Below are 72,089 nucleotides of genomic sequence, written 5' to 3'. Positions count from 1 at the left end.
CTCCTTCCTTGATCCGGCCACTAACAAAAGCTCCACCAAGAGATAAGTTTCGGCCAACAAGAGGAGAGGAGAGAAATAGGGTCGGCCACACCACCAAGGAAAAGAGGGAGAAAAATAGAATAGAGTCCCTAGCCTTGAAGCCTCCTCTACCCCCTCTTTTATAATCCTTGGTCTTGGCAAATAAGGAAAATTTAATAAAAACTTCCTTAATTCTTTTGCCATTGAAAAGGAAAATTTATTTAATTAAAAACAATTTTTCTTTTCAATTTTGCAATGGCCGACCACACCAAGAAATCTCCAAGCAAATAAAATTTTAAACACCAATTAAAACTTTCTTATTTGCTTCCAGAAATTTATAAAAATTTCTCAATAATTTTTATCCCTTCATGATTGGTTTATAAAAAGGAAATTTAATAAATTAAATTCTTTCTTTTAAACATGTGGATAAAAAGAAAGTTATCTCTATAAATTAAAATCTCTTTTAATCTACAAATAAGGAAAGATATCAAATCTTTTCTTAATCTTTTGTAGAAACTTATAAAAGAGAATATTTAATTTTAAACTCTCTTTTAAATCATGAACATGATTAAAAGGAAAGTTTTCTTAAAATTTAAAATCCTCCTTTAATCAACAAATAAGGAAAGATTTCAAATTTTAAACTCTCTTTTAAACATGTAGATGATTTACAAATAAGGAAAGTTTTTACCAAAAATTAAAACCATCCTTTTAAACTACAAATAAGGAAAGAGATTAATCTCTTCTCTTAATCTTTTGTAGAAAGCTATAAAAGGAAATTTTTTAATTTTTAAACTCTCTTTTAAAATCATGATATCCACATAAGAAATAATTTTAATAAAAATCTTTTTTAATATTCTAGTGGCCGACCACCTAAGCTTGGGACCCAAGCTTTGGCCGGCCACCTACATGGCTCATCCACTTGGTCTTGGCCGACCCTAGCTTAGGTTCCAAGCTAGCTTGGCCGGCCCCATTGGATGGGTAAGAAGGTGGGTATGCGGTGGGTATAAATCTCTATATACTAGAGGATACGATAGGGACCGAGAGGAGGAATTAGTTTTGGTCTCCCGATGAAATTAAGCATCCCGTGTTCGCCCTGAACACACAACTTAATTTCATCAATAATAATTCATTCCACTAAAGAACTATTATTGAACTACCGCACCAATCTCAAATTACATTTTGGGCTCCTTCTTATTATGAGTATGTTAGTCTCCCTGTGTTTAAGATAACAAATTTCCACTAATTAAGTAAGTTACTGACAACTTGCTTAATTAATATCTAGCTCCAAGAGTAGTACCACTCAACTTCATCGTCATGTCGGACTAAGTTCACCTGCAGGGTTTAACATGACAATCCTTATGAGCTCCTCTTGGGGATATTCTCAACCTAGATCACTAGGACACAGTTTCCTTCTATAATCAACAACACACACTATAAGTGATATCATTTCCCAACTTATCGGGCTTATTGATTTATCGAACTAAATCTCACCCATTGATAAATTAAAGAAATAAATATCAAATATATGTGCTTGTTATTATATTAGGATTAAGAGCACACACTTCCATAATAACTGAGGTCTTTGTTCCTTTATAAAGTCAATATAAAAGGAACGACCTCAAATGGTCCTACTCAATACACTCTAAGTGTACTAGTGTAATTATATAGTTAAGATAAACTAATACCTAATTACACTACAACCTTCCAATGGTTTGTTCCTTTCCATCTTGGTCGTGAGCTACTGTTTATAATTTATAAGGAACCGATAACATGATCTTCTGTATGTGACACCACACACCATGTTATCTACAATATAAATTAATTGAGCAACTACATTTATCATAAATGTAGACATTTGACCAATGTGATTCTTATTTCTAGATAAATGTTTATACCAAAAGCTAGGCTTTTAGTATACACTCTAACAATCTCCCACTTATACTAAAAGACTAAGGTGCCATATCTGCTGTCATACATCTGATTCCCAACCCTTCAACATGCTCATCAAAAGCTCTTGCCTTAAGGACCTTAGTGAAAGGATCTATAGGTCATCACCTGATGCAATCTAGGCAGCAACAACTTCTCCTCGTTTATACGATTTCTCGTATTGGGTGGTACTTGCGCTCTATTGTGTTTACTTGCCTTATAGACTTATGGTTTCTTCGAGTTTGCTACTGCACCAACATTATTACAATAAATTGTAACAATCTTTGGACAAACCAGAAATCATATCTAAGTTTATCTTGAGGTTATTGAGTCATTCAGCTTTTATGGCTACCTCAGAGGCTTGCCATATACTAAGCTTCTATGGTGGAGTCCAGAAAAACACCTATGCTTATCACTCTTCCATAGTTATGACTTTACCTCCTAAAGTAAACACAAAACCCCGAGGTTGACTTATTATTATCCCTATCTGATTGGAAGCCAAAATCCATGCAACCCACTAGGACCAAATTAACTACCTTGTAAGCTAGCATATAATCTCTAGTGCCTCTAAGGTACTTCAATATATGCTTTACTGCAATCCACTGTCCTTGTCCAGGGTTACTTTGATATATGCTAACTATGCCCTTGGTAAAACAGATTTCTGATCTCGTGCATAGCATATATTAGGCTTCCGATAGCCGAAGCATAAAGAACTGCCTTTATTTCCTTTATCTCCTTTGATGTCTACAGAGACATATCTTTAGATAAAGTTACTCCATCCTAAAAAAGTAAGAAACCTTTCTTGGAGTTTTGCATGCTTAAAACGAGCAAGGATTTTTCCGATGTATGAAGCTTGGAATAAGTAAAATATTCTTTTCTTGCGATCCCTTATTACTTTGATCTCAAGAATATATACATTCTCCCAAGTCCTTTATATCGAATTGTTTGGACAACCATACCCTTACTTCTGACAACATTTTGATATTGTTTCCAACTACCAAAAATGTTATCTACGTATAGTACAAGAAATACCACCACGCTTCCATCACACCTTTTGTATACACAAGACTTATCCAGTTACTAAATGAATCCAAAGGTCTGGATTACTTTGATAAACTGGATGTTCCAAGACCTTGAAGCTTTGTATCGGTCCATAGACTGATTGAGCTTGCACACAAGATGCTCTTAGCCCTTTGCAATGAACCCTTCTGGTTGCTTTATATGGATGCTTTCTTCAAGACTTCCATTAAGGAATGCTGTCTTGACATCCACTTACCAAATAGATAAAAGAATCCGGATAGACTTAAGCATGGCTACCAGTGAAAAAGTTTCCTTTTTCATCTAGCCTTGCTTTGAAAGTTTCTACCTTCCTGTCTATCCCTCTTTTCCTATTATAGACCTTTTTATACCCAAAGGCTTTTACACCATTTGGTGGTTCTACAAGCTTCCAGATTTTATTAGAATACATATATTCTAATTCTGTTATTCATTACTCTTTGCCAAGATATTGCATCTTTATCTTGGAGTGCTTCGTCATATGTCCGGAGATCAGGTTCATGTCCTCCAGGGATCGAGTCCAAAAACTCTCCCAAAACAATGAATCTTTTTAGGTTGCCTAACAACCCTCCCACTACGACAAGGCACTTTCTGCAATTGTGTATCATTTGTGATACGTGTTGCAGTTTCCTTGTGGTATCTCATCTTGTACAATTGGTACTAGATTAAACATGTCTTTTATTATTTCCTTAAGAACAAGTTTTCTTATGGGCACATGGTTTATTACATAGTCCTTTTTCTAAAATTGGTCATTGATGCTAACAATGACCTTCTGATTTTTAAGATTATAAACCTACTTTCATTTCTCTAGGATAACCCATAAATAAGTGAATTCCTGTCCAACTTATCATTGTCTCTCTTCAGCATATGTGCTGGACTACCCGAATCCAAATATGCTTCAAAATAAGCTTACGCCTATTCAGCAATTCTATATGAGTAGAGAGTTCTGACTTTGGAAGGTACTATGTTCACTTCGTTTCGAGTATATCCTTAAAATGAATTTGGTAAAATAACTCATCATCAATCTACTTATTTCCATAAGAGTCCTATACCTTCTTTCTACTACACCATTCTGTAGAGGTGTACCAGGTGCAGTTAGTTTGGATTGAATCCCTACTTCTGATAAGTGACTCCTAAATTCTCCCAAGAGGTACTTGCCACTATGATTTCACCATAGTGTCTTTTTACTTTGTCGTTTCTCCACATCAGCCTAGTAATCTTTGAACTAATCAAAGTACTTAGTCTTGTGGTACATTAAGTAAATTTATTTGTATCTTGAATAGTTGTCTATAAAATAGACGAAATATTCAATACTACCTCTTGTCTGGATAGTCATAGGATCACACAAATCAGAAAGAACCAATTTCAACATATCTTTGACTCCATACCCCTTAGACTTGAAAGCTTCTTGGTTATTTTTCCTTCCAAGTAAGACTCACAGGTTGGAAAGATTTCCACTACTAATGAACCCAAAAGTTCATCAGCTACCAATGAATCATACTCAAGTTAATATAACCTAGCCTTAGATGCCAAAGATATAATTGGTTTATTTCCGAAGGTTACTTTCTCTTAAAGTTAGAAGATGTGTTACTAATTTCCATTTGTTGCATCGTGAGAATTATTGGATTGCCAACCAACGTACCAGAACAGATAACTTCCCTCTTTTTCTTAATAACAACTTTGTTATTAAAAGAGGCAGAATATCAAGTTCTTTGAATAGTTTAGAAACTGAAAACTAGTTCTTTCTAAACTTGGTGCGTAAAGACAATTACTCAAAAATCCATGTTTTATTCTTATCAAAAGATAAACATCTCCCACTGCAACAGCTACCATTTTTACAGTAGTGCCCATGTGGACGGTGTTTTAATTTTCATTTAGTTGTCGGGTTTCCTGGAACCCTGCAATGAATTACGGACATGATTAATGGCATCTGTATCTACACTCCAGGTTCTGGTAGATAACACCACTAAACATGTTTCAACTAATGAATTAAATACACCTATGTTGTTCTTAGTTTTAAGAAGACAGTCTACCTTAATGTCCAAGTCCTATTTCCAATCATTACAATTGGGACTACTAAGCCTTTTCTATAGTATGACTACTAGGGATTGACAAATATTTAAATCCTAAGAATCACAAAAATATTTGGTCAAGATCAACTCCTTAAAAATCCCTATGAATTTTGTATGCCACGATAGTGTGGACGTATACAAAATCGAAGAGGAGATTTTATTCATTAATTTTATTATCTCATCAACTTTACGAATAAAATTAATAGTTGATCTGTCTTTGATCAAATATTTGGTCAAAACTCTTTGAATTTAAAACAATATTGATTCCTTAAACAATATTATTTAAAATCACCAACACCTCAAACCCCGTGAATTTTGCATCCCACGTTAGTGTGGACGTATACAAATTCAACATTTGTAAAAGGAGGTTTTAACCCATTAATTTTATTATCTTGTCAACCTAACTTTTGACAAATAAAATTAATAGTTGGTATCCTTTGGTCACACAAATAATAGCGTGACTCCGATGGGAGGATACTATTAGATGTGTCTAAGTGTATACCATTACTTGACACTAAGTCCATTAATAAGATTATGCCCTTCCGTTGGGGAAGATCACACGCTCTTAATTAACTTCCTATAGTCATCCAAAAATGGAAGTCTGTTATAGTGATCCACAAACAAGCTCATCCGTTATGGAGGAAGGCACTCAGAGCCAACGCAAAAGCTTGTTTGCATCACTTACAAACCAGTAATGGAGACCATGGGATTTACTTAAAAATCCCTCTCCCACTTAGTTATTTATAAATGAGGAATTTTAACTATGCTAGCCTACTAAATATGTAAACTAACATGCACACACAATATAAAAGCAATAAATAGAAAATCTAATTTTCAACTATTATGGCTTTTATCTCTAGTTGTCCTCCGTGTGTTGTCATCCCAAGCTGCTGCCACTGCCACCGGGTCTAGCTGTCGCATCCATCTTGCTCCTAGTTCCACTGCGCCTCTGGTCCTTAGAAGGTTCCACGCTTTGCAAGATTCGATCCGCGACATAAATAGAATTTTACATTTTGATCCTATATTCCTCGAAGGAATGTACATGTAAACTAGATCGAACATAAAATAAAATTTACATCCATCGATCCTATATTCCATAAAAGGAATGTACATGTAACTAGATCAAAAATAAAATCCTAATCACACTAAATACAGCTCCTGCTGTATTTTATAATACAATCATGCACACACAATAAAATGCCCTTGACATGTCCAAGGGTCCAATCACACACATAATAACTATAAGCCATAATAGTTGGATCCTGCATCCACAAAGTTAGCACATCCTACTATTATCCTGCCTAAATTATGTAAGACATGTGCATAATTAAACTAATACCAAATACACAGAGGCAAAACCTAGCTCTGATACCAATTGTTGGTTGCTACTCGGAAAACCTAGAGGTTCCACTGTACAAAAATTTTGTACAAAGGTCTGAACCTTTTCCTAGCTACCATGTGTTCTTTTAAATTAAATTTTGGATCGCCTGCAGAACTTAACACGTTTGATCCAAAACTTAATCTATTTGTTCTTTTAGGTTTTGACTTGGATCTCCTGCAGAACTTAACACGTTCGACCCAAATCACCTTAAGTTATTAATTTCATTAAATATTAATTTCCATAATTGGTTCCCAGTACTGACGTGGCGAGGCACATGACCTTCTTGGATATGGGAGCAACCACCACCGACTAGACAAAACCTTTTATGGAAAGCTAATATTTAATTTCCTAAAATAACTTTTAGTTAACCGAAAAGAACAATCAAATCACAAGGAAAAATAAAATAAAAGAACACATCATCGAAAAACATATTCGAAATACTAGAATCGTAAGCCTCTTGTATTTGATATTATTTCCATAAATAACTAGCATGATGCGGAAAGGAAAAATTACTAGTTATACCTTCTAGAAAGACCTCTTGATCTTCTACCGTATTCCTCTTCTAACCTCGGACGTTGTGTGGGCAACGTTCTTCCGAGATGAGAAACCACCAATCACCTTCTTCTTCCTTGCAAGTTTCGGCCATCAAAACATCTTCTAGGATGAAGAGGTTCGGCCACCACCACCATGCTCCAAGGGATGCTAGAAACGAGGCTTGCTTTCTCTCCTTCTTCTCCTTCCTTGATCCGGCCACTAACAAAAGCTCCACCAAGAGATAAGTTTCGGCCAACAAGAGGAGATGAGAGAAATAGGGTCGGCCACACCACCAAGGAAAAGAGGGAGAAAAATAGAATAGAGTCCCTAGCCTTGAAGCCTCCTCTACCCCCTCTTTTATAATCCTTGGTCTTGGCAAATAAGGAAAATTTAATAAAAACTTCCTTAATTCTTTTGCCATTGAAAAGGTAAATTTATTTAATTAAAAACAATTTTTCTTTTCAATTTTGCAATGGCCGGCCACACCAAGAAATCTCCAAGCAAATAAAATTTTAAACACCAATTAAAACTTCCTTATTTGCTTCCAGAAATTTATAAAAATTTCTCAATAATTTTTATCCCTTCATGATTGGTTTATAAAAAGGAAATTTAATAAATTAAAATCTTTCTTTTAAACATGTGGATAAAAAGAAAGTTATCTCTATAAATTAAAATCTCTTTTAATCTACAAATAAGGAAAGATATCAAATCTTTTCTTAATCTTTTGTAGAAACTTATAAAAGAGAATATTTAATTTTAAACTCTCTTTTAAATCATGAACATGATTAAAAGGAAAGTTTTCTTAAAATTTAAAATCCTCCTTTATCAACAAATAAGGAAAGATTTCAAATTTTAAACTCTCTTTTAAACATGTAGATGATTTACAAATAAGGAAAGTTTTTACCAAAAATTAAAACCATCCTTTTAAACTATAAATAAGGAAAGAGATTAATCTCTTCTCTTAATCTTTTGTAGAAAGCTATAAAAGGAAATTTTTAATTTTTAAACTCTCTTTTAAAATCATGATATCCACATAAGAAATAATTTTAATAAAAATCCTTTTTAATATTCTAGTGGTCGGCCACCTAAGCTTGGGACCCAAGCTTTGGCCGGCCACCTACATGGCTCATCCACTTGGTCTTTGCCGGCCCTAGCTTGGGTTCCAAGCTAGCTTGGTCGGCCCCATTGGATGGGTAAGAAGGTGGGTATGCGGTGGGTATAAATCTCTATATACTAGATGCTACGATAGGGACCGAGAGGAGAAATTGGTTTTGGTCTCCCGATGAAATTAAGCATCCCGTGTTCGCCCTGAACACACAACTTAATTTCATCAATAATAATTCATTCCACTAAAGAACTATTATTGAACTACCGCACCAATCCCAAATTACATTTTGGGCTCCTTCTTATTATGAGTATGTTAGTCTCCCTGTGTTTAAGATAACAAATTTCCACTAATTAAGTAAGTTACTGACAACTCGCTTAATTAATATCTAGCTCCAAGAGTAGTACCACTCAACTTCATCGTCATGTCGGACTAAGTCCACCTGCAGGGTTTAACATGACAATCCTTATGAGCTCCTCTTGGGGATATTCTCAACCTAGATCACTAGGACACAGTTTCCTTCTATAATCAACAACACACACTATAAGTGATATCATTTCCCAACTTATCGGGCTTATTAATTTATCGAACTAAATCTCACCCATTGATAAATTAAAGAAATAAATATCAAATATATGTGCTTGTTATTATATTAGGATTAAGAGCACACACTTCCATAATAACTGAGGTCTTTGTTCCTTTATAAAGTCAGTATAAAAGGAACGACCTCAAATGGTCCTACTCAATACACTCTAAGTGTACTAGTGTAATTATATAGTTAAGATAAACTAATACCTAATTACACTACAACCTTCCAATGGTTTGTTCCTTTCCATCTTGGTCGTGAGCTACTGTTTATAATTTATAAGGAACCGATAACATGATCTTCTGTATGTGACACCACACACCATGTTATCTACAATATAAATTAATTGAGCAACTACATTTATCATAAATGTAGACATTTGACCAATGTGATTCTTATTTCTAGATAAATGTTTATACCAAAAGCTAGGCTTTTATTATACACTCTAACACCCAAAAGCTAGGTAGAACAAGAAACTATGAAACAACACTTGTACACTTTTAGTTTTCTATTTAACTCTCTGATTCTGTGTTGTCATTGTTATAAAGAGGCTTCTCCGCATGAAGGAGAAATTAATGTGCTTTACTTCCTTGGATTAATAACATTCCCGATTGTAACTAAGTAAATTCTCGGTGCCTCTGTCTTTTAGTTTTTTTATTATACTTATGCAAGTGTTAGATTTATAAAACTGTAAATCCAAGAAAGATCTTTTTGTTTTGTTTTTGTGCAGGGGCTATTCACTCCCCTCTAGTCAGCCGTCAAGGGTACTAATAAGTGGTATCAGATCCAGAACACTTCAGGAGGACTAACCGTCGAACGAATCACACGAGATGGCCGGACCGAGCATCTACCCACCATTATTTGAGGGGGAGTTCACTTTTTGGAAACGTCGGATGGAGGTATATTTTAAAACTGATTTTAATATTTCACTAACAATTAAGCATGATTTTGATATGTCCAAAAGTACATAAAGAAAAGAAATTGAGAAGCATCGATGGACCGAAAAGCAACGCAACGACTTCATGGCTAACGGTAAGACTGAATTCCACCTTTTGAGCGTTCTACATGCCCAAGATGTCGACAGAATCGGCAATTACGAGAATGCAAAAGAACTTTGAGAAAAGTTCTTAAACCTCTACGAAGAATCAAAAGTAGTCGAATCCAACTCCTCGATGAACTCCGAGTCGTTATCAGAAGCAGAAAATGAGGGCATTGCCGAAACTGCTCTCATAGTCGAGTACCTACATGAAGATAAAGAAAGTTCTTCTGAAATGAGCATTGAGAGCATCAATGAAAGGGGAGTAACGTCAGAAGAAAGAAGCTCTACAAGGGGAGCATCAAAAGTCGACAAGGTAAGTCAGGTATGGTCTCTACCTCCTGACCAATTGTTTAATTTGATAAAAATATTGTTAAAAGATTCTTGTAAATCAAAAACAAAAAAAATATTAACAGAGAATAATTAATTAAAATGAACTCTATCAATAACTTGTCGATTAGAGGATTTCGACAAACTAAAAATAGAAAATAAAATGTTAAAAGAACATACACAAGCTTTAAAAATTTTTGCATGTTCAAAATTCTCTGCTTCGAATTTTAGAAATTATTATAGACTAAAATAAAATTTTAAATATCACATTGGGAAAACTAGAAAATTGGCAAAAACCTAAAAATTTTCTTGTTAATCCGGTAGAAAGTAATCTATTTTGGATTCCAAAATCATGCTTGTATTTTTTGTAATTGAATTTTTTTTTAAACTATAAAATTCCTTTTGAGTTTAATTATTATTCAAAATTAGTTAATCAATTTTTCTTTCTCTTAGACTTGTGTTTAAGATTCACCAAATTTTTAAGTCATTTTAACCTTATAAATTCAGAATTTTGTTTGTTAAACGACTTAAAATTCTTAACAAGTTATCTTTAGACTTTTGAAGTACCCCACTTTTTTATGTGATCAAAGGAGGAGAAGGGAAGATTAAGTGTAGGGGGAGGTAGCTTCAACTTTTTTAATTTTTGTACTTTATTGTAAAATTTATTGCTTTTACTTTATGTTGGTTTACCCTAACTTAACTTGGGTTGTTTATATCAAAAAGGGGGAGATTGTTGGTACCCCAATGTAGTTTTGATGTGATAAACAAGTTAGGTCCTATTGTGTTTAACTCCATGTCTAAGTGTGCGGGAACTTAGGAGCACAGGAAGACGAGCGAAAGACGCAGCTAGCGAGAAGGACGGCACGGGAGAGCTAGAGCCGATGGGCTCGATGCGCCTGAGGGATGAGGTGCTGCGGAAGAGTACACCGGTGGATGAGAAGGGAGTGTGCGGTGTTTTTGAGGGACGAGAAGTCGAAGCAGAAGATTGCTCAAGGAGCAAAAGACATAATTGTCTGAGGGATGAAAAGCTGTGGAAGAGTATGCTGGCGGACGAGAAGGAAGCAAGTAGCGATTCCGAGCGACGAGAAATCGGAGCGGAAGTTTGCTCAAGAAGGCCGGAAGTTGGGTTCAGGTGAGCCCTATTCCGAATGGTCGAAATCACCCAAGTGAGCGGAGTTGGAGCGGAAGACCCGGATTGAGGCGAGCAGAACCGAAAAAGAAGGTCCGGACCAAAAGTCAGCAAAAGGCTGACTTCTGATATCCGAGGCGCTCGGACCAGTCCAGGGCACCCAGAACCCGATTTTTATCCAGATCAACATGGGATTTTGAACGTTGCTTTGGGGATAGATTTATATCCCATTCTAGGTGCCTGGAACCCTTCCAGACGCCTTGAGTAGGGCTATATAAACAATCCTACTCCTAGAAGCTAAGTAGAACAAGAAATTATGAAACAATACTTGTACACTTTTAGTTTTCTGTTTAGTTCTCTAATTCTGTGTTGTCATTGCTGTAATGAGGCTTCTCCGTCTGAAGGAGAAATTTGTGCCTTTTACTTCCTTGGATTAACAACCTCCCCGGTTGTAACCAAGTAAATTGTTGGTACCTTTGTCTTTTAGTTTCTTTATTATACTTATACAAGTGTTAGATTTATAAAGTTGTAAATCCGAGAAAGGTCCTTTTGTTTTGTTTTTGTGTAGGGACTATTCACCCCCCTCTAGTCGGCCGCCAAGGGTCCTAACAATTGTATCCTTCATTTTGTGTCATTTTATAGCTATAAATAGAAAACTAAAAGAGGTGCCAAGACTTGGTCTTGGATTAGCAGAGTTTGAGATAAAGAAATATAAAAGAACTTGAGAGGTGTTGCACCAACTTCAAGTTAAAATCAAATGAAAAATTATCTGAATAGGTAAAGTTTTACCAATTCAAATAGAATGCGAAAAACAACAAAAAAAATGATTCCCCCATCTTGACTAGTGGTTGTACCAATTCAGAGCAGAACTTGACTCTGATACCACTTGTTGGATCGAGATGCACGTGAGAGGGGGGTGAATCACGTGTCTTAAAAACTTTTTAAAAATTAAGTACGCAGCGGAAAATTAAAGTGGAATAAGAACACAAGAAAACACGAGAGGTTTTATTTAGTTCGGATCCTTTGGCGACTCCTACTCCAAGACCCAGGTCTCGCGAACCTATCGATGGGTAATCCACTAAAAACCTCTTCCGGTACCTCCGGAAGTGAGAATCGAGTACAAAGAAGATCAGTGAAGTGCAATAGACTGTACTTCCCCTTTGTAGAATTCCAGAACAATAAAAATATTACCGACACTTAGGATCGAAGTGGCTTATTCGTGTATTAATGTCGGTCTGCCGGATGTGAGCAGAGGTCCTTGAAACAGTCGTAGGGTGTAGCAACTTCTCAGCAGAGTCATAGCAGGAGCCCGGAGCAGTCAGAACCTTAAATGGACACGTAGTAGCTCATATAAGTGTTGTATCTTGAAGCTTCCTTAAGACTAGCTTATATAGGGCATTGAAGGCACCTTCTATAGCCATTGAAGGCGCCTCCAACTTGAGAAAGTTGATCCCGAATAGCACGGCCTCTATCTGTGACTTCGTCCAAAGTTTATCCTGCGGAAGACACCTTCTATGAATAGTACGAAGGCGCCTTCTATTAAGCTTGAAAGTGCCTTCGGACACTGTTCATCCGAAGGTAATTTTTGCTCCTTTATCCTGTAAACCAACGTTAGTCCAATAACCAAAAATGATAACTTGCAAGACAAATGTTAGCACAATAATAATGAGCAGTATTAATTAGTTCCTGTCTTCTTAAGACCATGAACTAGTCAAAGTCTTAAATTAGGGATCTGAAATGGACCTTAGGGGTGTCAATTCGGGTGGGCGGGGTCGGGTTGAGTTTTTTTTTTTTAACCCAACCCGAACCCGAGTTCAACCTAAAACACCTAATCCCGAACCCGACCAACCCGATCAACCCGAACCCGACCCATATAACCCAAAAATCTGATTCAAAATAACTTTTTTGGGCTATTTTCCCTATAATTCTTTAATTTTATCTCAATATTCCATCATTATCATACAAACATGATATTAATATACATAAAAACATCTAAATTTTTAAAATAAAATTTGATTTAACCCCAAAAAACCCCACAAACCCTATATTTAAGTCAACCCGGGTCAACCCGAACCCGACCCGACCCGACCCGACCCGAAAATTTTTAACTCTCCAACCCTCCAACCCGAACCCGAAAATGCCCAACCCGAACCTAATTTTTTTCGGGTTGACTCGGGTTGGGTCGTCGGGTCGGGTTCATTTTTGACACCCCTAATGGACCTAACCTGTACCGACGCCTACTGTCCCCTTAACCGGGACACATCTTCACAAGGTCACTCTTCTCCAGTGACTTACCTTAACTTACCAACTTGCCAGACATCCGGTCAACCCGTCAACCTATTCGGACTTCATGCCAGCTATCCGGTCAGCCCGTTGACCTAACTGGACTTCTCGCCAGATATCCAGTGAGCCCGTTGGTGTTAGCCTTTTTGCATGTTACGAGGCGCTCCAAATTAATTAAAATTGAAACTCATTAAAATTAAGACAAGTGTCGTAGTAAGGAGTCCCAAGTCGTATATTTTCAAGGATAACTAGTAGATGTATGTGCATTCTAGAATTGATTTAAATTGAATTTCCTTCAAGTGAATATCAACTAAATTCTATTTCTTATGCAACATTGAATCAAATTATTCAATTACCGTATCTTCCATTCTCAATCAAGTAACCATTAAATTCAATTACCAAACAAACTCATAAAACCCGAACAGCATCCATTTCATATCCATAACCAACTCCAACATTCAAGCTCAAACAAATTAATATTGAACAGAAGTAACAATCAAAAACTTAAGGCAAGTATTTGACACTTAAACAAGATCTCAGTAACCTCAAGTCCAATTCAGAGAATAAAGATAAGCTAGTAAATAACCAAAACCTAACTAAACAAACTTGTGTCAATCCTATCTTCTAATTCAAAATAGAAACATAATTACAAACTAATCTAACAATTTAAATCAAGGATCTGATGGTAGAAGTTAGCTAAGCTTAGTAATCGAAACAAAGTTGCAAACATCTAAAGAAGCTGAACGTGGGATTGGATTGCATAAATTCAACAAAGTAAGAATTGCAAGCAAGAAAACAGAATTGGCATTGTAAAAGAGATTCAAACAAATCGAAATAACAAAGAAATAAATCAGATCTGAGGATCTAAGCTAGTTTGAGAACAAACCAAGAGAAAACATAAAGAATACTAAACCCTAAGCATTCCACAACCCAAATCTCGAGCTCAAAAACTCCTCCAATCTGCTATAAAACAGAGTCACCTCTGGAGAACATCCTTCGGGCAGCCACCTTTGAATCTCGAGCTTCCCACTCATCCATCCGAATGTTCATAGCCTCTGAGAAACACCCTTCGGGCTCCAGATCTGGGAAACACCCTCGAGCTGGATTGCGGCGGAACAGAACCAACACTGCGGACTGGGAAACACCCTCGACCGCTCTCTGTGACCTCGGACAAAGATCGCCGGTGCTCAGGAATCGCCGCCGGTGAAGAACTCTAGCTCACGGATTTGGAATCGGGAATGGGAGCGTCGGCGTCTCGGCGGAGAAGAAGAAGAACAGTGGAGAAAATTGTGACGCCGAGCCCAGGGAACTATAGCTTCTCACGCGACTTTTAAACCTCCTAAAAATGATCGGACGGTCCAGATTGTTTCTGGGCTTGATCAACGGCTAGATCATCTTGGATCTGGATCAAAATCTCTGGATCTTCATCTACGGTCCAAATCTACTCCTCATTGGATGAGCTAGATCTTCAATGGATGGTGTAGGTCTACTCCACTCTTGAATGAACGGCTACGGTTGTTCTGGAGCTTGATCGCCTCATTTCGCCCTAGATTTGAGCCCAAGTGTGGCCTGATCTGATCGGGTCCATGACCCTTTTGATGCCTACAAAATAAGAATCAAATATTAACACCAATTACCATGATAATAAGTCAATTTGTAATTAAGTCCAAGATAAAATGAAATTATGAAATGTAGAGTAAATATGACTTTAAGCTATGAAAATATCATTAAAAACATGCATTATGAATCAAGATAATATAGCTAAAATCATAGTTATCACCCGTCGACCTATCTAGACTTCGTACCAGCTATCCGGTCGACCTGTCGACCTATCTGGACTTCGTATTGTACACTTAATTATGTGGTTAGATCACAACAAAATCTAACTTAACTTATTTGTCATTCATCAAAACTTGAGTTAGATCATTAGTGCAAATTGCACCAACAGATTCTAGACAGGTGGAAAACCCTAAGAGGAGGCAACCCTAGGTCCTAGGAGGCGGTAATCCTAGGTTATGGAAAACCCTAGGGGGAGGTAATCATAGTTTTTAGAGGGTGGTAACACTAGGTGGAAAGTCTTGGTGGATCGACCATTTTAGGCGAAATCCTAGAGTCGGGGACTCTAAGTGAAAATCCTAGTGGTCGCGGATCAGGTTAAAGACTGGACGGGTCATGGAGTGGATGTCCAACATAAAAATTTAAAGTCTCGGGCGCTGAGCAAAAGTCCAATTGGTCTAGAGGATCGATCTGAGAACAGGTAATTTCTTCTTAGAGGAGTAAGTGAGGACGTGTTCCCCGTTGAGGGAATAGTAGGCGTTGATTCGACCTAAGGTTTCTGGAGAAAATCCGAAAGTTAAAACTGGACAGTCCGGTGACTATCACTTATATTATTTATATTTTATTATGCTAATTTTGTTTTGTAGGATATACTTTGTTTGTAAACTAATATGTCTTGCAGGAAGGGAGTTGCACAAGAAAAAGCTCGGATGAACAGTGTCCGAGGCGCCTCCGGGGTTGTTCGAGGCACCTCGGGTGTCTTGGCTGCATCTGCGCAAGAAGCAGGGCAGAAGGTGCCTTGGACCAGAGATGGAAGGCGCCTTCCATTCGCTTAAAGGCACCTTCCAAGAGATAACTTTCGTAGGCAACAGAAGTTATCAACAATGATCAGCAGGGGATAAGAATCCTTACTAAAGGCGCCTTTAGCAGGTTATAAAAGGAGGTCTCAAGCAGGAGGCAAAACAGAAATCATATTCGCAATCTTTCTCCTATGCGCTACTCAAAAGATGATCCGGCAAAACCGTAACGCTACTCCGATAACCAAAAGCTCTACTTTTAGATTTTTTAGTTGTCGGTATTCTTTCAATTATTGTACTTTAATTATTGTACTTGTAATTTTTAGATTGATAGTGAATTATCCAAAGTAAATGCTCAACGAGTGTGGGCCTTGGGTAGGGGTCGTCACAGGCTCCGAACCAAATAAAAGAAAAGTGTTAGCAATTGTTTTGCTTCCGCACTATTTCTATCTTCCGCTACGATACTCTGTGTTTTTTGAAAAGCATGAAAAAGTCACAAGCGTTATTCAACCCCCTCTAGCGCATCTCGATCCTACATGTTGGGTCGAAGGACGTTGAATACATCCTGCAAGAAGTGCATCAGGGTTCCTGTGGAAGTCACTTGGGCGGCAGATCGCTGTCCCAAAAGATCCTATTGGCAGGATATTTTTGGCTCATACTACAAGATGATGTCACTCGGACAATGACCACTTGCTTGTCATGTCAAAAATATCATAACATCCCACATCGACCTACTAAGGAGATTAAAGCATTCGCAGTATCTTATTCGTTTGACCAGTGGGGCATGACATCATTGGACAATTTCCCGTGACGACTTGGTAGCGAAGATTTCTACTCGTTGCAGTAGATTATTTCTCAAAGTGGGTGGAAGCTGAGCCACTAGCCAAAATAACCGAGCATATGGTCATCAAATTTATATGACAAAATATTCTATGTCGGTTAGGTATCCCTTGTCGGCTCGTCCTAGACAACGAAAGACTATTCGCAGGACGAAGGCTCAAGGAGTGGTGCGAAGGTATTGCGCGAGCTTTCACCTTGGTGGCCTACCCCTAGGGCAACATCTAGGTGGAAGTCACCAACAGGGAAATCCTTAGGGGGTTACGGGCTCAGCTTGACCATGCTGGTGGTAGCTGGGTCGATGAACTCCCTAGTGTATTGTGGGCCCATCACACCACACCAAGAGAGGCTACCGGCGTCACACCGTTCCATCTGTTGTACGGAGGTGAAGTAGTGGTTCCAGTGGAAGTCAGAGTAAAGTCTGATCGAGTGCAACTCTACGATGATGGAAACGCCGAGCGGAGACTCATGGAGCTTGACCTGGTGGACGAAGCATGGGATAAGGTCACCGTCCAACTGATAGCGTACAAGCAGTGCATAAAGTAACTGGAGGGTGATCCCCACGTTATTCCAGGTTGGCGACTTGGTGTGGAAAAGGGTGAAGCCAGTCGGAGACGTCGCCAAGATGGAAGCTCCATAGGGATGACCCTACATTATCATTCAGAAGCTCCGCTCGGGAGCCTACTATCTGTAAGATGAAGATGGGAGAAGGTTAGAGTAGCCTTAGTGCAAACAATCTCTAGCCCTATAGGGTCGGGTGAGAGATGTGTAGTTAAATTCGGATAAGATTGTATAAACATATGTTCTGTAAATGCAAGTGAACAATGAATAAAATTCATAAGTTTCCAAGATTCTTGCATCGATCAACAAGTTAAAAGTCGAGCGGGGACTATAAACCCTTATCTACGTCAACAGTCGAGCGGTGACTTAAACCCCTGTCTACGCCTTTAATAGTCGAGCAGCGACTATAAACCCTTATCTTCGCCTTCAACAGTCGAGCAGCGACAATATGTTAGAGTATATACTAAAAGCCTAGCTTTTGTAAATATTTGTTTTGAAATAAAGAATCACATTGGTCAAAATGTCTACATTTATATGCTAAGTGTAGTTGTTCAATTAATTTATATTGTAGATAACATGGTGTGCGGTGTCACACACAGAAGATTATGTTATCGGTTCTTTATAAATTATAAACAGTAGCTCACGACTGAGATGGAAAGGAACAAACCATTGAAATAGAAGTAGTGTAATTAGGTATTAGTTTATCTTGACTAATAAATTACACTAGTACACTCTAAGTGTATTGAGCAGGACCATTTAAGGTAAGTTATTTTTATACTGACTTAATAAAAGAACAAGACCTTAGTTATTATGGAAGTGTGTGTTCTTAATCCTAATATAATAACAAACACATATATTTAGTATTTATTTCTTTAACTTATCAAAGGGTGAGATTTAGCTCGATAAATCAAAAGGTCCGATAAGTTGGGAAATGATATTACTTATAGTGTGTGTTGTTGATTATAGAATAAAATTGTGTCATAGTAATCTAGGTTGATAATGTCCCCAAGAGGAGCTCATAAGGATTATCATGTTAAACCCTGCATGTGGACTTAGTCCGACATGACGATAAGGTTGAGTGGTACTACTCTTGGACTAAAATATTAATTAGAGTTGTCAGTAACTCAATTAATTAGTGAGCATTCGACATCTTAAACACAGGGAGACTAACACACTCATAATAAGAAGGAGCCCAAAATGTAATTTGGGATTGGTGCGGTAGTTCAATAATAATTCTTTAGTGGTATGAATTATTATTGATGAAATTAAGTTGAGTGTTCGAGGCGAACACGGGAAACTTAATTTCATCGGGAGACCAAAACTAATTCCTTCTCTCGGTCCCTATCGTAGCATCTTATTTATAAAGTATTATACCCACCTATACCCACCTTTATACCCATCCTAAGGTGGCCGGCCAAGCAAGCTTGGAACTCAAGCTTGGGCCAGCCAAGCAAATAGGATGAGCCAAGTTGTGTGGTCGGCTCTAGCTTGAACTCAAGCTTGGTGTGGCCGGCCACATCAAATTAAAAGGATTTTATTTTATTTTTTAAATTCTTATGTGAATTCCATTGTTTTAAAAGAGAGTTTAAATTTAAATCTTTCCTTTTATAGCTTTCTACAAAAGATTAAGAAAAGATTTGATATCTTTCCTTATTTGTAGATAGAAAAGAAGATTTTAATTTTGAGAAAACTTTCCTTTTTTGTAACCATGTTCATAATTTAAAAGAGAATTTTAAAATTATAAATTTTTCCTTTTATAAGTCTCTACAAAAGATTAAGAAAAGATTTGATATCTTTCTTTATTTGTAGATTGAGAGAAAAATTTTAATTTTAAAGATAACTTTTCTTTTTGGAAATCATCCACATATTTTAATATAAAAATTTTAATTAATAAAATTCCTTTTATAACCAACCAGGAAGGGAAAATTAATAGAGAAATTTTTATTTAAAAAGTCCCAGGTCTCCGAGTCAGCCCGCGCTTTTTCGAAGAATCCTGCACCCATAGGCATAGGGCCTGGCAGGCCTTCCCTTTCCTCCTTCATGGGCCTTGCCCCGTTCCCCAATCAGATGTTTGGATGTGAGCTATACTCCGGCGAGGAGCCACACGGGCGTATGGCCCTTTGCCTTGCAATTTGACCTCTCTTCCCGTGTGAGACGAAATGCTCAGTGACAACCTCTCAATTGTCACCGCCTGGCCTCTCTTGCAACCACGGTAGCACCTAGTGTGGTCAGCACCAATCGTGTTCGGGCAACGAAGCTTACACTCATTCACATTGGTTCATCCTGCAATGCCCCGGGCCTTTTGCTCTTCTAACAACAATGGTGGTCGGCCATTCGTCAAGGCCCAGGAATCCGCTGGACATCTCAGCGGCGGGATTGGATACCCGCATCAGATCGAAGTTCCATTGTAGTGCCTCCCTAAGGGGCGACTGGTTAAGGGCAGGGCCAATAAAAAAAGTAGTCTTTTCCCTAAATAAAAATTTCTGGAAATAAATAAGAAAGTTTTAATTCTTGTTTTATTAAAACTTTCCTTGCTTGGAGCTATGAGGTGGCCGACCATGATATTTAAGAAAAGGAAATTGGTTTTAATCAATTAAATTTTCCTTTTCATGGTAAAGAAAATAAGGAAGGTTTTATTTAATTTTTCCTTATTTTCCAAGACCAAGGAATATAAAAGAAGGGGTAGGGGTGCCTTCATGAGATACAACTCTATTCTATTTTCCTCCCTCTCTTCCTTGGTGGTGGCCGGCCCTAGACCTTGCTCTTCTCCTCTTCTCTTCTTCTTTAGTGGTCGGTTCCATCCCTCTCTTGGAGCTTTTGTTGGTGGCCGGTTCTAGCTAGGAGAAGAAGGAGAGAAAGGAGGTTTTGTTTCTAGCATCCCTTGGAGCTTGGTGGTGGTGGCTGAAACTCTTCATCCCAAAGAGAAGTGCTTGGCCGAAACTTCATCCCAAAGAGAAGTGATTAGATATTCGAAGTTGTGTTTCTTTTGTTTTGTTTTTCGAATTTGTGATTCGATTGTTCCTTTTGGTTAAACCTAGAGTTATATAAGGAAATTAAATATTAGATTTCTTTAAAAGGCTTTGTCTATGCGGTGGTGGATGATCTCATACCCAAGAAGGCATAGTATCTCGCCATGCAGTTCTGGAAGCCAATTTTAGGAATTAATATTTAATTGAATTTATAACATAGGTGGATTTGGATCAATAATGTTAAGCATCATTTGCGATCCAAGTCTAAACCACTAAGAACAGATAAGTTAAATTTGGAATCAATAATGTTAAGTTCCGTTTACGATTCCGAATTTAATTTCTAAAGAACACGATAAGTTGTTAGAAAGGTTCGGGACTTGTACAAAATTTTTGTATAGTGGAACCGGTACGATCTTCCTAAGACCAACCAACAATTGGTATCAGAGCTAGGGTTTGCCTCTGTGTGTTTGATTTTCAGTTTAATTATACACATGTCATACATAATTTAGGCAGGATAATAGTAGGATATGCTAACTCTGTGGTTGTAGGCTCCAACTATTATGGCTTATGGTTATTGTGTGTGATTAGACCCTTGGACATGTCAAGGGCATTTTATTGTGTGTGCATGGTTGTATTTAACTAATACAGCAGGAGCTATATTAGCCCTAGGATTTTACATTTATGTTCGATTTAGACATGATGTGCATTCCCTTGTGGAATATAGGATCGATATATGTAAAATTTTATTTTTGTCGTGGATCATATCCTTGCGAGGCGTGGTGCTATTTGAGGACCAGAGGCGCAGCGGAAAAGGAAACTTGATGGACCCGACGACATGAACCCTAGGGCTGGCAGCATGCGAAGGACAGTGATGGAAAATGGCATAATAGTTGGAAAATTAATTTCCATATTTATTGCTTTTATTTACTGTTATGTGTGTGATGTGTGCTTGCTAGGTTAAAATTTCTCACCTTAAATAACTAAGTGGGAGAGAGATTTTTAAGTAAATTCCACGGTCTCCATTACTGGTTTGTAAGTGATGCAACAAGCTTGCGTGTTGGCTCTGAGTGCCTCCCTCCACAACGGATGATTTTGTTGCAGATCACTAGATCAAACTTCCTTTATGGATGGTTATAGGAAATTATTTAGGAGAGTGTGATTTCCTCCAACTGAAGGGGCACAATCCTATTTAATGGACTAAGTATCAAGTAATGTTATACACTTAGACGCATTTAATAGTATCCTCCCCAACAGAGTCACTGCTATTGTTTTGCATAACCAAAGGAAAACCAACTATTAATTTTATTTGTCATAAAGTTAGGATGACAAGATAATAAAATTAATGGGTAAAACCTGTTAGACCTCGTGGTTGTTTTGATGTGATCAACCAAGTTGGTTAGGTCCTGCTTTGTGTTTGATCCCTGTGTCTGAGTGTGCAGGAGCTTAGGAGCGCAGAAAGTCGAGCGGAAGACGCAGCTAGCGAGAAGGACGGCATGGGAAGGGAGCCGACAGGCTCGGTCTGTCCGAAGGACGAGAGAGCTGCGGAAGAGTACACCGGTGGGCGAGAAGAACATGCGCGGCGTTCGAGGGACGTAAAGCCAGGACGGAAGACTGCTCGAGGAGAAGGCCGGAAATTAGGTTCAGGTGAGCCCTATTTCGGTTGGCCGAAATCACCCAAAAGAACGGAGCTTTGGAAGTCAAAGCGAAGGAAACAGCGAGCTGGAATTCAAGCTCAAGGCGCCTTGAACAAAGCATGGAGGCGCCTTCATGGGCTCGTTGAAGGCGCCTTCATGAGTCATTGAAGGCGCCTTGAGCTGGTCAAATTGACCGTTTGCATTTCAGATAAAGTTTTATCCTCCTACTCGATGGAGGCGCCTTGGACCTCTGTTGGAGGCGCCTTGGACATCCGAGATAGAATTTTCAGGGGCTATAAAAGGACCCCTGGACCTAGGAATTATTCATCAATTCAATCATCAACTCTGTAATCAATTCCTAGCAGCTTGTGAGCTTTCTCAGTGTGTAAAAAGGCTTCTCCGCCTACAGTAAAGGAGACTTTCTTAGTGCGCTCTTTCACCGCCTTGGATTAACAACCGTCTTGGTTGTAACCAAGTTAAAATCCGGGTCTTCTCTATTTCTTTTCTGTTTTATTAGTATAGCTGCTTTAATTTTGAGTTGAGAGCCTTGAGGAGGGTTATTTTTATTTTTCAGACAATTCACCCCCCTCTTGCCGGCCTCCGCTGCACCTACAATAACCTCCTCTTACAAATGTTGAATTTGTATACGTCCACACTAACGTGGCATGCAATATTCTCGGTGTTTAAAGGTGTTGGTAAATTTAAATAGTATTGTTTGAGGAATCAATATTATTTTAAATTTAGAGTCTTTACCAAAGTTTATTTTGTGATTCTTAATATGACTTTCAACCCACTGGCCATTATATTGAAAGAGAACAAACTTACTAGTCCAAACTACATAGATTGGAAAAGAAACCTGGATATTGTCCTAACTGCTGAAAGCTATAAGTTTGTACTGACAGAGGTCTGCCCTAATGTACCTAATAGTGATTCTAGAGAAGAGGAGATTGAGTATCATAAGAAATGGGTAAAGGCAGTGAGATGGTGCGGTGTTACATTTTGGCTTCGATGTCAAATGTATTGTAACATCAGCATCAGGACTTACCAACGACTTATGATATAATGAACAATCTCAAAGAACTCTTCGTACACCAGAGTCAGACTGCTAGGCAAGAGGCAATGAGAAAGTTAATGACAACCGCCATGTCGGAGGGGACACCCGTAAGAGATCATATTCTCAAGATGATGATTTATCTGAACGAAATACAGATCCTTGGAGGAGAAATCGATAGGAAAACTCAGGTCGATATTATTCTCCAAACGCTGCCCAGAAGTTTTGAGCAGTTCTGCCTGAACTATAACATGAACAAAAGGGAGTATACGTTGGCAGAACTTCTGACAGAACTACAGACAACAGAAGGTATATTTCATCACAGTTCTCAGATTCATTTTGCTGAAAATGTTTCTACTTCTAACTCGAAAGGCAAGAAGAAGAAGAAACAGGCTGGTTCAGCAAAGAAGAGATCTCTAGGTACTAAACCTAAAGCTAGAGTGAAGAAGCCAAAGGGCAAGTGCTTCATCTGCAAGCAGACTGGACATTGGAAGGCAGACTATCCTCGTAGGAATCAGAACAATAAAGGTATATCTTATTCTCTAGTAGTTGAAACATGTTTAGCGGTGTTATCTACCAGCACCTGGTGTGTATATACGGGAGTCACTGATCATATCTGCAATTCTTTGCAGGGATTCCAGGAAACCCATCGACAATATGAAGGAGAGATAACCATCTACATGGGCAATGCTACAAAGGGACGAACCTTCCCCACGATGCCTCTTGCGATAGACTAAAAGCTTGCCTGATGTAGCTGTAGCGGATTCAGACGGCACAATGATTGGTGCCATAGATGGTCGTTAGGGAGGAAGGTCAGCTGTAGCAGCAGCGACATCGCTTGTCGCTGTATAACCTCCTTCGCTGGCCACAGTTGTACTTTCCCCAACCATGTCGAGCAGATCGTCGGATTGGGTGACCGGTTGTAGGCCATGGCTCTCCAACTTGACGGTGCCTGCGACATTAATTTCTACATCCGCAAGACTACTCTTGCAGGTTGGACGACAGCCACGTTCGGATCGGTTAGATTCAAAGATGAGGAGAAGAAATAGCATACCTAGGTTGGACGACAGCCACGTTCGGATTGGGCTCAACTCGAACACGTATAAGACGCTCTCCAACAGCAGCCGATGGATGTGATACTTCTGATGAGCTAAACTAGATGTCGCTTGGAGATAGTCCGATCAGCTTCAATATCGACTGAGCGACGATGGCTTCATCACTTTCATTTGCCAGCTGGTCGGGAAGTTGGGACGATCGGGAAATCGAACATAAAAATAATGCTCCCTCCAGTGCTTATTGGAGGTCAGCATCTTATCAACAAATACGGAGCCGACTCGAGCTTGAAACAAAAAGGTCCCCGACTCGAATAATTTAGAATAGTAATAATAATGGAAGACTCGAGGTACTAGGGGGATACCATGGAGACGAAATAACATGACTACTCCGCACAATAACCTAATGGAGTTCGACACCAGTTGGTACAGGGAAATATAAAAGTATTTACTTACAGTTGAGAAAAAAGGATGAATGGAGAATCGAAGACCGACACAAAATTAATCCTTAAAAAATGGCAAGAAACCGGTGGGAGGTTCAAGGGACCGGTCATAGGCAAAGGGAATGACAATGTGATAGTCGGAGGTGAAGTAATAAGTGAGTCTCATCTGGTCAATCTCATCCTCGTTAAACTTAGACTTGGTGGAAGTGTACCAGAACCTAGGAACAGACGGAGGAAGTTGAGGGGAGACAACCATAAGAAATCGAGTAGGAAATGAATCGCGAATTAACAAAGGAAGGAACGGAGGGGCTTATTGTTGGATCCTGTGGTGGTTTTAATGTGATCAACCAGGTTAAGTTAGGTCCTGTTGTGTTTGATCCTTTTATCTAAGTATGCAGGAGCTTAGAAACACAAGAAGTTGAGCAGAAAACGTAGCTAGCGATAAGGATAGTATGGGAAGGGAGTTGACGGGCTTGATGCATCCAAGGGACGAGGTGCTGCGGAAGAGTACACCGATAGACGAGAAGGGCATGCGCGATGTTCTGAGGGATGAGAAGCTGGAGCGGAAGGCTGATCAAGGAAAAGATCTGGAAATGAGTTCGGGTGAGCCCTATCCCGGATGGCCATGATTACCCAAGCGATCAAAACAGCAAAAGAGCAAAAAGAAGGTTGGAAATACTACTGGAGGTGCCTTCAAAGGAAGTTGAAGATGCCTCCGCGCGCCTCCACACCTTCATTGGGGAAGCCGCCTTCCATGGCTGGAAGGCACCTTCAATGAATAGTACGAAGGCGCCTTCCAGCTCTATGGAAGGCGCCTTCGACCAGGCTAAGTTTAGCCTTTGCCAATGGATAAAGCTTTATCGTTTAGTGCCTCGCTGGAAGTGTCTTCCAGCCTGTTGGAGGCGCCTTCCACCCACGGATAGGATTTTTCAGGAGCTATGAAAAGGCCCCTGGAGTTAGAAAATAGACAACAACTTTTGTATTTATTTCCTAAATACTTTCTGAGCTTCCAACGAGTGTAAGAGACTTTTTCGCCTTCAAAGAAGGAGACTTTTAGTGCATTTACTTACCTTTGATTAACAACCACCGAGATTGTAACCAAGTGAATCTGTTGACCTCTTTTATTTTATTAGTTGTTCATTTTTGTTTATTATAATTGTGAAATTATTGTTAATTGAAGTTCAAAGTTCGGAAAAAGTTCTTTTTATTTTTTAACAAGAAATTTAACCCTCTCTTGTCAGCCTCGCTGTGCCAACACTTACTGAGAGAGGTCATTGGCGAGGAGAAGAAGCTTCACAGAGTGTACTCGAAATTGAAAATGTGAGAAGGAATGAAGACGATGGTGAGTGAGTAACGACTTATAAAGCCTAGCAAGCGATCGCTCTGAGCTGTCCGATCAAGGATTACGAAAAACAAGAATGAAATCTGGCCATGGAATTTGAAAAGGTGTCTGTCACATCATCAACAGATATCCGCCTATCACATCAAACATGCGGCGGCAGAAAGTGGGGCATGTGGTAGTCGACTACCGGAAGACATTAATGGGGTTTAATTAAAAGGCGTGACCGCGTGCTCGACCATAATGATCAAAGATTTACACAGTCTTCCAGAAATTTAGATAACGTCAGCCATTATGAAAGGGCACTCATATGAGAAAGCGTAGAGAAATGGAAAAATTCGCTAAGTGTTGTCGTTAACCAGCCTAATCGGCACAGATATCTGACTATGTGATAGTTGAGCAGCGGATCCACCCCCAGACTTATGAAGTAGGATCCGAGCGACAGCTACACACTCGGGTCAATAAAATGAAACAGAACGGCGAAGATTATATAATCTGATCAGGAGCTCGAGGACAGAGAAGGTCTGATCGAACATGAGGGTCACCAAAGACGCTACTTGTCCAGTCAATCGGGCTTACAACCTTCTTCTGTTGGAACCCCAAGGTGTTTTGATGTGATCAAACAAGCTAAGTTAGGTCCTGTGTTTGTTTAACCCTTGTGTCTAAGTGTGCAGGAGCTTAGGAACACAGGAAGTCGAGCGGAAGACGCGGCTAGCGAGAAGGACGGCACAGGGAGAGAGCCGACGGGCTCAGTGCGTCCGAGGGACGAGGTGACCGCGGAAGAGTACACTGGTGGACGAGAAGAACGTGTGCGGCGTTCGAGGGGCGAGAAATCGGGAAGGAAGGCTGCTCGAGGAGAAGGCCGGAATTTGGGTTCGGGTGAGCCCTATTCTAGATGGCCAAGATCACCCAAGCTAGCGGAGCCGGAGCGAACAAGACCCGGACCGAGACGAGCTGAACCGGAGGTGAAAAAGTCAACATTGTTGACTTTGGGCTCCGGGGCGCCCGGAACCCTTCAGGGCGCCCGGAGCTGGATTTTGACCAGGATCGCGTCAAAAGCGATCTGATCGTTGGGGGTAGAATTTTATCCCCTCCAGGGCGCCCGGAACTCCTTCCAGGCGCCCGGACCAGTACTATAAATATAGTACTGGTCTGCACATTCAGAACAACTAACTTGTAATCAATTCTTTCTGTGCTTTCAGTTGTGTTCTTTTCATTTGTGCTGTCAACGTTGTAAAGAGGCTTCTCCGCCCAGAGGAGATCATAGTGCGCTTACTTTCCTTGGATTAGCAATCCTCTGATTGCAACCAAGTAAATCTCTGGTGTATGATTTCTTTACTTAGTCTCTACTTTTTATTACAAGTGTTTATGATATAGTTGAAATCCGAGAAAGGTTCGAGTTTTATTTTGTAGGGCAATTCACCCCTCCCCTCTTGCCGGCCTCTAAAGGGACCAACAAGTGGTATCAGAGCAAGGCGTTTCTGGAGGACTAACCGCCGATTGAAGCAACAAGATGGTCGGACCAAGCATCGTTCCGCCAAAATTCGAGGGGAACTTCGCAGACTGGAAGCGTCGTATGGAGGTATTCCTAATAACTGATTTCGAAATTCGGTTTATAATGAAGTATGGTTTTTTAGCTCCAACGAATCAAGATGGAAAAGAAAAAGAAGAGAGCAATTGGACAAAGAAGGAGCAGAGTGAATCTGTAGCAAATAGCCATGCGGAATATCACCTGCTGAGTGTGTTACCACCTCAAGAGGTCAACCGCATCGGAAGCTATTCATCTGCTAAAGAACTCTGGGAGAAGTTCCTGGAACTCCATGAAGGCACGTCTGAAGCGAAGCTCGCAAGAAGAGACATCCTCCGGAACAAGTTGATGAACATTCGTCTGGAAAAAGGTGAGAAGGTAGTCAATCTACACGCAAAGGTAAAAGAACTGATTACTGATCTTGAGAACCTTGGAGAAACAGTAACAAATCGGGACAGCATACGCTACGCACTCAACGCGTTTCCCAGAACTCCGGAGTGGACATCAATCATCGACGCCTACTACATCTCAAAGGACCTGGAGGTAAGTACATTAGAGGAATGTTTTTCTACCCTTGAATTACACGAAACTAGATGTGCAGAGATATCAAAGGACATAATCCAGACTATGGCACTGAATGCAACCAACAAGGATAAACCCGAGTCAGACTCCGAAGACGATCAAGAAGCGTACATGGTAAGAAACTTTAAAAAGTTGTTTAGATCTAATAAATTCAAAATGCAGAATAAAAAGAATCAAAAAGGTAGAAAAAAGGTACGGTGCTACCAGTGTCAGAAGGAGGGACACCTAAGGGAAGACTGCCCAGAACTCAAGAAGGTCAAAATGAAGACACCCAAGAAACACAACCTAAAAGCAACTTGGGACGATAGTTCTTCATCCGAATCAGAAGCTCAAGAATATGTCGGGATAGCACTGATGGCAAGCTACGAAGGACAAAGTACATCAGAACCCAGCATCGATGAAGGGGGAGCGACCTCAGATGGAAGTAGCGAAGCAGGGGGAGATTCAGGCTTCAAGTCTGATATGATAAGTGAGGTATGCCTCTTATCCCCTGATGAACTTTACTTTGGTATCAAAGCTATGACTAAATCCATGTATAAATTAGAAAATAAAAATGCCAAATTAGAAAATAAAATTTTAGAAACAAAGAGAATTTTGGCAAAATCATGTCTTATAGAGGATTTTGAAAAATTGAAAATTGAAAATGAAAAATTAAAAGAAGAAATAGAAAGATTGAAAAAATCTAATGGCTCAAATATTTTTACTTTTAGGAATTATAGAGGTTTAAATTGGTATTATAGATTTCATCAAAGTCAAATTAGAAATATATCAAAAATCTATATGCCTAGGAAATACTTGGTTAATCCTGTAGGTAGGAACCTCTATTAGGTTCCAAAAACCTATTTAATTTAAAATTAAAATTAGACTTAGCATTTTCAGCAAGAAAATTAAACAACTAATTTCTTTATGAGGCTTTGTCTAAGGAAGTGGTTGTTGCTCTAATAACCAAGAAGGCCTAGTGTCTCGCCAAGACCTAGAAGCCAAGTATCGAAATGAAAAAACATTAATTTAAATTACTTAATGCTTTAAAAAAAGCTATTCAATTTGTGTTAGAAAATATTTTTTAAAAAAAAATTAGAAATTTTTTTTATTATCTTAGAAATTTTTATGAAAATTGACTTAGAAATTTTTTTATGAAAGTTATCTTAGAATTTTTTTTGATAATATTGCCTTATAATTTTTCTTAAAGTTAACTTAGAATTTTTTTTAATTAGAAAAAAAAATTTGGGGAATGTTGAGATAAGTTTCAAACTTAAAATTTTTTTTAACACTTATGACTGTTTTTATCTGAAAATGTTTTACTTAAATTTTTCTCAAAAGAAAAATTCTGAAGAGTGTCTTTACTTAGACATTTTTAAATATTTTACACTCAAAGTTTTTGTTTGAATTTACCTTAGACTTGTTTATAACCTCAATTTTTATGTGATCAAAGGGGGAGAAGTATGTTAAGTCTAGGGGAAGGTAATATAATTTTTCATTTGAAAAATATTTGGACTTATTTGAATATAAATTATTTTTACTGCATATGTTTACCCTAACTTAACTTGGGTTGCTCACATCAAAAAGGGGGAGATTGTTGGAACCCCAAGGTGTTTTGATGTGATCAAACAAGCTAAGTTAGGTCCTGTGTTTGTTTAACCCTTGTGTCTAAGTGTGCAGGAGCTTAGGAACACAGGAAGTCGAGCGGAAGACGCGGCTAGCGAGAAGGACGGCACGGGGAGAGAGCCGACGGGCTCGGTGCATCCGAGGGATGAGGTGACCGCGGAAGAGTACACCGGTGGACGAGAAAAACGTGCGCGGCGTTCGAGGGACGAGAAACCGGGAAGGAAGGCTGCTCGAGGAGAAGGCCGGAATTTGAGTTCGGGTGAGCCCTATTCCGGATGGCCGAGATCACCCAAGCTAGCGGAGCCGGAGCGAACAAGACCCGGACCGAGACGAGCTGAACCGAAGGCGAAAAAGTCAACATTGTTGACTTTGGGCTCCGGGGCGCCCGGAGCCCTCTGGGGCGCCCGGAACCCTTCAGGGCGCCCAGAGCTGGATTTTGATCAGGATCGCGTCAAACGCGATCTGATCGTTGGGGATAGAATTTTATCCCCTCCAGGGCGCTCGGAACTCCTTCCAGGCGCCCGGACCAGTACTATAAATATAGTACTGGTCTGCACATTCAGAACAACTAACTTGTAATCAATTCTTTCTGTGCTTTCAGTTGTGTTCTTTTCATTTGTGTTGTCAACATTGTAAAGAGGCTTCTCCGCCCAGAGGAGATCATAGTGCGCTTACTTTCCTTGGATTAGCAATCCTCTGATTGCAACCAAGTAAATCTCTGGTGTATGATTTCTTTACTTAGTCTCTACTTTTTATTACAAGTGTTTATGATATAGTTGAAATCCGAGAAAGGTTCGAGTTTTATTTTGTAGGGCAATTCACCCCTCCCCTCTTGCCGGCCTCCAAAGGGACCAACATCTTCAACTAGACTTGAGGGGAAATCTTGTGATGCGGTGATAAAGGGGGGCCATCAAGTGCGGGTCAAAGGGCGGAGATAGCAGCCAACTTGGATGTCAATACCAAAGAACCAATGGGGGGCGCGTGGAGCTCTACTCCAGTGGTCGATCGGGCGTGAAGCACCTGATCGAAAAAAGGTTGGTTCAAGTAGAGTGCTCGTACATCCAAGTCATCAGACGCTCATTGAGGAGTAGAGGAATGTTGGGGCGATCGGAGTGTTAGTCCGGTTGGGCGGAAATAGTCTACCAAACTGAGTTATTGTAGGGAAGCAGAAGAGGTCGACCGAGCGGCTCCCCCGCTTGGCCAAACAGTGAAACTCCTTTCATATCTTTTAATATCCATTTGGGAGATAATGTCACTGACAACGATGCATGGTCAATAGGCGGATCGTATGACGGAAGCTTCTACTGTCTCATAAGGGATTTGCATACCCTGTTAAGGTATGGTGTCAGAGACACTTTACTGACAAGTTCTTTTATAGGACAATTTGGAGAATGTGCCCACACCTCGAGGAGCATACAAGTCCTCCACTGGGGTGCTATATAAAGGGGGGTCCATGCATCAACTTAGGTACGCGTTATTCACTATGGTCCTGGCACCGGAGTAGGTACGTGTTATTTACTATTCATGTCTGTACTTACTATTGCTCCACTTCCTTCCATCTTTCCGATGATTGACTTGAGTGTCGGAGGGTCAACGTCGGGGACCCCTTTCCTAGCTCGGCACTGACGTTTCTTGTATTGCAGAGCGAAGCAAGGTCTATATCCAGTCAATAAAGAAGTTATATCCTCAGCCAACCATCTTCCTGATTTTCGGACAGGATCAAGTCCGATTTCACTTTAGATGTAATTTAATTGCTCAAAATATAAGAAAATTTGAAAATATAGTAAGTTGGTTGTTTACTTTCGGATTTAGACGAACTGGAGAAAGGCTGCCCACCTCAATCCACTTGTGCTTCCTCTTGTATTAGTTGAATCATCTCAATCATATATATATATATATATATATATATATATATATATATAAATTTGTCGTCAAAGCTAGGGTTCGCAGCGATCCATAGAATCTCCTCGCCCTCTCTTGCCACAGAATCTTGTAGCCGTCCTCGTGGCGGACCCTCCCTCATGCCTCCCTTACTTGTCGTGCTGAATCAAGGATTTCCTGTGCCTCCCTCACTCGTCATGATGAAGCTAGTCTGATCCTCGCCGAGGTAAAAACTCATTTTTAGAAATTGATTTATGATGTCTTCTTGTCAAGTATCCTTTGTATTATGGTTACTAGAATAAGTATGTAAATCACAAGGCACCCTCTATATTTTGCATGAGGTCAAGGAAACCTACGAAAGGGATGTCATAACAGAGCCATATCCTGTTAATATATGGGTCAAACACTGTAACTTTTATGTCTTAATATATGAGGATCATATAGACATTCAAAGGTACAAGTTTTTATTGATGCAACATTCTATTGTTGCTGATTCATACCAATTGGACAAAACTTAAGGAATTTCTAATCAAACATTAGAAATTATGAGTAGGAGGTAAATAATTTAACTTGCATTACTTTTTTTTTGAAATTAATGTCTTCAAATTCATATGCTAGTGGTTGTATATAATTTTGAAGCTTAATTTGTCAATCATTTTTGTAAAATTTTGTAAATCATATTTAAATTTCCTAAATTATTGATCAATGTGAATTCAATATTGATATCCATCTGCTAATTATTTAAAAAAAGAAGGTTTGATAATAAACTTCATAGATGTAAAACATAAGCTCTGTCAATATGATGTTTTCATCTTGTTTTTGTTTTGCATGGCCTGTTCAAGTACAAAATGTGATTTGAAATTTCAAAACGTCATTTCAAAACGTGATTTCTGTGATTAAAAATTCCCTAAATTTTGTCCAATTTAGCATGAATCAGCAACAATAGAATGTTGCATTAATAAAAACTTATATCTGAATGTCCATAGGATTCTCATATATTAAGACACCAAAGCTATAGTATTTGACCCATATATCAATAGAATATGGCTTTGTTAGGAGAGTCGTTTCATAGGTTTCCTCGACATGTAAAATGTAGAGTTGTGCCTTGTGATTTGCATATTTATTCTAATAACCATAACATAAAGGATACTCAGACAAGAAAGCATTATAAATAAATTTCTAAAAGGGGCAAGCTAGCTACATCGCGGCAAGTGAGGGAGGTACGGGAAACCCTCAATTCGATGAGACGGGGAAGGGAGGCATGAGGGAGGGTCTGCCACAAGGATGACTACGAGATTCTGTGACAAGATAGGGTGAGGAGATTCTGTGGACCACTGCGAACCCTATCTTCCACAACGTCTGTGAGAGCTTGTTGCAGTGAGGGAGGGTTTGCCACGAGGACGACTGTGAGATTTTGCGACAAGAGATGGTGAAGCGATTTTGCAAACTACTATGAACCCTAGCTTCGACGACGCCTATGAGAGCTTGTCACAGCGAGGGTGGACGCGCCGAGGAGAATCACAAGTTAGGATTTCAACGAGGAGGGATGAGTGATTCGGATGTTTCATGGCGAGAAGATTTTGATTCAAGCGAAAAAAACATGACGTGTACTTGTCATGAAGCCGGGTCGCATAGATAACCACTTGTTAGCCTGTATACCTAGACATGTAAGGATCATCCAGGAATCTATATCAAATGGGTGATATATATATATATATATGCGCTCAAAAATGATCTAGACATCCAAATGCATGTAAGATTTGAGGACCGAAATCAGATATCATATCAATCACATATGTAGAGAGCTCTATGGATGTTGTCTTGCACATCTTACCTTGCAAGTCCCCTGAGCCTCTAATTTTTTTTATTTGAATTTTTATTTTTACTTAATATTCTAATTTAATCCCTAAATTCTAAACTAAAATCATGTGATATCATAAAATGTATATATATTATTTTTATATATTTTCTATCCAAGTTATTTCACTCACCCTAAACGTCCCTTATCAAGGATTCCAAAACATTGAGATGAAGCAAGATAAATTAAGTACCGAGCGACCTCCTAGATTTTCTATCCAGCTGGCAACTATGTATGATACTCAAATTACTGGACTAGGAGCTATACATCAAACCAGAACAATTTAGACTTTGATCAGCAACAACACCTGGCCTATTTACAGGTTACCTATGATCACAACTCCATTTATATCCCGTTTCCAACATCTATTCCTCCTCGGTGGACTTCACAAATCGACCCTTCACTCTCTTCCTCGTGTCAGCTCTTGCCTTTCTAGACTCATAACGAATCTGTTTATCGTATCTGTGCATAATCCAAATCATAACACGTCAAAATCAAAACACATACAAAATCTATCGAAATTGTGCATGAATGTGAAAGATTTTATATGCATGCCTGCGAGTTTTCTTCTTCTCCCTGTAGCGTATCATGGCGTTGCCCCTGTTTTTCGCCAACAGCTCGCCGTCCATCTTTGTTTCTTTGATCAGGTCATTGCCGGATGATGTTTCACCGAAAGAAATTTGTTTGACACTGCCATGATCTTGCGATGAAGTAAATAGTACAGTCGACATGTTTACCGAGGATGTTGGTCCTTTAACTGAGTGGGTTGAATTGTGCTTCAATTTGGCTGCAGGCTTTGCTGTGTTCTGCTGGAATAAGGAGATAACAGAAAGGTCTGTTAAGTTTGGTTTACGAAATGAAATTATTATTAAGAAAAACAGGATAGTTATTTGTACGAAAGGAAAGAAATAGATAAGAAACATAATAGAAATAGATTTTTTAGGTGGTCTATGGAATAAAATAGCCATGAAATGTCTATTCTTAGGTTTGATTTGTAAAGTGTACTTTAAAAAAAGGAATAAAATGATGACAAATATTAGGACCTCTCGGTCATAAAGCTTACCCAAGAGATGTTTTTTATTTCGATTCACGACTTTTAGAAAAAGTTATAGCCTAGGTGGAGTATGACTGCTTTACTTTGTTATTTCTTACCCATATAAATAGAAAATGAAGAAATGATTCCCTGGCATAATTTTTTTTTAATCGAAAAGAGTATTTTTAGAGCTCTTTTCAAGTTTAAACCTTTTGATTTTTTAAATATATTTACAAGTTGGTCTGACTTATTTGATTGATCAGCACTAACCCTAAATTATTCCTTTTGATGATGGAATCAAGAGCCCACTTGAATGTTATGTTGAGACTCATCAACTCGCCCCACGGGCTTAGCTGAGATGACAAGTAGATGACAAATTTGCTCAATGCACGGAGGGTCAAATCTAGGGGTTGACAGGGTGTAAATCCCTACACCCGGCATAAATCACCCTCCCATCCATCTTACCTCTCAGTCACCATGATTTACCTCTCTGTGACGATCCTAGGGCAGACTAACGAGAGTGCTAGGGTGAGCATAATTGCCTTTTGCCCAATTGAGACTCATCAACTCAATCAACAGCCTCATTTGCATGGCAATGATCCCCAAGTCGATTGGGCAGGTGTGCCCAAATACAACATCTTGGAAAATACCAGTTCCATTTGTGAACTGCTCAAGAAATCCCAAAAGCGCACCAACATCTTCTTTAGTGTGCTAAACCCACGCCACTATACCTCCACCAGAAACATGAAGGCGATGATAGGGAAAAGAATCACACCTCATACCATAACCTCTACCGAAGAGTTCTAAGTATTCTACTTGTTTCTTCCCTTAAACAAAGCTCTCTGTTTGCTTCTTTATCCTTGCTAGCTAAAAATGATCTCTTAAGACTAGCATTGCTATTCATGCATATTAGTGGTGAATCCAAACAGCTACTAGATGCTTTTAAGGGTTTTCAGTAGCAAGGAGTAAGGAAAAAACAAGAACGGCTTCAAAAGTACATGACTTTCAGATCAGGTGGAGGGTGTTAGGGTTAACCTAAGACTTCCATGTTGATGAAATTAAAAAGCCAGGATATTTTAGTGTGTTTAACTTGCCTAGTAAGATCCCCTACCCTGCTCACCCGGGACCAGCCAACTTGTTAATCCACAACCTTCTGGTCAAACTAGCTGTAATTGACTTCCTTGACTTACCACTTCCGACCAGTCCACCTTTTCAATCTATCCAACTTGATTCAGCCAATCCAACTAGTATATCCTACTTGGTAAATTCATTCAGCCCATTGAACTTATTTGTTTGGTTCACTTGACCCCCTCGAACCAATCAAACATCTAGTTTGCCTGATAATCTCTATCTAATTGGCTTGTCTAGCTCGCTTAACCTATCCACACATGACATGATCAACAGGCTTGGTTCTCAAGCTTGATCAATGCACTTAACCCAGTAGGCACAATAACTCACTCAAAGTGGCTCTACCAGACCCATCCAACTTGCTTGACTAATTCGACTTGTCCAACCCATTCAAATGGATTGATTTTTTCTAGCTCGTTTTGCCTAATTACTCTGCTTGCCTTCTCTTGCCTTACTTCCTATATTAGTCATAATATATATTTATCGGAGAGTCTAAGAATGTGTATTATTTGAACAATGAAATATATATTTCTAGATAGAGTAAGGAATCCATATTCCTAATGTATATAATAGGGAATCACAATTTAATAAGAATTTGGTTTTATAAATTCATTATTGCAATCAAATATAGGAATGTCTATTTAAGAGAATTCAAAGGATATATAATAGCTTGAACAAAAAAAAGGAAAAGGAATAGCTCCTAAATGGAGAAATCTTAATCATAAAAGGTGTGAAATATGCAAAATATTACTTGATGGATTCCGGAGAGAACAGAAATCAAGATAACATCGGACATATTATGTAAAGTATTCAAGAATCGAACAGCAACTCTACTCACGTTATTAGACTGTATGCGGTGCGCATTAAATGACAAGATGTCATCATTTGAGGAGGGACAACTTGGGTCGCCTTTGTCATCCACCATTTTCTTAGTTGTGAATGAATTCTCCTTGAGAAGATCATCGTAACTCTTGATCATGAAACCAGTGTTGTGGGCGCCATATGCCATTTCAAGTGCACTACATTCCTTCTGGTCTCTTGATCTCCCAAGGTTAAAATCCCATATCTGAGAATTTCAAATATTGTAAGAAGAAAAGCTATGAAAAAACTGATGGTATGATACACAGATTGGCATAGAAGAAACTAGGAAGATTCATATTATTTAAACAATTATTTGATTTGTCGAAAAAAAAAACAATTGGGATACTGATAAAAGATGATATTATGCAGGTATGGATTTCAGATTAAAGTACCTGTTTCTTTGTAAGTTGTTATAATTTTCAATGATTATGTTATGGAAAGAAACATTGCACAGTTCAGCTTCATAATGTACTTTCCTCGTATGAAAAACATAAGCATCCACAGTATGAATTAACCTGCTCAAGGGACTAGTTTCTGCACCTATCCTCTGCATTGTCGCTGTAAGATTCATTAATAAATATTACAAGATGTTCAAGCAGAAGATAGTGATATTTGTTCTAAATTTGAGTTCTCTTATTATATTCCAGAGAATAAACCGTCAAACTGTATGGGCAATGTTTCAATGTTTGTGTCACACAGCCAAACTTTTGAGAATATTTTACAATTATAATGAGGATGAAAATATGACATTTGGGATCTAAAGACGAGCTCAATTAATCAATAAAAACAAATAAAGATGTTTTATAATCCTTATCAAACATACATAATCTCAGATGCAAATTAAGTAGCTGGTGACTGAGGCAAAATTGAAATAGGCAACAAAATTCTACAACAATGTGCATATTGTAAATTTCCATTGTTGGTTAAACAATTGGGTCTAATATTTTTAGACTGCTGGGATCTAAGGTTCTGAACAGTTCAACGTCTAGAAGGGCAGTTTTGGGCCCAATTATTCAAATCTCGTGTAACATATGACTAATTTAGGCGTTTGGACCATCATCATCGTTGTCATCCCAATTAATCAATTATTAAGAGTAGGTTACAATCTTACCCTTTTATTGAGCTGTAAGCAAAGCTATCTCATTAATGATATTCAATTAATTATATTATTTTCTATTATGTTGGCAAATATCTTGGACTGGAAAATTCAAACTTATCATTGAACAGTCTAAATCAAACACTGTTTACCCAAATGGCATGTAAATCCTCGAATCAACAATGGTCAACCAGCGTTGACGCAACGCTTCCTTCTCCGGAAATTGCTCTCACAGTTGAGAAATTCTTTTTTGAAACATCATGCAAACGACCGAGATCAATAGATCTTTTCATAGAAAAAGCAATTTTAATCCAACTGTATCCAGAAAAGTAAAGATAACTTGCTAAAGTAGCTGCCAACAAATTCAAGAAAAGTCAAGACAAAGAAAATTGAGAAATTAACCTGCGCGGAATTTTCCGGGGGTCCGTAATCCCACGGCAGATCGTTCTCCTCCAAGAGCCGATCGCTCCCCTTCAGCTCTGTCGGTGCAAGCATGAGCAGTGAGGTGAACGGCATTGGCTGAGACTCCTGGAGATCCTCGAAGCTTCCTGTAGCAGTCCGGTACGGCGAGCTCGGGCTAACATCGCCGGCCGCGGCAGCGCCCAGTTCCGTCCTGGAAATCTCCATCAGTTGCTGGCACAGCTGATGCATATTGTGGGGGTTCCTTGGCCGCTTAACCCCCACGCTCTGGATTTTGGGGGCGCATGGCACATAGAGGTCCTTAAACTCTAGATCGGCTCCTGGAACTGGATCCAAAGACGACCAATCGAAGAGAAACTGATCGGGAGGAAGGTTTAAAGTTTGAGGAGGGGGATGATCCAGATCCTTGGAGGCGGCGAGATCGAAACCCCAGGAGACGGCGAGCTCGAGGGCGGTGGGGCATCCGGAAAACCCCTCGATCGGGACCACCGGGTGGTGGTGGTGGCGATGGTTCGCTCCGCCCCCTCCGTCTTCGGATCCACCATGCGAGTCCCAGTCGCAGTCGGCACAGAGGGCGAGACCGTCGGCGACGCACCGAGCAGCGGCTGGCATCGCCCCGCAGTTGTCGCAGATCAGCGAGCGCACGTGCTTCTGAGACAGGGTGTTGGCCGTGTGCACGAGGCGGTCACAAGCCACGCAAAGCCTAGCCGAGTCCGCGCGGCAGAAAAGCACGGCCGGCGCCTCGCCGCAGTATTCGCACGCCGCACGCAGCCCCGCCGCGTCGTTCGCCTCCGCCATCGCCGAATCGAAGAGCAAGGCTTCAGCTCGAGGAATCTTCGCTAAGAGTAAGAAATCTCGCGCAGATCAATGGCCGGCGATAGAACCAGAGCTCGGGAAACCGGAGGAGGACGGAGGCGGCAGCAACGCACTGTTTCTAGTTTATAACACGAAGCCCATCACCGCGCCGGGAACACTGCGGCGTCACGTGCGTATCACGCCTTAACCGGACCGTGTGATGCGATTATAGCTGGTGGCCGAAGCAGTCTCACTCAAAACACCAAACAGAAAAACGGACCTCTTGGAGCCTCTGGTATACATTGGGTGTGTTACCGCCGATAAGTTTAAAACAGATAAATGCTTTTGTATAATAAAAATAATAATCCAATACTTATTGAATATATCAATTTATCTACCCTTTGTATATTATCATTTTAAAATTATATCTTCATAATCATACTTTAAATTATGCCTGTGTAGAGACGATAGAGATTTGAGCATCCACGTCAATATTTTTATTACTATATCTAAAATTTAAAATAAATAATTTATTTTATTAAATTTAGATAATCAATTTTACTACACATTACATCAATCATCCTAAAATTTTCATCATCCTTAATTTTTTTATTATTTTCTTATCTTTTTTCTATTTTTTAATTATTATATTTATGGAATGAGTGGAAGGAGAGATTGAAAAGATTGAGTGAAAGGAGAGACATTAAAAAATATATATTATTTTAGTTTTAAAATAGAAATTTCATTTCTTAAATTTAGAGAATTATTATTCATCAAATTTAAATTTAGAAATGGATAGAGTAGTTGATGTAAAAAATTTTTAATTATTCTATCTAAAATTTAAAATAAAATGTTTGAATAAGATAACTGATATGGATACTCTAACTATTTTTCTATCATGCTACTAATCTAAATTAATATATCAGGATTCCCTACTACCATTTATTTATTTTTCATTAAAAAAAAAAGTCAAGTCACATTCGTATGATGGCCTTCTACACTAACCATCAACTTATGATCTTGACGCATGTTAAAAGGACTTTTAAATTAATTTAATTAAATGATTTTATCATTTGTTTATCACCTTACTTTCAACTCTATATATAGTCTACCCATAAAGTGAAATGATTTTATTTTGGCTTTAAACAATAATTAGCTATCTTGTGTTGTACTTGTGCACAAGTGATTTCGCGTATCGGTGTTTATCATTTAAAAACTATAAAATTTTAATTAAAACAGTTCGGAATATTTATAAATACTGTTCTATAATAACATTTTAGTTGCTATAATTTTTTCTTCTAAAAATAATAAAGTAAAAAATATTTAGATATTCGGAAAGCTGCAAGGCATCATGGAATTGTTTTTTTTAATTAAGCAAATGAATGAACGTTTCTAAATGGCACATGGGAGTTAATAAGAATATGTTGTGATTAACAAGACATCTAATTTCTTGGAAATGAATGTAAACAACCAAAAACGTAAAAAGGTACCCTTTTTTTTTACGATAATATATAATATACAATCTTACATGAGCTACAGAAGAGGACATCCACATGAATGATATGATACAATTAAAATTAATTTTTTTATTTCTCTTCTATACCTGCAAAATGATACTAGTTTATATAAATCAGTATTAATATTGGTGCAGATTTTAAAATCAACGTTGATACGGATAGTTAATGATTAGCACCAACAGTGATACTAGTTTATGTAAATTAGTACTAATGTAGTGCAAACGAACATTAGTAGTTGATGCTAATTTATATAAACGGTTGATGTTAATTTTTTATTAGTACTAGTTTTTAAAAATGAACACCAATAATCGTGCTGGTTTATGCATAATCAACACCAATGTACTGGTTTGCACAAAACCAACACCAATGGTGTTAGTTTATGTAAACGGACACTAACGTGATGTAAACCGGTACTAGTTTTTTTTATTGGTTTGTGTAAATTAACACCGGTAATTATTACACTTACAAAAAAAAATTCAATTTAATATGTTCCTACCTAATGCTATAAATTAATCCCTAAATCCTAAATTATATACCTCTAAGTGAAAAAAACTCAAAAAATTTTAAAAAAATATTGAAATGCACGTATCGTGGACATCGTCGATAGCAAAAGGTATTCAACCCATAAACTCTAAAGATAAAATTGTATTAGTATAACTGAAAATAATTTTTTTTATAAAAAAATCAATATTTCAATTGATTGTGAGAGCCAACCATAATGAGGATAAAAATAAGGAGATTCCGATATTAATTTTAATTATTGATGATTTATTAATTTAAAATATATTTTTTATTATTTTTATATTTATTATTAAATCACACCTCCCAAATATATATATATATATCATTTTTAATTTTTTTTAAACGCTCGATTTTATCAGTAACATTTTGTTTAGAATTTAATGTATAGTATTAAGTAAAAAAAACTCAAATCTAAAAATAAAAATTAGAAGCTATCGAAATGTGCAGAATAAAATAAGCAGGATAACATTTCTAAGCTGTGCTTGTCTGCTATAAAATATGATTTTAGACTCATCACCGACTCACGTTTGACTATTTTTCCTTCACCTTATTTTTTCGGAAAAAGCGCCACAATAATTGTGACTAAATTTTGTTTATCCAATTAATTTTTAAAAAAAGGCATTTTTAAAAATAGTCAAAACATACACTTACTTTTATATTTGCTATCTCCTGGCAAAAAATAGTAAATAAGTAAAATTATAAAAGGAACTCAATTTTTTTTTAACTATAGTGAGAGCGTTTCATGTCACCAAATCGGGAATTGTCTTTTAATCCAAATTAATCAAATTAGATCTTTCGCACCGTCCCAAAAATGTGAAGGTGGTGGATGCCAAGTCGGCAGACGGACTTTTAGATGTCTTTAAATAAAGATAAAGCGGAAGCCTGTGGGCCCCTGCACCCATTTGCACTCCCCACCTCGAAAAGGACACTGTGGACCCTATTTAATTGAGATGTCATGCAATAAGATTCATCCCATACGTCTCCGCTGTCCGTCGAGATAAATAACTACATCGACCATCCTCTTATGGTTTGTTTGGCTGGATCGGATCTTTATGCCTAAAATATCTAGTCTTCATATTTTACTCATCCCTTAAGTCTATCGTTGATGGTCTCCAACTACCGATCCAATTAATACTACATTATGAGGGAAGATAAACTTAAGGGGATCAGAATCAGAATCTGATCGGATTTGAATAAGAGCTCAGATCAATGGTGAAAAAAAATCACTTGAGATCCGACTGAATTCCCATACCGATCGTGCCGACAGTGATCCGGCTGAATTTCCACATCGATCGTGCCGACAATGATCCTTCTAGATTCACCTTCCCTAAGAATATAGTGTGTTGTTCAGGACGATGGCCTCCAACGGTGAACTGGAACGATGAGTGAAACGCGGAGATAAGAAATTTTAAAGACAGAGGATCTGAACTCCTATTTAATTTAGTCCGAGGATGATCAATCTAATCTTATAAAAATTTTCTATCAGTCAATGGATAAATTAAAAAATGTTCACAATGAATAATCAAGAAATCCAAAAAGATGCACAGCAAAAATTGCTAAAAGGAGGAAATTGAGGAAAGAGCAAGGAAGGATAATTTTATTCATCCACCTGTTCAAAATTTATAATTTAAGATAAAATATTATTTTATTAAATTTATTTTTCAGTATATAATCCATCAATTTTTCTATAATTTATCATATTTTTTTTATTATTTTTTCTCCCTTATATATATATATATATTTATTTATTTTAATCTCTTAAATTAAATAATATTTTAATATTTATAAAATAAATTTTGTTCCATATATTTAGAAAAATATTATTCTTAAAATCCAGATTTAAGAAACGTACAGAATAGCTGTGATAAAAATTTTATATCAAATATAAAATTTAAAATAAATTTTGTATTTAAGAAAGTTGATAGGAATACTCATACACTTTAAAAGGAATACTCATACACTTTAAATTGAGACCTAAAAAGTTATGTCAGTTGGGCAATAAAAAACCAGAGGTAAAAGTTCTCCACCCGTCTATCCCCTTCCCTTATCTCCTTCCTAAAAAGATCAAAAATTACTTTCCCTTGTTTTACCTTTCTCTCATCTCCTTCCTAAATAAAAACTCATTCCTAAGAGAACTATTCAAACCTTATTCTTATAATATAAATTTATCATCAGAATACCCACTCATGGTGGATATTAATACTCCATGAATCATGATCGCTTCTCACGGTTATCCTTTCTGTTCATGTGCTATCGCACGATGCTTGAATGGATTTGGGTGGATAATTCCTGAGTTGAGTAGTTAATTACAGTAAAACACTAAAACATCTCTTAAATTCTTTGTTTTTATTATTAAAATATCTCTGTCGCTGTTATCATTTCAATTCATTAATAAAAAAAATACTTCTTTTTTGTTTATCCTTTCTCTCTGCTCTCTTCCCATCTCTCGTCGGCGCAGGTAAACAAAACCTCACTTTCAAAATTTTAAAATGCCTCATAATGCTTCTTTTGGCTCAACTTAATTCCACGCGATTCACGCGTAGTTTATTAAACCTTTTAATCTCTTTCGCAACGATAGTTTTGTTTATAAGACGCGTCACGAGTGACGCACACTTTTCTTATTAAACCTTTCGCGTCTCCAGAATTTCAGTCACGCACACTTTTTCTTATTAAACAAATGTCATCTTTTATCGGCTTCACATCTCACTCATTCATTCAGCTATCAATTCATTCTCCCTTTTTTCTTTTTTTTTGTTAATTCTGACTCGGTCATCAAAACAAATTTAAAAATACCCGGAGCAAATGACCCAACCGTCCAATATTTTAGATTGGTAATTTTATTAGAGGAAAATATCTTATAATATAAAGCGAATAAAACTATAAATATTTAAAAAAACTGTATGAACTTCTGCAATTGCATCATAGTTGGGAGGCATGCTTCCAATTCATTGGTAACATTGAAGAGAATTTTTTCACTAATGAATCAATTAGGAGCCTGCACAGGTTAATACAGATTGATATTTGTTCGAATAAGTTTTGAGAGTAATTCTTAACGGATAAAAAATATTTCGGTAGATTGGATATCTTATATGCCTATATGTAATCAGGGATTGGAGATATTGAGACATTTAGGATGAATATTATCATCTTCTCTTCCAATAGGATGCAGGATCAGATCCACGACTTGGTGTGATAATAAAATAATTATAGTTGAACTTCCACATAAGATACATCTACGACGACGATTAAATTATTGATGAAGTTGACATCATGTTAAAACTCACTGTGTTTTATAAATTTATTTGATGAACAAAATATGAAATTAAATTTTAAGATTTGAATATCTGATTGAGTTATCCATTCAAAAGGGTTTAGAAGGGTTATTGTGATCAGAGACAGACGTGGATACGAACTTGAGGACCAGGAGAGTAAGCATCGCGTTAGATTCGGTTTCGATCATGATTTCATTGTGAAACTGGACTAATTTATTACAATATTTTTAAATTATCAAAAAAAGTTATCTCTATTTTTTTATGTTTTTATTTACAATTGATGGTGTTTATGTATTATCATCCCTAATAATTTAATGATCTACAGCAGCTTACCGTTTTATTTGTTTTATTACATTCTACTGTTTTCATTATTATTATTTTTATCTGCACTGTTCTTTCCATTAAAAACATATCAGGCCACATAAGATTTTTTTTTATTTAAAAAACAAATATTTAGAATTAAACCTTTTATATATTTAAATTTATTAATGATGAGTCATAAAATATATATTTTTTAAAAAAACTTATTATTGTGCTTTTTATTTTTATTTAAAAAAAAAGGAGACAATTTTCGGCCTTTCGGGTATCGAAGCCCTACACTTTCATTGACTATCTAGCTTCAATTTCATCGGACATTCGGACGGGCGACGCGAATGCTGACGGCCACCGGACGGGCGATCAATCAGCCGCGACTTGGCCATAGCTAACCACCGCCGGCAGGTAACAGAGAGCCCTTCTGCGGTTTCTCTACTGCCGATAAGTAACAAGGACTCCCATGGGCGCCTCCGAGTCCCTCCTTTCCAAGCAACAGCAGCAACAAGTTACTCCGATTCCGAACCCTAAATCCTTTATGTTCGATTCTTTACGTTGATTTATCTCCTTTATTTCGTGTCAATTTCTCCTTTTTCATATTCTCAGCCGATCGATGAAATCACCACCGTTTCTGAGAGGACCGAGAGCGTAGATCCCCTTCTGGATCGCGTCAGGGCCCTCAAGATCGTAGGACTACTATTCCTCTTGCTCGGTACTCGCTTATTGTTCTTATTTAGTTTGAAAACTCAATCTTATTCATATTCTTGTTGATTTTGATTGTTGCAGGCGCCGCCGCTGCTTAACTCGCCGCCTCCGACGGAATCCAGCTTATCCGATATTCTTGTCAGGAGACCCTCGTCATCGTCGTCCGCACCTATTTCAGGTGATCTTGTTTCTTTACTCTTTTAAGATTGCAACTTTGATGAGATTGTATGGTTTGCTGAATGCTCCGAACAATGTTGCGGAACAGAGATTTTGTTTGGTAGTTAATTTGCATTATAAAAGTGCTCAGACATCATAAAATCCGTAGCTGTATTTGTATTTAGATATGAATAATTTTCATCTCTCTTTGTCAATTTTTCACCATTGTGATCGCTGGATGCTTTCCTGGTCTCTTCATATTAGGTACTTTGAATCCAAAGGTTCTGACGGAGCTCTTCTCTGTGTACCGTGAGTGGCAGGAAGAGAAGGCCAGTAAAATCAGCAAGAAGCAGGTATTATCCTGTCTAATGTAACTTTTTTAAGTATTAAATTGTGTTTGTACTATGCATTCCAAGATTTATCTTGTCCTGGATTGTACTATTTCTTCCTGACTCAAAGACTAGTGGAAGCTTCTATTGGTTCCACCTGATAAATGTGTGTAAATGCATTGTTGAGCTAACCTAGTATTCTGTGCGAAGAAGAATTACACTTATCCTTTGGATTAACTTCAATAGATTTTGGATAAATACCGAGTTCTAGGACTAGAAGTTGTTTCATCTGTGAATTGCAAACAGAGCAACATTGCTGATGGAACACAATAGTTGTGTGAGAAATCAATCAATGCTAGTTGATATGAGATCTGTGGATCTCTAGATTTTTTTTGAAGGGCGTTTGTCTATGTTGGTTGTTATTGTCTTTTGATAGATAGGTCTATGATTTGAAAATATTTCCTGTTTTAAATTGATATGATCGCTCATATATGTTATAATTATGTTTCTATGTCAGATATAGATCACAATCGTTAGAGCAAGTTGCAATGTATTATGTAGCAATTTGCAAAAAAAATATTCTTTCCGGGATACTTATAATATCCTCTCGTATACATTACATTTCTATTAGTTGTGGATCACTTTAGCTAGAGCAAATTGTATTTTAGTGCAGCAATTTGTTAGGAAATATTTTGAGTGTGATACTTATACTTTTACTATGGTTAATTGATAATACTTCATGTTGATAGAATCATAGAAGAATGATTAGATTTGATGCATAAAAGTGATAACAAGAAAATGGAATCACATTTGATCATGCAATTGCAAAGAATATATACTCGGCCTGTGAGAATTTTGCAATAGTGCAGCAATATATTTGAAAACGAATTTGGTTATAGGGGACATTAACTAGAATATGTTGAATAGAATCTTGCTATGGCCTGGACGGTAGCTTTCCTTTTTCAGAGTATGCAGGAATTTCCATAATAGACATAATTATAGTTCCTACCATTCAGATTACAATTATTATGAATCACTGTTAATGAGCTGTCGCTCAACTGAGATTGTTTGATCTGGCTTATTGGATAAGTGCTGAAAAGTACCATGTTTCGAGTTGAACTGATAGTCAAACAAAATTCCAGTTATTATTCACATGGGAGTATTCTTAGTTTAGTTTGTTATCCTTCATTATTGGTAAAAATGTATCTTCTAGCATCTTATTTTACCAGTTTTAGTATGTTACCAACAGCCATTCATTTTAACCTATAATAGACCAATTGTTAAAAAGTAATTCAAGGTTCCCTTTTTCATGTCTTGGTACATTAAATTCTAAAATAAATGACAACGATAGCTAAGTAGATTTTTAGTGCATTGGGTAGTAGTTGATACCTACATTTCTCCGCGATTGCCATAATTTCTCCTATTACAAATGAATCCAATGATGCAGGAAGTGATCGAAAACAAGATTGATACTGCAGATGCTTTGGCAATTAAGCTTCTTCAGCGCTTCAATTATTCAGTTTCCTCCATGAGATCAACTGCTAACAGTCTGGCTGAAGGTTACCTTCTCCGCTTCCTATTATCAGATCGACAAAGAATTAGACAATTAGATGTTCATTTGGCAATTTCTATTCCACAGTTACGCAGAAAAGATGTTCACTGTTGCCATCGGACTAAGTTTTTTTTTCCCATTTGAAATGATTAATTGATTTTTTTTGACATTTTGTCCAATGTTGCAGTGAATCAATTACAGGTAGATGTTGGTGAACTCAAAGGCAGGCTTACTGAAGTGATAAGCAATTGTGACGCCCTATGCAAGAGAATTGCGACAGAAGGGCCTGAATCGCTCAGGTCCTCTGTGAGTTCATTCTCCACCAGCAACCTGGAAACACAGACCAATTATTCATTGAGAAAGAGTTCTCAAACAACCGAGCAGCAGTTTGCCTTGGACTTTATGAAACCTTCCTAAAATTTTAACATGTTCTTTGATCATACAGCTAGCTGGCATTATTGGAGACATAATGGAGTATGCATGCCACATATATCATGACATTGTTGTCATAATGCATATTGAATTCATGCCATATCTATATTTATGACTTCATACCAATAAATCTGTGAAAAATATTTCAGATTATTGTACCAAACATCACATTTGATGATCTTAGAATGAAATTTTGTGATAAATAAACTCTTAATATGTGATTCTATTTAATTAATTTAATTATTTAAGCTGACTCATAACCCTAAGTCATATTTGTAATGCTGACAATGAAAAAATAATAATCAAAGTTTACATGGGAATATAAAAGTGAGAGTTTACGTATGTAATTTGTTAACTACGAATGCAAAAAATACAATAGTAAAGATTCTGCGAAAGGTAAAATAAAATACTCATTTGAAAAATAAACTTCTGAAGGGTGTAATGAAATTTTCAAATAAAAATATACATTTTTTATTTTTTACTATTTAAAGGTTTTTTTATAATTATTTTGAAGCTATCCATTTAGAACTTTTAATTAAAATAAAATTCTATTCTTTAATCGACTGGAAGGCCGCCTTTGTTTCCATTTCTCCCTTTCCCCCCTCTTTCCTGTCGAAGAGTCCCTGCATTTCCTCTCGGATCCGCTCCATTCTTCTTCCAAATCCCCAAACTCCACCCTTTCTCCCTTCTGATAGACCTCTTGTACTTCCAATCGCCTTCCAATCCCCTAAATCGACCCCCATTTCCACGTAATCGAACCCCGGCGAGAGGCGGCATCGGTCTCGGCTGAGGCGGAGGCGGAGGCGAAGAGGAGGATGAGCACCAAGGGCAACTGGTCGCCGTTGGCTAGCGGCCGGTTCTTTACCTTCTTTCTGGTGGCGTCGTGGTACGCCTCCAACATCGGGGTGCTCCTCCTCAACAAATACCTTCTTAGCAACTACGGCTTCAGGTACCCCATCTTCCTCACGATGTGTCATATGGCGGCGTGTTCGTTACTCAGCTACGTCGCTATCGCCTGGCTGAGGGTGGCGCCGATGCAGACCGTGCGGTCGCGGCTGCAGCTGGTGAAGATCGTGGCGCTCAGCCTCGTCTTCTGCAGCTCGGTTGTTAGTGGGAATGTGTCCCTCAAGTACCTTCCGGTGTCGTTCAATCAGGCGGTGGGAGCAACCACGCCCTTCTTCACCGCCGTGTTCGCATATATTATGACCGTGAAGAGAGAATCCTGGATCACCTACATTACTCTTATTCCAGTCGTCTCTGGTGTCGTCATTGCCAGCGGGGTACGTTTGCCAAATTTTTTATTCTTTTGGATTAGTAGATCCATCGTAATCACGTTGAGTGCTATGTCTTTGCTGCTCGATATTGCCTCTATTATTACTGGAAGACGAAATCATTGGGGAAGAAATGCAAGGCATCCTTTTTATTTGCATGCAATAACATTCTTCAGAAATTATTTAATTATCATATTAGCTCCTGTTAACTTCTCAATGAACATTCTATCCTGATAAGTATTAATTGAGTTTCTGAAAGAGTTTTTTTTGCCTTGCACGGGGATCAATTTTTTGTTTAGTGCTAATTTTGATAATTTTGCCTTATCTTGATATTGCCAGAGGTCAAATTGTTATCTACTTTCAAAACTTATTTGATGAGAAATTAACCATGTTTGATACTGGTTATTTGATTCTAGAATTGCGATATAATGATAAGTTTTATGTTTAACATTTCAGGGAGAACCAAGTTTCCATTTGTTTGGCTTTCTCATGTGCATAGGTGCAACTGCTGCAAGAGCACTTAAGTCAGTGTTGCAAGGGATATTGTTGTCGTCTGAAGGGTAATATTTATTTATTCTGAATTGTATATCCACTTGTTTCTTTTGCAAATCTCCTTTTCGACAAGGTTATTCATTTTTTTCCTATTTATGCTAGGATATTTATTTTCTTGTTTTCTGGTAAACTATGACAGTTGCTTTTTTTTCCTTTCATAAACACAGTCCTGAATACTTTCGTTTGTCTTTCTCATCAGGGAAAAACTAAATTCTATGAATCTTCTCCTGTATATGGCTCCAATAGCAGTTGTTTTATTACTCCCTGCTGCTATAATCATGGAGGAGAATGTGGTTGGCATCACATTGGCACTTGCTAGAAAAGATATCAGAATTTTATGGTACCTATTGTTTAATTCTTCTCTTGCCTATTTTGTGAATTTGACCAACTTCTTGGTGACCAAACATACGAGCGCTTTGACTCTCCAGGTAGGCTCTATGGTGATGTCATTTAGTTCTCTTTTATTATAGACTTCAAAAGATTTTTAAACTATAGAGAAGAAATTTATATTCTATTCATTCTTATACATTCCCTGGCTCCCAAAAATTAATTCATCTGTGTTATGAATTCTCTTATTATGTATATGATTTACAGAATTTGAAGCCTTAGCTATTAATTTAAAATTACTCTTTTCTAGATGTTCTTGTCCAGTAGTGTAATTGAAAGGTTATTCCATTTTTATCTTTTCACCTTTTTTTTAAAAAAAAATCTGCTAATTTTGGCTACAATTGCAACAAAGTATATTGTTGGGACCAATCTTTGCTTGCATGTTTAGAGAACATAAATTAGTTGGCCACACTAGAGGCAAATGCAACGACTAGATGAAAATCCAATAGCATTTTCCCAATCACAAGGCTACTCGTTCATAGTATAACAAGACATGATATTATTTGGAATGGTTAGTCACCTTCCAGATAAGTTGACTAAGAGATTCTAGATAAGTTGACTAAGAGAACTCTGTAAACAACACTTGACAGAGATCTGGTGCTCTAACGGAACACTTGCATCAAACTATAATTTGGTCAACTAAATTATTCAATAAAGTTTTTAGATTAAGAATATGTTTGAAGAATCACTGAAAAGGCTTTGTATACTATTTTGTAAGGATCAAGGTGACATATAAGAATAGATTTGATTGATAATGTAATAATAATAGAAGGATAAGAGTCACAATGGGCAATAATGATTAAGAAAAGAATAAAAGATAAAATGACAATATGTAAAATTTTATTTAGTTTAATGTTCCAATTCCAAAGATTAACTAGAAATGCTATTTATTTAGTACGACGATTAAAAGAGAAATATGGAGAAGAAGAGAATGATCTGTATTTGATTTTCATTGCCTTAGGTAGAATCCCTAGCTAATTATATAGTGGATTTAGACAAGGGAAATCTGATTATCAATATGATAAAGAATATGTATGGTAATGTAGTAAGTGGTTTTGTAATTATTGTTTGTTTAAGCAAATGATTTTTAAAAACAATATGTGTGCATTATGTGTTGGCTTCAAGATCTTTCTTTTTTTAGCTTTTTTTGCTTTGATATTAGATAACCTGATTTATCATATTCAAGATAAATTCATCAATATATATCGAATTCCAATTGATATTGTTCTATTGATGATATCTTAAATCTAATAAACTTGAACCTCGGATTGTGGAGACAGTTGTTAGAAACTAAAGATTTTCAGATATGTAGAATTAAAATTGAAAATTTTAAACGTATCTTTGATAATAAGAAAATAAATGAGAGAATACAACAACAACGACCAACCCTTATCCCACTTGGTGGAGTCGGTTATATGGATCCTTTTACGCCATTAAGCTCTATCTATATTGATACGGGTTATGACCAGCGGATTCAGAAAATGACAAGGATATCAAAATTAGGATGAAGTGGTGATCAAGGTTGGGATAGGGTGAATGTTTATTAACTAGTCCTGATTGATTGCCCTACATCAGAGTCCTGAGAGCGCGCCCGAGCGTTCTTTGAGCAGAATGCTCTGATAGGGCCGACCAGTCATAAACCCGATCCAACATAAGGGTGCCTGTGTGTGCTCGACTGGGCAAAGCCCGATCGAACTTAAAGGTACTCAGCCTTATAAAGCTTTTAGCATACGCTTGGCCGAACGAAGGCCGATCAAACATAAGGGTGCCTGTGTACGCTTGACCAGGCAAAGCCCGATTGAGCTTAAAGGTACTCAGCCTTGTAAAGCTTTTATCATATGATCGGTCGAACGAAGGCCGAACTAACAAAAGGGTGCCTCTGTGCGCTCGACTGGGCAAAGCTCGATTGAGTTTAAAGGCACTCAACCTTATAAAATTTCTATCATATGATCGGCCGAGCGAAAGCCGAACAAGTATAAGGGTGTTTGTGTGCGCTCGACCGGGCAGAGCTCGATCGAGCTTAAAGGCGCTCAGCTTTACAAAGCTTCTAGCATACGATCGGTCGAGTGAAGGCTGAACGAGCATAAGGGTGCTCGCGTGCGCTCGACTGGGCAGAGCCCGATCGAACTTAAAGGTGCTTAGCCTTATAAAGATTCTAGCATACGATTGGCCGAGCGAAGACCGAACGAGTATAAGGGTGCTTGTGTGCGTTCGACCGAGCAGAGCTCAATCGAGCTTAAAGGTGCTCAACCTTATAAAGCTTCTAGCATATAATCGGCTGAGCGAAGGCCGAACGAGCAAAAGGGTGCTCATGTGCGCTCGACCGGGCAGAGTCCGATCGAGCTTAAAGGTGCTCAGCCTTACAAAGCTTCTAGCATATGATCGACCGAGCGAAGGCGGAACGAGTATAAGGGTGCTTGTGTGCGCTCGACAGGGCAGAGCCCGATCGAGCTTAAAGGTGCTCAGCCTTACAAAGCTTCTAGCATATAATCGGCCGAGCAAAGGTCGAATGAGTATACAGGTGCTTGTCTGCGCTCGATCGGGCAGAGCTCGATCGAGCTTAAAGGTGCTTAGCCTTACAAAGCTTCTAGCATACGATCAACCGAGCGAAGGTTGAACGAGCATAAGGGTGCTCGTGTACGCTCGACCGGGCAGAGCCCGATCGAGCTTAAAGGTGCCCAGCCTTACAAAGCTTCTAGCATATGATCGGTCGAGCGAAGGCCGAGTGAGCATAAGGGTGCTTGTGTGCGCTCGATCGTACAAAGCCCGATTGAGCTTAAAGGTACTCAGCCTTACAAAACTTTTAGCATACGACTGGCTTAATGCTCGGTCGGGATATATTTTTAATAGAAGGTATGCTCAATATGCTTCCGACTTAACGACCGACCGGAATATATTCAACAGAAGGTATTCTTAATGTACGACCGGTTTAACGGCCGACTAGGATATATACAATAGAAGGTATTCTTAATATACGATCGGCTTAACGGCCGATTAGGTTATATTCAATAGAAGGTATTCTCAATATACGACCGACTTAATGATCAGTCGGGTATGTTCAATAGAAGGTATGTTCAATATACGACCGGCTTAACGACTGGTCGGGATATATTCAACAAAGGGTATTCTCAATATACGATCGACTTAATGATCGGTCGAAATATAATTAGCAGACAAGTAGTCGACAACCTAATGACAGCCTGACAAACTTATCGGGATATATTCTCTCGAAACTTCTTCATTAATTAGTTACACCAATACACTCCTTTGCATATGTCATCAGGGGTTCAAGTCATAAATGACAAAGAAGGTACATCTGGGATAGAAAAAAAGATTCCTCAGAGGATTATTGCACGACGTCTAGATTGTACTTTTTTCAACTTCTAACAAACCGAGGACCACTTCACGATCGCGGAGATTATGTAAGGTGGTATAAAAAGGAGAATCCTCTTTGGCAAGGTACGCAAATATAAGCATTCGCATCTGAAACCCTACTTTTTGGCATTTTCGGTTACTATTCTTCTTCCACTTTTGAAGAAAAGAGACTGACTTGAGCGTCGGAGGGCCTAGCCAAGGATTTCCACCCTAGACTTAGGTCACTAACGTTGGCTCGTCTAACTGTGCGCAAGATCGTTGAGGAGTTCTCTTCAGATCTCGAGGAGTTTCTTGTTCATTAAATCATCACCTACCGGAGCTAGCGTGCTGCCTCAGTGCCTTCAGACAGGATCATATATTATCATCTGTACTTAAATAAATTTTATCTTGTTTTATTGTTATTAACCAAGTATTCTTTTGATGTTCCTCATTTGATATGTGTGTTTGTCATAGTTTCACATCGCCTAGCTCTTAACTGGAACATTTATTGGTCGTTTAAGTACATGCCTGCACCATATTAAACGTCTCCCGGATTTTTCTCTCAATAAATGCAATTCTGACTTTCTCTCTAATGCTCTCATCTCTTATTCTGTCCATCCTCGTATGTTCATACATCCATTTTAACATCCTCATCTCTGTAACTCTCATCTTCTACTCATGTGCTCGAGACATAGTCTAACATTCAACTCCATATAACATAGCAGGTTTAACTGCGGTTTTGTAGAACTTTCCTTTAAGTTTTAAAGGTACCTGGCGCTCTCCTCCATTTCAACTATCTTGCTTGTATTATATGTAAGACATCTTTTGTTATCCCTCCATCATTTTGTAAAAATGATCCTAAATATTTAAAGTTTTCAGTCCTAGGCGTCATCTCTTATTTTAACAAACTTAAATTCTATATATTCTGTCTTTATTCTACTAAGTCTAAAACTTTTCCCTTCTAGTGTTTCCTGCTAAGATTCTAGTTTAACATTTACTCCTTCACATATTTCATCTGTAAACAACATGCACCACGATACTGTGTCTTGAAAGTGTGTAGTGAGTTCAACCATAATTAGTGTAAAAAAGATAGGAACTTAGACTTTATCCTTGATGTTACCTTATCTTTATTGGAAATATTTCAGTTACTTCGTCTAAAGTCTTTACTCTGGTCGTTACATCCTCGTACATATCCTTAATTAGTTCAATATATGTTACGCTAATACCTCTTTTTTTTTTAAATTCTCCATATAATTTCTCTTAGAACTCTATCATAAGTTGTTTTTAAGTCAATAAATACCATATATAAATCTTATTTTTGCTCATAATATTTTTCAATTAGTTGTCTAAGAAGATATTTAATTTCTATTGTCGACCTTTCAGGCATGCAAATTGATTTTCAGTCACCGTGATCTTCTTCCTTAATCTTTTTTCTATTACTTTTTCCCAAAATTTCATGGTATGACTCATTAGTTTAATACCCCTATAGTTTGCATAATTTTATACGTCTCCCTTATTCTATATAAGGGAACTAGAGTATTTACCCTTTAATTGATCAGACATTTTTTTATTTTCAATATCATGTTAAATAATTTTATAAGTCATTCAATACCTTATTTCTCTAGACACTTTCATACCTCTATCGGAATATCATCTGGTCCAACGACTTTTCCATTATGCATCTCATTTAAAACTTCTTATACTTCTGAAGTTTGAATTTTATGATAAAAATTTAAATTTCTATACTCATTTGACCTACTTAAATTATCTAAGTTAAGTTGATCATCTAAATCTTTATTAAAAAGTTGATGAAAATACCTCTTCTATCGCTCTTTTATTTGGATAAGATCTCTTGTCTTCCGTTTTCTCACAGCTATTCTATAAATATCTTTTTCCCCTTCTTTTGTATCCAATTTATGATATAATCGTTCAAAAGTTTAATTCTTTACTTCATTCACTATTTTCTTAGTCTCTTTCTTGACTATTGTATAAGTTTTAAAGTTTTCTTATTCTTACAAATATATAATTCCTTATAAGTTGTTCGTTTTTCTTTCACTTTCTTTTATACTTTTTAATTTCACCACTAATATTCCTTATTTAGTTGTGCATGTCTCTTTGACTCGCCGAGCACACTTTTAGCTATTATTTTCAACTTTGATACTATCTTATCCCATGTCATATTAGAGTCACTATATATTTCATCTAATACTTGTACTCCTATCTTCTCCTTAGATATATTTTGTTTCCCATTCTTTAAATTTTAGGAGTCGTATATATTTTTTTCTATTGATATTATGCTTGATGCGTATATCCAACACTATTAACCTATGTTGGATAGTTAAACTTTCTCCTAGGATAACCTTGCAATCTTTACAAATCTTTCTATCCTTCTTCTTAAGCATAAAAAAGTCAATTTGCAATTTATTATTCCTATTTTTGGACGTGATTAAGTGTTCTTATCTTTTCTAAAAAATGTATTAGCTAATATAAGTCATATGTTATCACAAAATCTAATATAGTATTCCCTTCTTCATTTTTCGTTTCAAATCCATAACTCGCATGTACTCTCTCATATTTCTCACTTTTCACTCTAGCACGCTTGCGATTTATTATTCCCACTTTTGGACGTGATTAAGTGTTCTTATCTTTTCTAAAAAATGTATTAGCTAATATAAGTCATATGTTATCACAAAATCTAATATAGTCTTCCCTTCATTTTTCGTTCCAAATTCATAACCCGCGTGTACTATCTCATATTTCTCACTTTTCACTCTGACATGCCCATTTAGATCACTTCCTATTAAAATCATTTTATTTGACGGAATGTTTTGTAATACTTTATCTAAGTCGTCTAAAAATCTTCATTTGGTATCTTCATCTAATCTTACTTTCGGTGCATATACGCGAATTACACCACTATTACATTAAGGACTATAATTCTATCTCTTTTTTTAACTACTCCTACAACTTCATCCTTCAACAAACTATGTACAACAATACCCAATCCATTTCTTACTTTATTCTTTCCTTCAACAAACCCGAGTTCTCTATCATCTTTATCTTCTCGCCTATCCATTTTGTCTCTTGTATACACAAAATACAAATTCTTCTCCTAATCATCGTATCTACTATCTCCATTGATTTGAGTTCCTATGTTCTATGTTCCAAATTTTAGATTATTAGTTTTCCCATCATATTTGTTCTTATCCATCCTATGGTGTGAGAATTCTTGCCTATTTAACACTACACTCAAGTTCTCATGGAGATGTAGTGGTCCTTGCCAATACGTTACAGTTGGACACTGCAACGCGAACTCTTGCATATTTAAAACTACATCCGAGTTCTGGAGATGCAACGGTCCTTGCCGAGACGTAACAGTTGGACCCTGCAACACATTCCTTCTAAGGAACAACTTAGCATTAGCACAATAGTTTAATGGATCCATTCATTGAACATTTGTCATAATTTTAACGTTGTTGGCAACTTAACGCAACCCTCCTCTTTTATCCGGGTTTGGGGCCGGTCATGATTGGTTCGCCATCGGCAGAATTAAAATAAATGAGAGAATAATTTAGATTAATAAATAAAATAATCTTTGAAATAATAATTTTAAATGTCCTGGATATGTTATTCAAGAGGAGATATGAATAAATCTAGTATTAATAGGATTAAAAATTAAATGCTCAAGATAAGAAAGAGTTCATAGACTCTTGTATTACTCCGCATGCCATTTAGCCTAAAATGAAAATTTTGTCACACTAAAATATGACAAAACTCATACTTATGGGTCATTGTGATGTGTAGATAAAAAGGCAACACGTACAAGAATTAGTGTAACAAAGATAAGATGGATATGTGGGATTACTAAAAAAGGATAAAGTCAAAGATATTACCAGTCCAAAGCCATTAGTTGCACTTCAATGGGTGATACAAATGAGAGAATAGCGTGAGATGGCATGTCATGTTCTTAGAGAATCAGTATAGTTGGAAAAGTTCAATTGATTGGAATTGAAGGTTTACAGTTTGTTTTAGGAAATACAAAAGGCATAGTGGTCTCTAAACAAAATTTGTCATTTTTCAAGTTCAAAATGTTAAAACTAAACCAAAATGGCAGGTAGAATTTTATTCATTTTAGTTTAGTATTTCAAGCCATTTAGGTTACTTTAATGGATAACTAAGAAAGAGGAGAGGTAAGAAAGTAACACTGCAATGTATATAAGTGATCCATGATTATTGTGCAAATTTGTGACCTTTTCTCTATCCCTCCCTTCCCTCCTATCTTTGCACCCAAGTAACCAAGCATTAGTGATCATCCTTTGGGTGAGACACTAAAATGGGAGGATGGAGATTACCTAATGATGCTTTCTTCAAGTGAACTACTATTTCTTATTTAAGTTCACTTTATCATCTCAAAGGGCTGGAGTCATTTTATCATTGTCAATTTTATTGGTAGCAAAAGGCGAAACCGTCACCTCGACGACCCCCCGCCCCCCGTTGTTTGGAAGGGAAGTAAATCACGGGAGGGCTTCGCCTAACTAGGACTGTAAATGAATCAAGCGTTCGTGAACAAGCTTGGTGTTCGGCTTGGTAAGAGCTTGTTTATGTTCGTTCAATATACATTAGATTAATTAAACAAACAAGCTTGAACAGCTCGTTAAGCTAAACAAACAAGCTTGAACACATATGTGTTCAGCTCGTTAACGTTCGTGAACAACGTTCGTGAACAATGTTCGTGAACAACGTTCATGAACAATGTTCACGAACAATATTTATTAATAAAATTCTTTTCAATATGCTAAATAAACAATAAAATAAAATAAATAAATAAATTTAAATTATCAATCTTAATAACCAATCAAACAATTAAAAGTTTCAAACAATCAAACAAGCTTGAATTGAGAGCTTGGTAACATCTAAATGAACCAAGCTCAAGCCAAGCTTGAATTGAGAGCTTGATAACATCTAAACGAACCAAGCTCAAGCCAAGCTTCAAACAAGCTCAAGCTCATAAAAAATAAACCAAGCCAAGCTTGAACACTCATTTCAAAAGCTTGGTTCATTTTAAGCTCGGCTCGGCTCGGTTATCTTATCAAACAAGTTTGAACACCACAAAGCTCGGTTCGGCTCGGCTTGTTTACAGCCCTACGCCTAACAACAACAACAACGCATGTAAGGAGGGATTGAGATAACCAGCAGGGTATTCTGCATCCGCTGGAAATTGACCCCAAGTCTAATGGTAGCAACACCCTTGCATGAACCAACTGCGCTAGTCCGTTGAGGCATCATTGTCAATTTTATGAACATATTTTGGGTAGTTGGAACTTGGAAGCCAATTAGCATGTGCAAGTATGTCAGCTGGGATAGTTTGCATGAGATTGACCCGATGATATGATCAATCTTGTCTCTATTCTCAAGTTTTGTTCCTGTCAATGGACATGTCTCCGAATGCATGAACATAAACATTATGAAAAGAGTGTGAATATCCAACTTAGTTATCTTTGCGGCATCTTTTCCTTTAATGATGATGAAAATCTGTCCACTGCACGCAACTATATCACAATGCACATGTGTGTGTGTATACACTGTAGCACTATGGACTTTTGATATTTAGTACTAGAAGATATATTATAATATAACGAGCAATCATAAAATGGTTCTTCTTTAGGCACTTCTATAGTAGTACCAAACTATCTACTGTAGATAGCAGTTAGCATTTTTTGTTTGAATATCTTGCTTTGTAATAAGTTAAATCCAGCAGAAATGAAGTATTTTTTAAGTTCTAGGTAGGTGGAATCTGTTGATGTGTTTGATTTGTTAATTAAACAAATAACTTCTCCCAATCTTTAACAGACCATTAATTTAGTAAATGCCTAACTAGCAGCAAACCAGTTGCATGATTTGCAACTCCTTTATTAAGGTTTTGATGAGTGCATGCAAATGATATGTGATCAAATTTACAGATGAATATGGGTTCACTATTGAAAAAAAACATTAATCATATCCATAATGCATGATAATTGGAAACGGTTGCCCATCTAATACATAATAGATAATGATAAATAATAAAATGCAAATGGGACGTCTCTGAACCTGACTAATAGGCAAAACATGTCTTGCTCAATCCAAAGTTCAATGAAGAAAAACATACTCTATGCTTCATCTGAAATAAGTTGATTCACTAGTTTTTACTACAACAAAGTAATGAATTTGGAAATTTATTTTGGATGCTCATTAGCTCTCAAAGCTTTTGTAACTATATCTTATGGTAGGCTAGATCTAACTTTGACCCCTTGATCTTCTGAACCGTCCAATAATTGTTCTATTACAATTATCGTATCATCTTGAGCTATCATTGTGTTGATTGTTTACAGCTAAGATAAATTTCATTAATCTTTTTCTGTCTAGTTAATTTCTGTTTTTTAAATTTGATTCAATTAGTAATCTAGCTCGGCTTGGGTGGGCTCATTGAGTATTGAAATAATATATAGTTGCATTTTTCATATCCAGGCCACTGGAAGACTCCTTATGTGGGGGCATATGTGGCCACATGGACCACTATAGAGCAAAATTCCGTATAGCTATGCAATTTTTTTAACCTTGTAATTATATAGTGGTTAATATCCTGACTTTGGTGATTTCAGGTTCTTGGAAATGCCAAAGGTGCCGTTGCTGTGGTTGTCTCAATTTTAATATTCAGGAATCCAGTAACAGTCACCGGGATGCTTGGTTACACAGTCACAGTAGTTGGTGTTATTCTTTACAGTGAAGTGAAGAAACGCAACAAGTGATTCCTTTAATAATGACGATCAGGTGGGTTTTTCTTTTTTTTTTTTGGTCCTTTCCCCCTTTCTCTCTCCCACAGCCATCTCATTTGCTTACTGATGTCGGTGGTTGGTTAACTCATATGTGCAATTCATGTAGCAGCCCGCACATGATTCTTTGGCGCAAAACCAAACAGTAAGCTCTTAACATTGAAGACTAGATAGCGAGTAGGGTAAACAAAGTGCCAATAACTAATTGGCATCTTCATTATGTGAGTTGCATTCTTTTCTGAATCATTTTGGTAGAGGTTTTGATAAATAGACTCAATTTTTAGGGATCATATTCTTACTTCCGCTCAGTCTTTTAGATTGAATTTTGCTCGTAAGAGATTGATAAACCTGCTTTTTGTTGTATTCAGTGTAATATGCAAATATTTCTGACATACATCGTAACAAATTTATATTTATATTTGTTCATTTTTCCAAATGTCTTTTAACTAAGTTTGTATTCTGTTCTTTCTCGTGCTTTGTTAGTGTTGCTTTATTTATAAGCACTTGGGCTCTTTTGCCATGCTTATTGGTCTGCCTAAAATGATAGGTAATGTGATAATATATAAAAATAAAATATTTGCATTGTACCTCTTGATTAAATTATTTATTTTAAATATTAAAACTAAAATTATTTATAATGAATTATTATAAGTGTGTGTTAATCTATTTATCTATTTAAATTTTGTCATGTCAATTTTAAATTTTGACTCTATTAATTTATTTATTAAATCATAATTAATATTAAATTATCATCCTATTTCTAAATTATGTCTGCTAGTCTAGGTCATTATTCGCCTCCTTGTCACCTCCTTTGCTTATTCTATGCGGATGGCAGAAAGAGATATTCTCCAAATCTTCACTAAGATTTTGTTGTTGCGCATGGACACTGCCTGCCTAATTCCCCTGCCTGCCGCACGCATTCCTAAAATTTAAACTATTATTAAGGATTTTAAAAGTATTTATTATTTTTAAAAAATTTATTTATGTTAATACTTATGCATCATGAACTGCCAAATAAGATACTTTAGATTTTAGTGAATTTAGTTTATTTAAAATTAGTATTAGTGAACAAATAAGATTTTTTGCAATTATATATGTAAAACACATATGTCATAATGGAAATGATAATATAGTTAACGTGTAATATTATTCAATAAAGTTGAAGTTTGTGAACTTTTCGTAAGGTTCTTGAAAAAAGATAAAAGTGGTGGGGTGAATTGTAATTTTCCCAATACGAATAGCAATCAGTCCTCAGAGTTGATTTGCGTGAAGATAACGTATAAATTATTGATCATTAGGAGATTATTTTGGAATGCAACTCTACTTTCCTTTTCCAAATCATTATAAAATCAACGCGATGTATTTTATATAAATATATATTTAACTTTATGAAAACAAGTATCTAGAATTAAACAACAAACATACTGGAGGTCAGGAATTATTTCATCTTCATATTGTTTTGTGCAATGATAACATGTGAATTATTTCATTTAAGCCCTTTTTCCCTTGAAAATAACTAATTCTTTGCAAACTATGATGAGTAATGCTTTTTGAACTTCAGAACTAATTAGCCAATTTGTTTTTTTTAACTCGATTGAATAAATGCACTTCAAATTATATCATCATGTAATATTATTTTATAATTCTTATTTCATTAAGTCATTTGAAGTAATGGGATCCCATTTGAAAACGATGAAGATGATTGATTGAGAATGTACTTCTTTTGTTGATCAAAAGAAGATTCCTCGTTGTTTTATGTAACACAGAGTATTAGTGTCGGGTCAGGAAAGGGGTTCTCGGCCTTGACACTCCAACACTTAAGTCAGTGATCGAGTTCTGGAAAAAAATAGTGGAACTATAGCAACTAGTGTGCAGAACTATAGAGCATCCTATACCTTCGCCTATAGATGAATAATCTTTTTTATAATGTCATTGTTATGTTTATGCACACATTCTAAAGCACTATTAAGAAAAAACAAACCATAAAGTGATATTAACATATTTCCTTAAATAAGTCTGTAAATTTATGTGATTTGACAAGCTTGAAACTTCAAATGTACGATTTATCTAAGGATATTCTTTGTTCTTCGTGGCACAAACTTCTAAAAAAGAATGGATCGACCAACCAGCTCAGTTTGCAAGTCCTAGTCAATAATTCGATTTTCACTTGGCTCCTTCGTTTCCCTTGAAGGCGCGGTACATCCCTTCGGTCTGTAGGTCTAATTGGCTGGGGTAGCTAGTCGAGTTAGTTAGCACTTAGTCTTAAGCTCTGTCCACCTGTCATTGATTGAGACATGATGTCCGGTCGATAGGAAGACCTAGTCGGCTGGATTTCTTCTACTCATTACACTTTGTCTTCGTGTAAGGAAACTTGAACTTAGGCTCTGAGACATGTTCGATCATTCGAGATCCGATCGACTGATTAGCTATTCAAGGTCTGATCGATCAGTCCGCCACTCAATGTCAGATCAACTATGTTCTCATTTCTTTTGATGATTTTGAAGGTTGACCACTACTTGACTGTTACTGTCTTGTCAACCAATCATTCCAGTTTTGACTTGCCTTCTAGAGGGTGTACCCTTATCACCGCATCATACTATTCTATACATAATGCAAACTAAACTCTCACATTATTATGTAATTAATTGCGCTACATAATTGACAGAGAATATTAATCAATCCCCACACCCGCAACAATATCATCCAACTTAACACAAAGATCATTACACGAGACTAAAAACATGTATAAAAGAAGAAATTAAAATTACACACACAAAAAAAAACATTTTTTGTTTTTCAATTCAGAAGAAAGAATAAGCATCTCCGAGTGCTGAAAAGGGCATATCCATTCTTATTCCTTCCATCGACGACGAGCCATTCATCACGAGCCCTTGCCACGAACTATTAGGCTCCCTAACTCTGTCCTCCAACGCTCTCTCGTCAACTCCTCCCTCAAAGGACATTAATGGCCCCTCCTTCTCTTCTCCAAAGTAGAGGTTGCTCAAACCGCCATTGTCGGGAACAATGCCGCTGCTCAGAGCTTGACCCGTCGAAGAGGAAGCGGCAGTGCTCGTCAAGATGTCAAGAAAGCTAGAGTTTGTCGCGGTAGCAGGATTACCCGTTGCATGCCCTAGAAGAAAGACATTATCAGCGAAGGCCATGGCTAGGTTATTGCAAACGGGAGGAATGCTCAAGGGCAGCGGAGCATTGAAGGAGTTGGCGGCTTTATTAGCGTTGAGGTCTGACGAAGACGACAGCGATGACTTGATGATTTTTGAGGAGGAGGAGAAGGAGGAGGAGGATCGTTTGTTCTTCCGGCAGCCACCTCCGACGGGGACATTCCTAAGGGAGCCCCCCTGCGTCCAGTACCTCCGGCAACCCTTGCAGAAGTATCGCGGCTGCGAGAGGCTGTAGTTGTTGTAGTAGCAAAACTTGGTGTTGGTGGAGGCGCAGCGAGGGCAGTTGAGGGCCTGTTCCGCCTGAGGCCTTGGCTTCCTCTCTTGCCGCTGCTGGTTCACCAGACCTCCTTGCGGCTGCTGGTACTGCAGGTTCCCAGTAATAGGCTACAGTAGGAGTTTTCATGCATATCAATATAATTTAATTGTCCAAAACTAAATATAGAAAACTTTGATTCAGAGAGTGGAAGGGATCAGACAATGTCCAGCTGCGAATTAGGAGCTTTAATTTAGACAGTGGAAAGGAGGGGAACTATGTATTATATATAGTGGGTATGTCAGCCTTTGCAAAAGCTGCACTACAGTTTAAGGCATGCATGGATGGACCGCTTTTAATTTCTTAATTCTTATATATACATACGGTATTAATCTCGATTAAAACAGATACCAAATTTCTGCAGAGATCAAATTGGAACTTGCACATGAGTAGTATAGAGAAAGTTTAATTTAATTTTTTTTTTCAATTAATAGATTGCTGTTGAAGCAAGAAAACTAAATTAAGGACCTTAATTAGCATTTAAACTGATCAAACTTTGCAGTTTAAGCAAGAAAACCTAACTCTAACTATTCAGTGAAAAAGCAGACTTCTTAACCCTAAGACTGACGATCAGGCTTTTGCAGTTGAAAATAGAAGCCTAAAAAGGCTATGAACAAGCAGCCGAATTAAAGATCTGATCAACAAACGTCTGGCTAGCTAGCCATCTTCAAGTAGATCAAACTCAAGATCTCAACAAATCTTGAATTAATTAATTAAGAAAATTAAATTGTCAATTCCAATCACAAAATACAGAAAGATATATTAAGTGATGGTGAGAGATAAAAAAAAAATACCAGGAGACTGTGAGGAACTTCCATGCACGCTAGAAGAAGACCTGAATTAAACTGGTGATGAGAGAGAGATGTGAGAAGATCTGCATATATAGATGAAAACTAAACGGCAATGTCTGATTAATTAATGGAGAATCGAAATCGACACTGATGAACGTAGGAAATGGAAGAACACTGCTACAGCTGCCGCCGCCGCTGTATCTGAATTCTAATGGCGTGCACGCCGAGAAAGAAAAAGGCAGAGAGAAGGAAGATTTCAAGCTCCTCTTCAAATTGATCACGAGGAGACAAGGGATAGATAGGGATCAGGGAGGAAGGAAAGAAGAAGATAGCGAGGGGAAGGAAAGAGGTGGGCCCCATACGTGGAAGGTGGGGGATTGTAGAGCAGCAGTGACGTCGGGCCCACAAACACGCAATAACGATGATGATGATGGTGGTGGTGTTCTCGCATGCCCATGGCGATTCGTCGGGTCTCTCTCAGCCCTCGTACATATCCAGAGCAATAGTGTAGACCAAGCACGTCAGTGATTTTATGTCCGCCCTTTTACTCTGATTTCACCTTCAATATGGTACGGTGCAAATTTAAACACACCGTGAATAAGATAAAAATGGATAAATAAAGACATTAGACCCACAGCAAGAGCGACAAGCAGTGTACAGCAAACTGTGGCATGCAGCGGCAGGAACAGGGGAAGTTTGTTTGGCCACAGTGGAATGTGAGACGGCACTGCTCGACGCGCCACCACAACAATGCGCCTGCATGCGTTGTCCCCCTGTTTGTTGGATCGTCGAAGCCGTTCCTCGTCGCTGTCCGTTGTGCGTGTGTGTTCGCGCGCGCGCACGGTTGGTGCATGCTCGGGACAAATAATTATGGACGAGCGCAGCACGAACGGTGGTGCATGGCTGGTGACCGTTGGTGCGCGCGATTGCGTTGGGTTCTCTTCGAGCAGGTGATGACTGTTGACGAGGACCCAGTCACTGCTTGCAGCGTACGAACCTTCGTAGCTCCTTTCCTCCTCCAGTAGAGATAGAGGCATGTGATCAAGGCGAACAGTTGCAAACCAAGTGACGGTAATAATGGAAGGGCACACGGAGTGGCATGGAATGTAACTTAATGTTCAACAGTAAAAAAAAGATCAAAAAGAGACGTCCCGTTCTACTTATTCAATTAGATATAATTACCCAACTGCCCATTTAATATTGTTAAGTACTGTTATTTTATATCTAAATCTTGAGAGTTGGTCTGACCCGTTGTATTAGTTACCGTTTCGTAATTATTATACGCTTGTGATAGGTAATACATATGATTTTATAGTTACTATGATACATAATTAACATAGATTTACCGGCAAAATAAAATGGTAAGTAATCTTATTATATTGGCTAGTAAACTTTTCAAAAAAAAGACCGGTAAATTTTTAAAAATAAATATCAAATATATATTTGGCTGGAAAAATTTTGAAAAATTTATAAGTCAATCTATATTTGATTGGTATTATATTTTTCAATTCAATTACATCCTAAATAATAATCAATAAATTTTAAAAAACATAATTAAATAATAGATAAAAAGATGAATTTTACCGTACTAATAAATTATCCAAAAATGACAACTCGAGTCACCAGTAAAATAACTAATAAAAACATGCTACAATAAAATATTTAGCAGAATATTAAATATACTTAGATATCCTTTGTGAGCATGAATCAATTCAAACTATTTGATTTATCCATTAGCTTGGTGTCTCATGAGAAGATGCTATAATGTTTTTTTTGTGTCTTGACTTGGCCTCCCGTTCATATATCCGTGCATTTTGTGTAACAATTATCTGTCACATAATATTTATCTCTGCTCGTGTACTAGGATAATGTAAGAGTCGAGGATGTCAAATATAATTCTTGTATGTCTTTATTGTAACGATTTGATTCCTCAGTTTCTTGGGTGGTCCAACTGGCGGTCTATTTGACGGCCCCTTGACGGTCCCTTAGGCGACTCAACTGACGGTCCAATTGGCGACCCCTTATGTCATCAACCGACGTCCCTCGACCGTGTCGTTACTCACTAGGTCTTCTCACCCTTAGCCAGTGGATTTTTATTTTCCCCAGGATTCGAACTCTAGACATCCAGGCTAAGTACTAGAGTTTATGAATTCTGGTAGTCAAGTGAGTGGCGTCGAGATTTATGGCGGTTTGGGTCCCAAGCATAATTGACAAATATAACCAGACTTGTGACCAAGCACATCCTTGCATGATTTACAAAATCGTGATCTTGAATCGTACAATTATACAATCCAATTATACAATCCAAAACACCAAGTAGATCCTAGATTGTGCAGAATCATTTTTTATAGTGGAATCGCAACAAGATCGATAGGATCAGAATAAGATCGGAGTAAAATCGATAGAAACTTTGAGAGATAATAGCTTTTGACTCATATTAAATTATATAACTTATAATATATCAAATCAAAGCATGTTGAGAGATCTACAAATGATTGCCAAATAAAACTCCTCACTTATTTATTTTAGACTCAAAAAATATCATTTAAAGTCTTTTCGAAAGTCCAAAAGAATTTTTTTATTATCTTTTGAACTATTTTATAATTTAAGTTATTTTCATCTTTTGTAGAGTTATGATTAGGCTTTTGAGACTATTCAAACATCTATTTAGTTGTTTTTTTAGTTAGTTTTTAATCAATAATATTTTATCACTTTTTTTCCTAAAATGATGAGTTTTTGGGTGCCTTGTTGGTGTAATTATCCCTAGGTCAAAGTTGACCAGTTTGACTCAAGTTTGAGTTTTAATGTTTGATAATATATGAAGATTATAGGTGTAATTATTCATTTAAGGATTGTTGGTGTAATTCTCCACTGGTCAAAGGTTGGTTAGTTTGATATGAGAGAGTAATCAAGTAGGTCAAGATTGATTGGATACTTGACTGAGAAAGTCCGTACTAGAGGTTGTTAGGCAAGGGCAAGATCAATAGGATGGTTGGTAGAGTAGATTAAGGTTAACTGGATACTTGATTGGGAAAATTCTAACTGGAGGTTAGACAATGACAATACCAACGGGATGATTGGCAAAATAATAAAAACCAAGTGGGTCATGGAGGACCAGACACTTGGCGTGAGAAGTCCCGGTGAGTGAAATTAGGCAGTAAAGAAAATTTTGATGAGTGAAGTCAGATAGATGGAAGTCCTGGTAAGTGAAATCAAGTAGTGAAAAAGTCTTAGTGAGTGAAGCCAAACCGTAGAAAAGTCTTGGTGAGTAAAGTTAGACAGTTAGAAAGTCCTGATGAGTAAAATCAGATAGTTGGAAAGTCCTGGTGAGTAAAGTCAGATGGTGGAAAGTTCTGGTGAGTGAATTCAGACAATTGGAAAGTCCTAGTGAGTGAAGATAGGCAATAAGAAAACCTTAGTGAGTGAAGCTAATGGGAAAATCTTAGTGAGTGAAGCTAGGTGGAGAAAAGTTCTGGTGAGTGAAGTCAAACATTGGAAAATCCAGGTGGGTCAGAGGTTGACCGGACACCTGGTGTTTGGATGTCTAAGTGGGTCATGGAGGACCGGACACTTGGCACGAGGAAAAAAGTCCAAATGGGTTAAAGAATTGACATGATACTTGGTGAAGAAATCCCAATAGGTCATGGTTGACCGAATGTTGGGCAAGAGAACCCTAGACTTGGATTGAGCAAGTTAATGTTGGGCAATCTATTGAGACAAACGATTAGCCTTAAGCTAATCGATTAGGAGGTTCTTGTGAGAACATAGTGTTGGTTGTGTTGGTTGCTACTCGGAAAACCTAGAGGTTCCACTGTACAAAAATTTTGTACAAAGGTCTGAACCTTTTCCTAGCTACCATGTGTTCTTTTAAATTAAATTTTGGATCACCTGTGGAACTTAACACGTTTGATCCAAAACTTAATCTATTTGTTCTTTTAGGTTTTGACTTGGATCTCCTGTGGAACTTAACACGTTCGACCCAAATCACCTTAAGTTATTAATTCCATTAAATATTAATTTCCATAATCGGTTCCCAGTACTGACGTGGCGAGGCACACGGCCTTCTTGGATATGGGAGCAACCACCACCGACTAGACAAAACCTTTTATAGAAATCTAATATTTAATTTCCTAAAATAACTTTAGGTTAACCGAAAAGAACAATCAAATCACAAGGAAAAGAAAAACAAAAGAACACAACATCGAAAAACATATTCGAAATTCTAGAATCGTTAGCCTCTTGTATTTGGTATTATTTCCATAAATAACTAGTATGATGCGGAAAGAAAAATTACTAGTTATACCTTGTAGAAAAACCTCTTGATCTTCTACCGTATTCCTCTTCTAACCTCGGACGTTGTGTGGGCAACGATCTTCCGAGATGAGAATCCACCAAGCACCTTCTTCTCCTCCTAGCTAGGTTCGGCCAACACAAAGAAGCTTCACCAAGGACGAAGAACAAAACACCAACCAAGCTCCAAGGGATACAAGCTTTCTCTCCTTCTTCTTCTTCTCCAAGTAGTATCCGGCCACCACAAGAGCTCCAAGCCAATAGAGAAGGTTCGGCCACCACCAAGAGGAAGAGAGGAAGAGAGGTTGGCCGGCCACAACACCAAGGAAAAGAGGGAGAGAAATAATAGAAGTTGTTCACAATGAAGCCTTCTCTACCCCCTCTTTTATAATCCTTGGTCTTGGCAAATAAGGAAATTTAATTAAAAACTTCCTTAATTCTTTTGCCATGAAAAGGAAAAATTTAATTAAAACAATTTTCCTTTTCTCAATTTACATGGCCGGCCACACCAAAGCTACAAACAAGGAGAGTTTTAATTAATTAAAACTTCCTAATTTGTCTCCAGAAATTTATAAAATTTCTTCAATAATTTAATCCCTTCATGATTGGTTTATAAAAAGGAAATTTAATAAATTAAAATCTTTCTTTTAAACATGTGGATAAAAAGAAAGTTATCTCTAAAAATTAAAATCTCTTTTAATCTACAAATAAGGAAAGATATCAAATCTTTTCTCAATCTTTTGTAGAAACTAATAAAAGAGAATTATTAATTTTTAAACTTTCTTTTAAATCATGAACATGGTTAAAAAGGAAAGTTTTCTTAAAATTTAAAATCCTCCTTTAATCAACAAATAAGGAAAGATTTCAAATTTTAAACTCTCTTTTAAACATGTAGATGATTTACAAATAAGGAAAGTTTTTACCAAAAATTAAAACCATCCTTTTAATCTACAAATAAGGAAAGAGATTAATCTCTTCTCTTAATCTTTTGTAGAAAGTTATAAAAGGAAATTTTAATTTTAAACTCTCTTTAAAATCATGATATCTACATAAGAAATAATTTTAATAAAATCCTTTTAATATTCTAGTGGTGGCCACCCAAGCTTGGGACCCAAGCTTTGGCCGACCACCTACTTGACTCATCCACTTGGTCTTGGCGGCCCTAGCTTGGGTTCCAAGCTAGCTTGGCCCCATTGGATGGGTAAGAAGGTGGTATGCGGTGGGTATAAATCTCTATATACTAGAGGCTACGATAGGGACCGAGAGGAGGAATTGGTTTTGGTCTCCGATGAAATTAAGCATCCCGTTCGCCCCGAACACACAACTTAATTTCATCAATAATAATTCATTCCACTAAAGAACTATTATTGAACTACCGCACCAATCCAAAATTACATTTTGGGCTCCTTCTTATTATGAGTGTGTTAGTCTCCCTGTGTTTAAGATAACAAATGTCCACTAATTAAGTAAGTTACTGACAACTCACTTAATTAATATCTAGCTGCAAGAGTAGTACCACTCAACTTCATTGTCATGTCGGACTATGTCCACCTGCAGGGTTTAACATGACAATCCTTATGAGCTCCTCTTGGGGACATTCTCAACCTAGATCACTAGGACACAGTTTCCTTCTATAATCAACAACACACACTATAAGTGATATCATTTCCCAACTTATCGGGCTTATTGATTCATCGAACTAAATCTCACCCATTGATAAATTAAAGAAATAAATATCAAATATATGTGCTTGTTATTATATTAGGATTAAGAGCACACACTTCCATAATAACTAGGGTCTTTGTTTCTTTATAAAATCAGTATAAAAGAAACGACCTCTAATGGTCCTACTCAATACACTCTAAGTATACTAGTGTAATTATATAGTTAAGATAAACTAATACCTAATTACACTACGACCTTCCAATGGTTTGTTCCTTTCCATTATGGTCGTGAGCTACTGTTTATAATTTATAAGGTACTGATAACATGATCCTCTGTGTGTGACACCACACACCATGTTATCTACAATATAAATTAATTGAACAACTTCATTTATCATAAATGTAGACATTTGACCAATGTGATTCTTATTTCTAGATAAATGTTTATACCAAAAGCTAGGCTTTTAGTATACACTCTAACAGGTTGGTCCTAGGAAGATCATACCGGTTCCACTGTACACAAATTTTATACAAGTGTCGAACCTTTCCTAAACAACATATTGTGTTCTTTAGAAATTAAATTAGAAATCACAAATGGAACTTAACATTATTGATTCCAAATTTAACTTATCTGTTCTTAATGGTTTAGATTTGGATCGCAAATGATGCTTAACATTATTGATCCAAATCCACCTATGTTATAAATTCAATTAAATATTAATTTCCAAAATTGGCTTCCAGTACTGCATGGCGAGGCACTAGTCCTTCTTGGGTATGAGATCATCCATCACCGCCTAGACAAAGCCTTTTAAGAAAAGTTAATATTTAATTTCCTTATATAACTCTAGATTTGACCAAAAAGAACAATCGAATCACAAATTCAAAAAATAAAAAAAAACACAAACTCGAATCACAAATTCAAAACTCTAGAATCATATGCCTCTTGTGTTTGGAATTCATACAAAGAAAAACTAGCATGATGCGGAAAACAATTACCAGTTATACATTTTCTTTGTATGCTAATAACCTCGAGATCTTCTGCCGTATTCCTCGCCTCCTCTTAGACGTCGTGTGGGCGACGATCCTCCAAGATGAACACCATCCAAAAGCTGTTTCCTCCTTCTCTAAAATCTGGCCACCACCACCACAAAGAAATAAAAAAGAGCAAGGGGAAAGGAAAGGGGAGAGGGTTGGCCACAAGAGGGAGCACAAGCAAGAGAATAATAATTGATTTTTTTTTATGAGGTCTCTCCTCCCCTTCTTTTATAATACTTGCCCAAGGCATACAAGGAAAGATTTTTACAAAAAATTAAAATCTTCCTCTTGTTTTTTCTTTCCTCCTTTTTAATTCCTTTCTCTCTTTTTTGATTGATTCAATTGATTGGTCGGCCCCTTGCTTGGGCACCAAGCAATGGTGGCCGACCCTAAGAGGAAGGAAATAAAAATTTTGTAAAAATTTTATAAGCAAAGAAGGAAAACTCTTATAAAAATTTACAAGCTCTCTTTTAATCTCCTAATGTGGATGTTTAAAAAATGAAAGTTTTCTTTATTTTAAAACAAGTTTTAAAATTTAAAACTTCTCATTTAAAATTTCCTTTTTTAACATGGTGACAAAAAAGGAAAGTTTCAAATTTAAAACTCTCTTTTTAAAACCATGAGGATGGTTTAAAAAGGAAATTTTTAAAACTTTTAAACTTTCTTTTAAATCATGTGACCTAATTCAAATAAGGAAAGTTTTATAATTTAAAATCTCTCTTTTAAAACTTATAGATATCTACAAAGAGAAGATTTTAAAAATTCAAAAAGCCCCTTATAATTTGAATTATGTGGCCGGCCCCCTTTGCAAAACTTATGGTCGACCCCTTTAGAGAAGATAGTGGTCGGCCCTTGGCTTGGTCACCAAGCCTTGGGGCGACCCCCTCTTGGACACCAAGATGGGCTTTTCATGGGTGGATATGAGGCATTAATGAGGCTACG

At 37.4% G+C, this 72,089-nt stretch overlaps 3 protein-coding genes and 1 pseudogene across 8 annotated transcripts; 2 read left to right on the top strand and 2 right to left on the bottom strand.

The window, feature by feature from the left end:
• Nucleotides 1-33,443: 33,443 nt before the first annotated feature.
• LOC122012813 lies at nt 33,444-38,873 on the bottom strand (annotated as a pseudogene).
• Nucleotides 38,874-44,588: 5,715 nt separating this feature from the next.
• Nucleotides 44,589-47,730, top strand: LOC122012812. Its single transcript, XM_042569461.1, has 6 exons — nt 44,589-44,833; nt 44,932-45,012; nt 45,112-45,208; nt 45,451-45,539; nt 46,963-47,074; nt 47,255-47,730. The coding sequence occupies exons 1-6, from the start codon at nt 44,789-44,791 to the stop codon at nt 47,482-47,484; spliced, it is 654 nt and encodes a 217-aa protein (XP_042425395.1). The 5' UTR covers nt 44,589-44,788; the 3' UTR covers nt 47,485-47,730.
• Nucleotides 47,731-48,053: 323 nt separating this feature from the next.
• LOC122012810 (probable sugar phosphate/phosphate translocator At3g11320) lies at nt 48,054-60,321 on the top strand. Of its 5 annotated transcripts, none has more exons than XR_006120329.1 (5): nt 48,054-48,779; nt 49,227-49,330; nt 49,522-49,662; nt 59,705-59,873; nt 59,985-60,321. XR_006120329.1 is itself a non-coding variant. In XM_042569458.1 (5 exons), exons 1-4 carry the CDS (start codon nt 48,315-48,317, stop codon nt 59,849-59,851), a joined length of 945 nt encoding a protein of 314 aa, XP_042425392.1. In that variant the 5' UTR covers nt 48,054-48,314; the 3' UTR covers nt 59,852-59,873; nt 59,988-60,321. The 5 variants fall into 5 exon arrangements, 3 of the variants coding, with proteins under 3 accessions (XP_042425392.1, XP_042425393.1, XP_042425394.1); XM_042569458.1 differs by having other exon boundaries at nt 49,522-49,750; nt 59,988-60,321; XR_006120328.1 differs by having other exon boundaries at nt 48,055-48,779; nt 59,988-60,321.
• A 2,225-nt stretch (nt 60,322-62,546) lies between these two features.
• Nucleotides 62,547-64,473, bottom strand: LOC122012809 (dof zinc finger protein DOF1.8-like). Of its 2 annotated transcripts, none has more exons than XM_042569457.1 (3): nt 64,305-64,473; nt 64,162-64,212; nt 62,547-63,417 (listed from the first exon to the last, which is right to left on the bottom strand). In XM_042569457.1, exons 2-3 carry the CDS (start codon nt 64,183-64,185, stop codon nt 62,677-62,679), a joined length of 765 nt encoding a protein of 254 aa, XP_042425391.1. In that variant the 5' UTR covers nt 64,186-64,212; nt 64,305-64,473; the 3' UTR covers nt 62,547-62,676. The 2 variants fall into 2 exon arrangements, with proteins under 2 accessions (XP_042425391.1, XP_042425390.1); XM_042569456.1 differs by having other exon boundaries at nt 62,547-63,438; nt 64,305-64,471.
• Nucleotides 64,474-72,089: the final 7,616 nt, after the last annotated feature.

Source organism: Zingiber officinale, chromosome 8A (genome assembly GCF_018446385.1).
Source record: "Zingiber officinale cultivar Zhangliang chromosome 8A, Zo_v1.1, whole genome shotgun sequence".
NCBI lineage: Eukaryota > Viridiplantae > Streptophyta > Magnoliopsida > Zingiberales > Zingiberaceae > Zingiber > Zingiber officinale.
This window is presented reverse-complemented; position numbering and strand designations above follow the sequence as displayed.

Coding starts and splice junctions, on each gene's coding strand:
- LOC122012810 (XM_042569458.1), top strand. CDS start 48,315: ATGAGCACCAAGGGCAACTGGTCGCCGTTGGCTAGCGGCCGGTTCTTT. Junction 48,780..49,226: donor GTGTCGTCATTGCCAGCGGG/GTACGTTTGCCA, acceptor TTAACATTTCAG/GGAGAACCAAGTTTCCATTT. Junction 49,331..49,521: donor ATATTGTTGTCGTCTGAAGG/GTAATATTTATT, acceptor CTTTCTCATCAG/GGAAAAACTAAATTCTATGA.
- LOC122012812 (XM_042569461.1), top strand. CDS start 44,789: ATGGGCGCCTCCGAGTCCCTCCTTTCCAAGCAACAGCAGCAACAA. Junction 45,209..45,450: donor GTCGTCCGCACCTATTTCAG/GTGATCTTGTTT, acceptor TCTTCATATTAG/GTACTTTGAATCCAAAGGTT. Junction 45,540..46,962: donor GTAAAATCAGCAAGAAGCAG/GTATTATCCTGT, acceptor CCAATGATGCAG/GAAGTGATCGAAAACAAGAT.
- LOC122012809 (XM_042569456.1), bottom strand. CDS start 64,185: ATGGAAGTTCCTCACAGTCTCCTG. Junction 63,439..64,161: donor AAGTTCCTCACAGTCTCCTG/GTATTTTTTTTT, acceptor CTCCTACTGTAG/CCTATTACTGGGAACCTGCA.